This window comes from Pipistrellus hanaki (genome assembly GCF_964339955.1).
Source record: "Pipistrellus hanaki genome assembly, chromosome: 2".
NCBI lineage: Eukaryota > Metazoa > Chordata > Mammalia > Chiroptera > Vespertilionidae > Pipistrellus > Pipistrellus hanaki.
In genome coordinates, this window is record NC_140504.1 from 77,908,378 (window position 1) to 77,980,466 (window position 72,089).

The window sequence follows — 72,089 nt, forward strand, 5'->3', positions numbered from 1 at the left end:
TACATTGATCTATATGCCTGTTCTTATTCCAGCACCAAATAGTTTTGAACACAGTGGCTTTGTAGTATAACTTGATATCTGGTATTCTGATCCTCCAACTTTGTTCTTTCTTAAGATTGTGGTGGCTATTTGGGGTCTTTTGGGGGGGGAACCAGAAGCATTTTTAAAATAAATTAACCAGTTGTGAAGAGGAATCATGGAATCATTTAAATGGCATTTAAATCTCATTGCTTTCAAACCCACAAACATTATCTAGGATACATGAGAATTAGATTTAATAATATTTAAAGTAATTGGCATTTGCAACTATTATGTTATCTCATTTAGGTTTCACATCTGAGTTCAAGGAAAGATTTGGGGCTGCATTTCCCATGAGTTTTAGGTTGTAATGCAAGATTATGCAACACTCTCCCCTGGCGATCTCCTCTGCTCTCTGGGAAGATCAGCCTCCTTATTGGCCATTGAAATCCATATAGCTGCATTCCTGTGCTTGGTTGGGGTCCAGTGATCCATGGGATAAAAGTTAAACTTGTCTTCTGATTGGGACAAAATTTGTACGAAAGCCTAGAAGTTTCCCCAAAGTTGAATTAAACTACAGAGAACCCCTGGAAATCCAAGAAAAACACTCACTGTGAGTTAATGAGTAAGAATGGTCCAGAGAGCACAGCAGGGAGGAAATTGCAGAGGAACCTATAGTTCCAGGTGAAGGTCCAACCAAGCTTGATCATCCCTCAACCTGGCTTCCCCAAAGCTCTGTTCTCCAGAAAACAGGAAAGTGCAATGTTTAGATTCAGCATCACTAGGATATAAGAGCTTTTGCATTGACAATAGTAAGTGAAAGTGATTTCCTGGCGGTGGAAGGGAACATAATTAAGAGTAATTGCGGTAAAGGAGGTTGACAGCAACACAAGCAGAAGTTCTCTGAGTGACATAGAGGTTAGTACTCCAGAGAAGTTTAGCATCAGCACAGGAAGAGGACAGCAACTGGTCTATTTAGATTTGGAAACAGCCTAAGTGCCCAACAGTAGATGAGTGGATAAAAAACCTGGTACATATACACAATGGAATAGTACGCTGCTGTAAAAAAGAATGAATTCTTATCATTTGCAACAGCATGGATAGGACTGGAGAGCATTATGCTAAGTGAAATAAGTCAGTCAAAGAAAGATAAATATCACATGATCTCATTCATTTATGGAATATAATGAACAACATAAACTGATAAACAAAAACAGATCCAGAGACAGAGAAGCATTGAACCTAGAGGGAAGAGGGAGGGATCAACCAAAGGGCTTGTATGCATGCATATAAGCCTAACCAGTAGACACAGACAATGGGGGGGGGGGATGAGAGCATGAGTTGGGGGGGGCAATTGATGGGGGGGTGTTATGGGGGAATGAGGACACATATGTAATACCTTAATCCAGTGTTTCCCAAACTTTTGACATATGTGTACCCCTTCTATAATTTTCATAACGCTGAGTACCCCTCGTATTTATGAGAATGTAGAATTAGGTGCAGCTAAGCACAGTGCAGTGCATATCCCCACCAAACTCCGGTGCAACGCGTACCCCCACCAAACTCTTCCCGTTCTCTGGGGGTACACGTATCACACTTTGGGAAACACTGCAAAGAAATTTTTAAAAAATTAAAAACAAATGCTCATTGTGACCAGAGCTGCCTCTAGCACTGATTCACAGGATAGTACTTAAATTCCTTGTAGAATCTCACATCAGTTGAAGCCCTCATATCTGACCATGACTATCAAAAGGGGTAACAATGGATTTCTGGTTATCTCTCACCTTCCAAACCTCATACAAGTGAGGCTAATAAGATAATTTGTGCTTTCCCCTACGTCAGGGACTGGAACTTCTCTGGCAGTCTCCAGACTTCTCACCATTAGAATGACTTCTGGCAGGAGAACACTCTATGTCCCAAAGAAGCACTTATTGTTAGGGACAAGGAATTGAAACTGGTGACTCAGGCATATTTAGTGAGGCATGGTCCTGGGACAACATGTAGCTGAAGTTGGAATCTCATTTTAGTCAATAGGGGCCATATGCTGGAAACATTTGCTGAGCATGTGAGTCTTAACTAAAAAGATGTGACTCTGAGAAGAGTGAGGTTACCTCATCAGAGAATCTGTGCAAGGATATAAACCAGCAAAGCATAAATGCAGCAGTAAACTTTGCCAAACCAATTTACAAGAACAACACTGTACACCAGCTACAGAAATAATTGCAGCAGAAAAATGAATCCCACCAGTGAATCAGTCAGTTCATCATTTCTCTCTTGGTTAGGCAATTGTAAGCAAGATTTTCTCCTTTGAGTAGTCCTCTGGAATCATTATACAGTTCAGAAAAGAGAGAGAAAAAGACACTGGACATCCTGCTAATTTGGAAATTATAAAGTTGAACTGGTTTTCATGTCAAAATTTTAAGTTTTCAGATAAATATAATAAACCAATAGATACAGAAAAACCATTCAACAAAATCCAACACCCATTTTTGATAAAATTAAAAAAAAAACAACTCTCAGCAAAGTGGGAATAAAGGCCATATCTGACAAACCTACAGCCAACATCATACCTAATGGGCAAAAACTAAAATCGTTTCCCCTAAGAACAGGAACAAGATAGGGATGTCTGCTTTCACCTGTCTTATTCAACATAGTATTGGAAGTCTTAGCCACAATGATCAGACAAGAGGAAGAAATAAAGAGCATCCAAATTGGAAAAGAAGAAGTAGAACTGTCATTATTTCCAGATGACATGATATTGTACATAGAAAACCCTAAAGACTCCACAAAAAATTACTAGATTTAATAAATGAATTTGGCAATGTAGCAGGATACAAAATCAGCACATAAAAATTGTTGGATTCTCTGTACACTAATAATAAATTCTCAGAAAGATAAACTAAACAAATTATCCCATTTACCATTACAACAATAAAAAAAGTAAGATACTTAGGAATAAACTTAACCAAGGAGGTAAAAGACTTGTACGTCGAAAACTACATGACATTGAAAAAAGAAATAGGAGAAAAGATAAATAAGTGGAAGAATATACTGTGTACATGGATTGATAGAATTAACATCATTGAAATGTCTATACAATCCAAAACAATCTATATATTCAATGCAATCTCTATTAACATATCAATGGTATAGTTCACAGATCTAGAATAAAGATTTTTTTTTTAAAAAAAAAAGAGTATTTATTTTATATGGAACCAAAAAAGACCCCAAATAGCCACAGCAATCTTGAGAAAGAAGAACAAAGTTGGAGAAATCACAATACCAGACATCAAGTTATAGTACAAAGTCATAGTGCTCAAATCAACCTGGTACTGGAACAAGAACAAGCATATAGGTCAATGGAACAGAACATAGACCTCAGAAATCTACCCAAGCCATTATGTTCAATTAATATTTGACAAAGGAGGTGAGAGCATACAATTGAGTCAATGAATGGTGTTGGGAAAAATGTAACTAGACCACCAACTTACAACATACACAAGAATAAACTCAAAATGGACAAAAGACTTAAATGTAAGTCATGAAACCATAAAAATCCTAGAACATACCAAAGGCAGCAAAATCTCAGACAACTCTCATAACAATATGTTTGTGGATACATCTATTTCCTAGGGCAAGGGAAACTAAGAATAAAATAAACAAATAGGTCTAAATCAAAATAAAAAGCTTCTGCACAGAAAAAAAAATCAACAAAATGAAAAGGGAACCTACTGTGTGGGAGAATATATTTTTCAAAGATTCATCTGATACAGAATTTATAACCAAAATATATAATGAAGACAAATAGTTCAATTCTCCAAAGTGGACATACAGATGGCCAAGAGACATATGAAAAAAATGTTCAAAGTCACTAATCATCAGAGTAATGCAAATTAAAATGACAATAAGGTATCACCTCACACCTGTCAGAATGGCTTTCATCAACAAATCAACAAATGACAAGTGCTGGAGAGGATGTGGAGAAAAAGGAAGCCTCATGCACTGCTGGTGGGAATACAGACTGATTCAGCCACTGTGGGGAACAGTATGGAGTTTCCTCAAAAAATTAAAAATGGAACTCCCATTTGACCCAGTGATCACACTTCTAGGAATATATCCCAAGAAACTAGAAACACCAATCGTAATGGATATATGCACCCTTATGTTCATAGCAGCACAATTTACAATAGTTAAGATTTGGAAACAGCCTAAGTGCCCATCAGCAGATGAATGGATTAAAAAAACTGTGGTACAGCTATACAATGGAATACTACACTGTTATAAAAAAGAAGTAATTCTTACCATTTGCAACAGCATGAATGGAACTGGAGAGCATTATGCTAATTGAAAAAAGCTAGTTGGAGAAAGATAAATATCACATGATCTCACTCATATGTGGGATATAATGATCAACAATAATTTGATGAACGAGAATAGATTCAGAGACAAATGGCAGGGGAGTGTGGGGTTAGAGAGCAACCAGAGAACTTGTATGCATGCATATTAGCATAACCAATGGACACAGACTCTGGGGCCGTGGGGACTTGCCCAGGGTGGGAATGGCTTGGGGGAGGGGGTGCACAGGGGTGTCAATCGGGGAAAAATGAGACATAGGTAAAACTTTAGACAATAAATAAATAAATAAGAAACCAAGACCCCAGTCAGAAAAAAATGTATGCACACCTATGTTCATAGCAGCACAAGTTACAATAGCTAAGACCTGAAACAGCCCAAGTGCCATCAGTAGATGAGTGGATAAGAAAGCTGTGATACATTTACACCATGGAATACTATGCAGCAGTAGAAAAGAAGGATCTCTTACCTTTTGAAACAGCATGGAAGGACCTGAAGAGTAATACACTAAGTGAAATAAGCCATACAGGCAAGTATCACATTATCTCACTTATCTGTGGAATTTAATGAACAAAATAAACTGATGAATAAAATAAATCCAGAGACATAGAAGCATCTCAGAAGCAAAGTGGGGTTGGTTGAGTGGGTGGGTGAGTGGGTGGGAAGAGATCAACCAAAAAACATATGTGCATAATGCATTACCCATGAATGCAGACAATAGTGTTGTGAAGGCCTAGGGTGGGGGAGGAGAGGCAGGCTAAAATGGGTCAATGGGGAAAAGGGCAGCATAGAGAATATAGTGAATAATCTATATTAATAAAAGCCTAGGTGGTGTGTCGCCCTTGGGTCATAATAAGAGGCTGCCCCCATGTCATCATAAGATGGCTGCCACCATGTTGTCACAAAATGGCCACCACAAAATGGCTGCCACAAGATGTCCATCACAAGATGGCCAGTAGGGGAGGGAAGTTGTGGGTGACCAGGCCAGCAGGGGAGGGCAATTAGGGGCGACTGGGCTGGTAGGGGAGGACAGTTGGGGCAACCAGGCCTATAGGGGACTGCAGTTCTGGGTGAAATCAGGCCAGCAAGGGAGGGCAGTTATGGTGATCAGGCAGGCAGAGGCAGTTGGGGGCAAGATCAGGCCTGCAGGAGAGAGTAGTTGGGGGCAAGATCAGGCCAGCAGTCAAGGGCAGTTAGGGGTGATCATGCAGGCAGGCAGAGAGATTAGGGGAGATTAGACAGGTAGGTAGAGGGGTTAGGGACAATCAGGCCAGCAGGTGAGGGCAGTTAGGGTGATCAGGCAGGCAGGCAGGTGAGCAGTTAGGAGCCAGTGGTCGGACATCCCCCAAGGAGTCCCCGATTAGAGAGAGTGCAGGCTGGGCTGAGGGAACACCCCCACCCCCATGCACAAATTTCGTTCACCAGGCCACTAGTCTATATATACACTGAGTGGCCAGATTATTATGATATCTGAATGGATAATAATCTGGCCACTCAGTGTATATCCTATATAATAAAAGGCGAATATGCAAATTGTCCCCTCTACCAGGAGTTCAACCAGTAAGCAGGCTGGACCCACCAATGCATGAATTCATGCCCCGGGCCTCTAATCACACACACACACACACACACACACACACACACACACACACACACACTGAGTGGCCAGATTATTATGCATTCAGAGATCATAATCTGGCCACTCAGTGTATAAAAGCCTAAGCAACCAAATGACTTAACGACCAGTTGCTATGATATGTGCACTCACCACTAGGGAGTAGAAACTCAATGCAGGAGCTGTCCCCTGGTGGTCAATGCACTCCCACAGCCAACCTCCGTGGTCCCTCTCCTCTAAGCCAGCAGGCCCCAATTGGGGCTGAATGAGACAGCTTGATCAGCCCTGATCGCTGGCCAGGCCAAGGAACCCCACCTGTGCATGAATTTGTGCACCAGGCCTTTAGTATGATCAGTACTAGAGTTACCAGGGGATCATTCTGTAAATTATATAAATGTCTAACCACTATGCTGTACACCTGAAACTAATATAAAGTAATAATGAGTATCAATTGTAATTGAAAACATTTTTAGATAGAAGTTAAAATAAAAATTAGAAGGGAATTAAATTTTCAACATTAAAACAGAAGCTAGAAGAAAGTGTAAGATTCAGATCTGAATTACAGAGGGACATAATTTTCCACCTAGAACTCCAGACCCAGCCAAATCAGCAGTTAAGAATCATGGTGTAATAATAAAGACAATTTTAAACATGCAAGACCTCAAAAGGTTTACCTCTGGTGCAATCTTTTTCAGAATGCTGCTGGAAATTGTGTTTTACCAGAATAAGGGGTGAACGAAGAAAAGAAAGGCAGGAAGCTTGGAAATACAACCCAACAGAAAAGGGAAATTAAAAGACTCTTCAGGAGGATGGGGAACAGAGAAGTCAAGACAGTAACTGTGCACCAAGCCCAGAGATCAACCAATCTATAGAGGAGCAGAGAAGTGTGCCATTGAAAAGATGACATTGATTGACAATATCTGCAATATTGACATTATCTTGAGAGGAAAGTTGGAGATAACATAGTGGTAATAGTAGTACCAGTAGTGGCAGCAGCAGCAGTAATGTTTGTATTACAGAAAGAAAATTAATTTTCTTCAACCTGGCTGAAGGAAAAGAAAAACTGTGAAGGGTAAGAATAAATCAAATAACATAAGAGCGTGTATGAAATACTAGCAATATATAACTGAGTAGTCAGCTAAAATTGCAGACTTTTAAAATGTCTAGCCCTGCCTATAGGTTGATTGTTTCAACTTTTTACATTCCATTTTGTTTCACTTTTCAGGAACTTACCCTCTCTGGATGCAGAAGATAGCCTGTGTTGCCACTATGAAGCTATTATAGACTTATGTTTTCTTTCTGGGTGTGGCCTAGATTTCACTTTTTCATAATTGTTGCCTTTAATACAAAGCATTAAATTGAAGCCATTTGGTAGCTCCTATAAAAATATTGGCAACAACTTCAAACTCCTATTTAAATTTTGATCTTTTAAACCTTAAATTATGTCCTTTGAGGAAAGGTATTGGCAATTCTCTGTGAATGTTATGCAAAATAAAGTTAATCTTCAATAATTAAGAACAAGAAAGGCAAGTTGGAATACTGCAAAAGTAGGAGAACTACCTATCCATCTGGTACAATTTGTGCCAGCCATACCAATTAGTACAAATTTAATACTTGCAAGAAATTTTCCATAGTCAGGAAAAAAATAAGCCATATTACTCTGACCTAGCTTAACAGATTTCAGGAATCATCTTTATTCATACCATAGCAGAGATTACATGAAGGAAAATTTAACTTTATCTTGCTTAAGCCAGGATATGGGGGATTTTCTGTATGTGTGTGTATGCATTTTCAGTCAATCTCTGCTAAGGACACCAAATGCACTCCTCCCCCCTCATACCTCCCCCCCCCACACACACACACACATATCACAACTTTGGGTCAGATAACATAGCATGAAGCTGATTAGGGGGAAAGGTTAACAGGATTTCTCAAAGGGCAACTTGTGAATCATATACCTAAAAATTGTCTTGTATATTTGTTAAAAATGCAATTTCTTGGGCCCTGACATAGAACAACTGGTTCAAAATGTCTATGGTAGGTCTGAATAGATTATTTATTTACTTACAAATATTCCATGTAATTCTCATACCACTGAAATTTAAAGATGCACTGATTTAGGATGTGGGATCAAAAGGTCAGGTCATTATAGAAGTCTTACTGCCATAGAGTTCAAGCAAAGGCAAGAGACCTTCATTCTCAGAGGTGAAGGCAAAATAAGGTTCCTTCGGAAGTCACAGAGTCATTGAAATTGGAGAACAAGAAATAAGCCTTGAAGATACAAGTTTGCAAAGGCTGAGAATCAAAAGACAAATATTTGAAGGCAAATAAGGTTCTGCCCAATTTTCTGTAAAGGTGAAAATTTGTGACTTTGCATGGACATTCTTAGACTGTAAAATTATGTTATTACTTTTGTAACTCTTATTTTATAAATTTTCTTTTAAATAAAGAAGTGAAACAAAGAAATGGGGGGTGGATATATTTGGTGTCTTTAACTATTAAGATTTAGTATAGCTGCCTATATAAGAAAACTAATCCTGGTGTAAGCAAGATGGGAGTTTTATTGTCCTCTGGCATAAGAGCTGATGAAGCAGGTTGAGGACTTCTTTAGGATGCTTCCTTCATCCCAATAGTCTGGCTAGGAGCTTATGCTTACATCATGGCTCTGGGCTCCAGGCATCATATCCTGTACCAAGCAGCAGGAAGGACCAATGGCAAACATGTATATATCAACAAAGCCAGCTCCCTTTTTAAGTCACTTTCCCAGAAGACCTGCAAAACAACTTCCAGCTACAGTTCATCAGCCAGTTCATTTCTGTCTACCGTGCAAAGGAGCCTGTGAAATGTGATTTTGGCTGGGCACATTGCTATCTCCTGCACAGTTAAAGTTCCACTGCTCAAAAAGACTGGGAGAATGGATATTCAGTAAAGAAGTCCAAATTCTGTCCTGTACTTATTATTTGCCTGAGGGAAACTCACCCTATTTTCCCTTTAGGCCTCAGTTTAGTCATCTGTAAAACAGGAATTGACACTTTTCTGAATTGTTATAACATTTAGAGGTGAATAAGTAAAAATCTTGACACACTGTAGGAATGTAATAAATGAAACACACACACACACACACACACACACACACAAAAAAAAAAAAAAAAAAAAAAAAAAAAAAAAAAAAAAAGCTCCAGGGAAATCCAATCTGGTGGCAACAGGAGGGAAGTGAAGGAGAGAGTGTGAGTGAGTGAGGGAGAGAGTGTGAGTGAGTGAGGGAGGGAGTGTGAGTGAGTGTGGGAGCGAAAGGAGAGTATGTGGATGTGTGGGTTGTATGTGTGAGTGAGGGACAGTTATATTCCACAGCACCGTTGAGGGCTGGCAGATCAGGCTCCCCTAGCTGTGTTGCCTCTGCTACCACTGAAATCTCTCCCAAGCCAGCAGCTCTGCTGTAGAGACCGTGCCATCTTGAAGTGGAAAGCAACTATGACTGGAAGCCCAGCCTCACCTTCACCCAGGGAGACCTCAGATACCACTTGGGACACTGCAGCCACACCAGCCAGAGATCTGCTGCCCCGGCTGCAAGCCTACAAACACTGGGACTCCAGCCTCCCCAACCCCAGGTGCCTAAAAAGTTTGTCCAAGGGGAGATAAAATGGTGGCTGAAAAGGGAGATGGGTCCTGTGCCTTCTCACAGAGCAGATAGAAGAAACAGCTGAATTGAGTAACATCCACCAGGAATTGGTGAATTAAACACAGCTTGTGAGACAATTTGAGGCCAGGAAGTGAAGCAGCCATGGGGGCAGGAGACCTCCCTCCAAAGGGGTGAGGGTTCAGGTCCCTGCAAGGTTGGGGGGTGAGGGTCTGTGCCCCACCTCTGTTGATCTCCACGTTCTCTCCTGATGGCCCCTCAGCGACTGTCCCTGTCTTAGGTTGTTCCTTGCCTGAGGAATCTTACCTGTCTCTGGCTAACCAGCCATCCTCTGGGGGCAAGCAGGGTGATTTGAGGTTCAGTTCTGTTTCCTTGGTAGCCTATGCCCCCATGGCCTCCTTGCCCAGCTCCTGTCTTGGGATCCCCTCGCCTGTTGGATTATGTCGTGTCTTGGTGAGTAGCATTTTGTGCCTTTCAGTCAATGTGATATGAGTGAGCAACATAACCAGACACCCTGTTAGTGTTGGAGACAAAGAAACAGCCCCCATAAGAAAGAAATGGAGTAATCATCAGAAAAGGAAGTAAATGAAATTGAGGCAAGCAATTTGTTAAAGAAAGAATTCAGATCAATGGTCAAAAGGATGCTGAAAATTATGGAAGACAAATTCAACAACATGTGTAAGAATCATGAGAAAATAAAGAAGAACCAAGCAGAAATGAAGAATGACATAGCTACAATAAAGAACGCACTAGAAAGCATCAAGAGTAGACTAGAAGAAGCAGAGGACTGCATCAGAAACCTAGAAGAGAAGGTATGAAAAAACACCCAAGCAGAGAAGCAACTAGGAAAAAAAAAAAAAAAACACAAAAAACAAAACTTAAAAAGCAGGAGGAGATCCTAAGGGAACTTTGGGACAACACAAAATGAAACAACATCTGCATAATAGGAGTTCCAGAAGGAGAGGAAACTGAGCAAGGAATAGAAAACCTGTTTGAAGAAATAATGACAGAAAACTTCTCTGATATAGGGAAGAAAAAACTTACACAAATCCAAGAAGCTCACAGAGTCCCAACCAAAAGACCAATGCCAAGGCACATTATAATTAAATTGGCAAACACCAATGACAAAGTAAGAATCTTAAAAGCAGCCAGAGACAGAAAGTTACCTACAGACAATCCCCCATCTGACTAGCAACTCATTTCTCAACAGAAACACATCAGGCCAGAAAAGAATGGAATGAAATATACCAAGTCATGCAAAGGAAGGATCTGAATCTAAGAATACTGTACCCAGCAAGGCTATCAATTAAAATTGAGGGTGAAATCAGGAACTTCACAGACAAACCAGCAATGCAAGAAATGTTAAAGAGTCTGCTGTAAAAAGAAAAAATAGGAAGCAAAGAAGGAACACAGGGGTAAAGAATAAAAATGGCAACAAATAAGTACCTTTCAATAATAACTTTAAATGTAAATGGATTAAGTGCCCCAATCAAAAGACAGAGGGTAACTGAGTGGATAAGAAAACATGAACTATATATCTTCTGTTTACAGGAAATCCACCTCAGAAAAAGAGACGCACACAGACTGAGGGTGAAGGGATGGAAAAAGGTTTTTCAGGTGAATGGAAATGAAAAAAAAGGCTAGGGTAACTATACTTATATTGAAAAATTAGATCTCAAAGTAAAGGACATAAAAAGAGATAAGGAAGGCTACTTCATAATACTAAAGGGAGCAACCCAACAAGAAGAAATAACTCTGGTAAACATATATGCACCCAATACATGAGCACCCAAATATATAAAAATAACTTCTTCAGGATATCAAGGGAGAGATTGACAGCAATACAATCATAATAGGGGATTTTAAAACCCCACTATCACCATTGGACAAATCCTCTAAACAAAAATGCAGCACAGAAACATCAATCATAAATGACTCATTAGACTAGATGAAATTAATTAATATCTTCAGAACATTTTACCCCAAAACCACAGAATATACATTCTTCTCAAATGCACATGGGTCATTTTCAAAGATAGACCATATGCTGGGGCATAGGCAAAGTCTCTCCAAATTCAAGAAGAAAGAAAACATATCAAGTATCTTCTCAGATCACAATGGCATAAAACTGAAAATCAACTACAATAAAAACAATCCAAAAAAATCAAACACCTGGAGATTAAATTGCATGCTATTAAACAATGACTGGGTTACCAGGGAGACCAAAGAATAAATAAAAATAAAAAAACATCATGTCAACAAATGACAATGAAAACATAACAATGCAAAATCTATGGAACACAGCAAAACAGTCTTAAGAGGGAAGTTCATAGCTCTACAATCCTACTGCAAAAAAACAAAAACAAGAAACAATGGTAATAAATTACCTAACCCTACAATTCAAAGAGTTAGAAAGAGAGCAACAAGAAAAGCCCAGTGTAAGTAGAAGGAAGGAAATAATAAAGATCAAAGCAGAGATAAATGACATAGAGACCAAAGAAATAATACAAAAGATCCACTAAACCAAGAGCTGGTTCTTTGAAAGGATAAATAAGATTGATGAACCTCTAGCCAGGCTCACCAAGAAGCAAAGAGAGAGGACCCAAATAAATAAAATCAGAAATGAAAGAGTAGAAATAACTACAGACCCCACAGAAATAGAAAGGATGGTTAAAAGATACTATGAACAGCTCTGTTCCAACAAACTGGACAACCTGGAGGAAGTGAACATATTCCTTGAAAAATACAACCTTCCAAAACTCAATCAGGAAGAATCATAAAATCTCAATAGCCCATGACTATGGAAGAAATTGAAGCAGTCATCAAAAAGCTTCCAGCAAACAAAAGTCTGGGCCAGATGGCTTCACAGGAGAGTTTTACCAAACATTCAAGGAAGAACTAAAACCTATAGTCCTCTGACTATTCCAAAAAATTCAAGAGGAAGGAACACTTCCAAGCACCTTTCATGAAGCCAGCATCATCCTAATTACAAAACCAGATAAAGACAATACAATGAAAGAGAATTACAGGCCAATTCAACAAAATTCTAGCAAATCGGCTCCAGCAGAGCATCACAAAGATCAGACACCATGACCAAGCAGCATTTATCTCAGGGATGCAAGGATGGTACTATATCTGCAAATCAATAAATGTGATACATCACATAAACAAATTGAGAGATTAAAAACCACATAGTCATATCAATTGATGCAGAAAAAGCATTTAAAAAAACCCAAACCCTTGGTAGAAACTCTCAGCAAAGTAGGAATAGGATTATACATCCACATAATAAAAGTCATATATGACAAGCCCACAGCCAACATAATAAAATGGGTATTGGACTAAATAGACACTTTTCAAAAAAGGACATTCAGAAAACCAAGTGACATATGAAAACATGCTCAAAGTCACTAATCATCTTAGAATTGCAAATTAAAATGAAATGAGGTACCATATCACACCTGTCAGAATGGCTATCATCAACAAATCAACAAATGACAAGTGCTGCTGAGGATGAGGAGGAAAAAGAATCTTCATGCTCTGCTGGTGGGAATGCGGACTGGTGCAGCCACTGTGGAGAACAATATGGAGTTTCCTCAAAAAATTAAAAATGGAACTCCCATTTGACCCAGTGATCACACTTCTAGGAATATATCCCAAGAAACTAGAAACACCAATCATAATGGATATATGCACCCCTATGTTGATAGCAGCACACTTTACAATAGCTAAGATTTGGAAACAGCCTAAGTCTCCATCAACTGATGAGTGGATTAAAAAACTGTAGTACATCTTCACAATGGAATACTGTGGTAAAAAGGAAGGAACTCCTACCATTTGCAACAGAATGATGGAGCTGGAGAGTATTATGCTAAGTGAAATAAGTCAGTCAGATAAATATAAATATCACAAGATCTCATTCATTTGTGGAATATAATGAACAACATAAACTGATGAACAAAAACAGACCCAGAAACAGAGAAGTATTGATCAGACCATCAAACCTCAGAAGGAAGGTAGGGGAGGGTGAGGGTAAGGGGAAGAGATCAACCAAGGTCTTTTGTGTATACATATTTGCATAACCAATGGACATGGACACTGGGGTTGTGGGAGTTTGTGCTGGGGGAAGGTATACCAGGGGAGTCAATTGGGGGGAAATGAGACATATGTAATTCTTTAAACAATAAAAAAGCTCTAACTTCTAAAATATAGTTTTATAATTATTGGATGGTGTTGTAGAAAGGCTATCTGATCATGTATATAATGTCATCAAACACTGGCCAGTGTAGTTCAACTGCTTCATCCTATCTAATTCCATTATCTCCATTCCCCCTCTGGGGAAGTACTGATTAGGAGCTAACAGACTCTTTTGAAGTTAGTCAACTGCCAAAGAAAACTGAGTATCTAGAAAAAAATGGGAAGGACTAATAATGAAGGTATTCACACAGCACATGTAGTGGGCAATCCAAATCTATATAACCCTTAACTCCCCACCAAAACAATGGCTTAATTAGCACATTAGACATTTTGTCTTAAATTCACACCACTCTCCTTAAATTGCAATAATGTTTCTATAAGGAGATTGAAGAATCTAAGCATGTTTATTCCACTATTGTTCATTTCTCAACTTGTTTTTGTAGATCAAAAAAGTATGACTCCCATCCCAATATGTACATGTCCCTTTGCAAAGTGATTTATGGTCACTTTTCCTATCAAGAATTAGATTCTATTTCCTGAGATCCTGAATCTGGGCAGCCTTGTCCTTACTTTGACCAATAGAAGGTGTCAAAAGTGACAGTGGTATAATTTACAAGACTGGGGTAGGGGCCTCAATGAGCTGTACGTACAGCTCTGGCTTCACCAACTTGGGGCATTGTCCTGAGACCACCATGAAAGCAGGTCTAGTCTGTGTGGAGGCAGAGGGAGGTACCAGAGGATGGCCAGCACCAACTGCAGACGTGTGAGTTACATCAGAGCTTCTAGTCCAGAAGATACCTCAGCCAAAAGTAACCTCATGAGTGAGTGAGCCCAGAATAAATCAGCATAGGAAACACATAGAGATAGCCAACAGACAAAATGGTGAGATGTAACAAACCATTATCCATTAAGCTTTGAAGGGATTTGTTCCTCAGCATTATAAACTGAAATATTATTCTGTGAAGAAATACATTGAAGCTTTTATTTACCTTATATTGCTCTCTGACTATGTGAAAGGAAACCTAATACAGTCCCAGTACATGGTGGGTCCTCAAAAATTATTGTAAAATGAATGAATAAATGAGTCATGATGAGCCCCCTTTAACTCAATAAAGATCCATGGTGTGTGATCTGCATCATTAAACCTCCACCAGGCTCAAGATCAGAGCGCCATCTATGGGTCAGTCAGATAATTTTGAAAAGGCAAAGCAGGGATGAGCTCACTTTCAATGTGAAACTGAGTAATTCAGAAACACTTCTGAGTGAGCCACGTGCTCGCCTTAGAGAAGAAATTAGATGAATACTCTGGTGCTTTTCTCCTCTACTCTCTTTTATATTAGGAGCAGCTTCAACATAAAATGGTTTCCGTTGTTTTATTTCTATTTAAAAAGCTAGCCCAAAACAAAACTCACTCTTGTGGACTCAGATTCTCCAATATCAAGTGGGATCATTTCTACCTTTTCCAATGTAAAAAAATAAAATTTAGTTATCAGGTGTACATTTTCTATTTAGTTATTGTTATAAATCCCCTGGAATTCACATGGCTCAAAAGTAAATGTTTTAGGAGTATCTTACTGAGAATTTTTTTATTATTATTACCACAATGGAAGATCAGTAACTATCCCTTGAAATCTTTCCAGGCTTAAATCACTGTGCCTATGTTTTATGATGCAGAACTTTAGTGCATCAATTGCCCATCTGAGTATTGGCGTAAACCCAAATTGTCTTGCAAAGAAAATCTTGGCCTTGCACACAAAACCTCACGAGGCACATACCCACAGAAGGTTGTGTGGCCTTCAAATCAGACTTATGTGCTGTGTGGAAAAGAAGCTTCTCCCTTTACTGCTAACCTTTACACAGCGAGTAAAAGCAACAGTAGTGCCCCACAGCATCTCACATCCACAAGCCACGTGGTACCTTTGAATCGGTACTTTATAGACCTGTTCCCAGCTTGAACAAGAAGGCATGGATCCCTTTCTGAAAGCAAACATCTCTATGATTCGGGGCCTTTTTTCTGAGAAGTATTTTTCCTTTTTCTGTGGTCATTGGCTTCCTGTGTGTGTGTCTGTGGTGGTGGTGGGGGGGGGGGGTTCTGTATAATCTGTGCAGTGTAGGAGTTCCTTATAATTCACGGAAGACTGTGATTAGGGCACCTTGTAGCTAAAACAGTGGTCTCAACAGAGATAGCTTATTACAAAGTGGGGCAGGGGCCAGAGGTGACATAGGGTGGCCTGCAGACACTCTTAGAAGAATAGAGGTGATGTGGTCCTCATTAATGCTTAAATGTCAGAAGAGATTTCAGTTAACTGTTGAAGCTCATACAGAATTTGTGCACTTAAAATTATTCCAGAAAATGTAATCCAAAATCCCTTCTACTATTTAATTCTTACATAATATGTAAAGTTTTGTGTGTGTGTGTGTGTGTGTGTGTGTGTGAGAGAGAGAGAGAGAGAGAGAGAGAGAGAGAGAGAGAGAGAGAGAGTTAAAGAGACAGACAGACACAGAGAGAGAGACAGAAGACATACAGTGAGAGAATACCTAAAGGTCATTTCAAGTTTCATTGCTTTAAATATTCTATTATAAAATGTATCCTGAGATCAAATCAGACCATAAGAGGAATGGACGTGGGTATTTCATGGTTTTAACTATCACATAATTTATTTTATTTGATCAACCATCATCTTTTGTCAGGATTTCCTGCTGTGTCTTCTCACCTGGCCTAATCTCTGTTTTCATACCCTCTAATGTATTCTCTACATGTCAGTCAGATTGTTCTTTGAAAAATGCAAGTCCTATATTGCCACATTTGTGCTTAAAACCTTCTGGAACTTCCTAATAAACTTTACATTGATAACAAAATCTGCAACATTACCCATAGGGCCATGTATTATCTCGTCCCCACCTACCTCTTTAATGTCTTTCTAGGTCACTTGACTCCTATCAATAACCTAATGGAATAAAAAGGAGGAAGCCCAGTAGCAATGTCTCTCTTCCCTATACAAGTTCTAAACCAACTGTTTAGGCAAAAGAGCAAAGTAAATGAGAGACTTTAAAAAGTATATTTATTATACATTATATAGGTATTGGAGAATATAACCTTTAAATACAGGGAAATTCTAAAGGCTGAACCTGAGAATTAGGTTTCCCACCCAGGTACAGGAAACACTGAATGACTCCCTTGATGACCATGCAGAGCCTCAGCTACGATATCCCTTCCAACTTTTATCCAACACAGGTGGGTGTGGTTCTAACCTTTCTGAGTCGCTGCCCCTCCTACCAGTCTGGATGTACCTCCTTCTTTGTATCTTAGTAGTAGACCTCTGTTCAGCTAAATTTCAGCCGGTTTTGAATGATGGTTGCTGTTTAGTTTAGTTGTAATTTCTATGTGGTTGTGGGCGGTTCCAAGGACCATGTTGCATGTACTTAAGCTGCCATGTTGACCCTGAATCCTAAACCTTTCTATCTTGAGTCAAAAATTCCTCCTAATGAGCCCATATTATCCGGTTCTATTCAGGTGCAGTGGTTATTAAGCACATCCTCTGGAGTACAACAAATGCGTTGAAGTTGTGTCTGAGCAATCAGGAACAGTTTCTGGGCTTTGGATGTGTTAGTGTTACTCAAACTCTCAAAGCCTAAGTTCCATCATCTGTAAAATTATAATAATTATTATTATTCAGAAAGGAGTGAGATAATATTTTTAAAGTACTTAATAGAACACTAGGAACATATCAAGGACTCAATAAATTATACCTGTTATAATTATGTGCAATAAAAATGTCAGGCAACTGGCCTTTGGATGTTAAAGAATGTACCTTATTTAAATTATCAAATTGAAAACATACTTGTTCTCTTTTGCTTTGAACAATTGAAGATAATGATTGTATTCACCATTTATTATCTGAGGAACACAGAGCCAATTAACAGTATCTTAGAATCAGATTCATTTATTTGCTTGTTTGTTTATACAAATGAATAAACTGAAACCAAGACAATCTATGATGGATTTGTACTCACATCATTTGTTAGCAAAAAAGCCAAGAGCCAGATTTTAATTTCTCTGACTTCCAGTACAATGCTATCTCCATTATACCATGACCCATGCACCCAGCCTTACTTAATAGACCTAACAGTTATTGAGTGTCGAATAAGTACATGCCAGTAAAATGAGACAAAAATGCTTCTCCCAGCAAAAGGTGGAAAAACACTTTCTGTTAGATCAGCCTGACTTCCATTTATTCCATCGGCAGACTCTGTGCTTATGGGAGAGACTGCAAGGAGATTACTTCTGTATTAGAAGATTGCTAATATGTGGTATTAAAATTTAATTCCATTTCTGCATATACTGAAGAAAGGGGGATATTATCAGCCATCTGCTGCCGAGTCCTCTGTTTTCCAGGTTGCTTTTATTTATGCTAATGAAAACTCAGCCCTCAGAACTCTCAAAATCTTTTATTCTTCTCTGTTCCTCATACACACCCTAACCAGAAAAAGAGTAGGACTGAGACTGAAATTAGACAGTTGTGAATTAAATTTCAGTGGACGAGTGTCAGGAGGCAAATTTGGGGCTGAGGAAGGAAGGAAGAGAGCAGGTGTTGCAGAAGAATTCCTTCCAGTATTGATGGCTTTCATTTGGGAACTTAATTTAGTTGAGAAAAGAATTTGAACTTGTGTTTGAGTCTTGACTTCTTGATGTTGAATCTTATTGTTAATTATGTGACCTCATTTTAGTCCTTTCTTTTGTTGACATTTATTTACTCATCCCAAGAACACCTTCTATAACTGATCTCTGAAACTAACATAATTTTCAGCAGGATTTAAAGCTGTCTAAAATACAAAGAAAGCTCGTATATCTCAGGCACTCAACACACTATACAGCTACATCAGTCTCATAATTATTACTATTATTGTTCAATTTTAAATCCTATTGACAAATCAGAGAAAACTTTTTTCCTTTAAAAATATTTAAGATTGAAAAGAGTACACCTTCTTCTTTTAACAAATAGAAAGGAATACTATAATCAGGCAAGAAGATGGATTGGAGATACTTACATTGGCAGATCAAAGAAATGTTAACATTTAATGCATGGAATGAACATGCAGGAGTAGAAAAACAAAATTTTTCTTAACCACTATATGCATTTTATGAAATGACTATACACTGGTATTCTATGTTATTTTAAAAGCACAACACATGGAGATGGCATCAATAATTCCAAGTACCTACTTTGTTAATGGACTATATTTTCCCCTCAGATAATAAGTAAACAGATCATCTTGTGGTATTCTTGAAAATAAGGAATGTCACACCCTATTGCTTTCCATAAAGAACTTCAAAGCAATATATTCCTTATTTATGCATCATAGTACTGACGCTCTAAAGTGAAACACTATGGAAAGCCTACAAGGAAACTGATTTCCATCTTAACAGTCCGGCATATTTATAAGAGTAACATTTTCAAGGAATTTTGTTCAATAAAGCATTAAAAACTTGGTGGTTAAGGACTATAGAAACTTAATTTTAAAGTAAAGTTCCTTTTTTTCTCTATATTCTTCACAGTGAACAAATATGTTGTTTATATTATCTGAAGAATAATAGACTAAGGAATACTTTCTAAAGTAATTTTACCAACACTTATTGTGTAATACACTACTACTCACAAAAAGTACATTAAACACAAATACACAGTATGGTGAATAAATTTAAAGCAAAACACCTGCATATCAACCACCCAGGTCAAGACATACTAGGGTGCTGATGGCCCTATCAAGGTTTCCCATAAGTTTTTTTGTTTGCTTGTCTGTTTTTTGTTTTTATATATACCTTCTTTCTCAACTTGGGATTCTCCCATGTATTTATTTCTAAAAATACAGTTTACTGCACCTGCTTTGATTAGTATGTATTATTTTATGACTGACTTCTTTTTTTCAACATTATGCTTACATAATCCAGCCATATTGCTGCATAGTTGTAGCTTGTTCACTTGAGTGTACAGTGTGTACAATTTCATTGTATAAATGTACACAATGTATTTATCTACTCTAATATTGGCAGACATTTGGTTTGTTTCCAGTTTTTAAATACCATATAAACATTTCTGTTCTGAATATTCTTGCAATATACCTTGGTACACATGTGCATAAATTTCTCTAGGTTTGAAAAATTGTGGAGGATCAGAGATTAAATATCTTGCTTGCAAGCTAACACGTCAATCTGCCACAGTTTCATGAATGCTGATGGAAGACGTGAAGTTCCTGTTTGGAGACAAAGGACAATGTACACTTCACAGCAATAGTAATAGGCAGAGAGTCAGCATTAGCACTGGTTCCATGAGTCTTAATTTCCACAGGGTGACACCAAGAGGGGCAGATGGAAGCCTCTAGGTACAGTGGGCTGCATTACAAAGCAGAACCCTAAATTCAGGAAACCTCATTTTTAAAGCACACAGTAAGCCTAACAGACCTTTGCTCCAGTAGGGACACTATTTCTACCCTCCAACTCTATTTTTTTGCAAAAATATTCTAGAAAAGATAACCAGAGGGGGCGGGGGAAAAAAAGGCAATTAGTGCCTCTGCCCAAAAGATGCAAACAAATATAAGAAAAACATGAAGAATTATCTCACAATATTAGGTAAAGGCCATTATTATCCATTTTTTCTATGTTTTTTTTTAAACATCTATGGGAGGTATTCATAGATGTTTGTGAAGATATTAAAATTCCTGTCTATAAATATATTTTAAAACATAAAATGAATTATTAGAGGCAATTTTTTAATTTTTTTTAAATTCTAGGTTTTATGGTTTAAAAATTATTGTTTTATTTTCTTATTTGATAGCTGATAAAATAAAACCTTCCACAAACTGTTCTTTATTTCTTCAAATTCTTAAGGAAAATTCTAATTCCATGATCCACTCTCTAATGCATTTTTAGGTAATAGTTCATCACCGTAATGCAACTCTAAATGCATTAGTGGTTTGCACAGGAGATATGAGTGAGTCATCATTCAGAGGAAGGAAAATACCAAACTTTGACTATGACTGAAATTCACTCTCAACACCAAGGTGAACTTCAGGTCATTAAGTAGAATGTCATCATGACCCCTTGCATAAACAGATTACATTAAGTAGTCACCTTGCTCAAGCACCTGTGGAGTTCAGCAAGGGCTATTAATCAGGTTGTGTTTTGTTGATGTTGTTTTTAAACATTTTCCATCTATGTTAAGCATATTTCTTTACTCAGATGCTTAGATATCTTGGGACCTTGGTGATACTGAAAGAGATTGCCCCTTCCAACTTAATCCAATTCCTAGAGATAACAAAAAACCCTTCTGGCAATGGGACTTTCATATGCAAGTCCACCAATCCAAAACCTGTACACCACAACTACCTCCTTTATCTAGCCCTCATACTCAGAGCCACTACTCAGTACCAGTTATCAGACAACTGGGGACAGTCCTATTTCCAAGAGCCCACTAAAATTATTCAAGTTAGTTCATCCTAAACCTGTTTAACACATCTCGCCTACTCTCTGTCATAATTCTAGAAGTCTTGACGAGTAACAAAGCAAAAATAAGTAAATAAAGGAAAAAGAATACCTAGATCCCAGATTTCAGTTTCTAAATACTTTCCTCCAAGAAAAGGAACGAGGACTCTTAGAGAAATGCCTCTTGCCCACATTACCTTTCACTCTCTCTACCTCTGACCAGCCTTGCTGATCCCCCATGTGGCCAAGCATGGTATGTCATGCACCATGTTCCTAGGGATCTGTGAGTATAAATACTTCCTCCTTCATCACAGCTATTCCTGTGTCTGTGGGTCTTACTAAACCTGATTAAAACAAATCCTACTACATTTTTAAATATTAGCACATTTTATAGTCATCAACTCTAACTACATCCTACCCACACAGCATATTTTTATAGTCATTAAGAGGTCCCTTTGTTTCTGCTCATTTTCTTATGTTAGTTTAGAAAAAATAAAGAAAGAGAAAGCACACACTTTGGACTTTACTTTAAATGTAGGCAAAGAAGGCAATAAATGGTGAAATTCAGCATACACATTAGCCAAACAAACTCACTGCCAGGCTATTCCCAAGGAAGAATTATTCTATTACCAATACGGTCTCTAAATGAGTTTTTAATCAGGTTGCTGAAGACAACAAATATCCATGCACCTCTCTCTGCCCACCCCAGTATATCCCATTCTTTTTGTCTCTGTGACACACAGAAATGGAAAGCATTGGTCTTATGAAAGTTGGAACTCTCCTATGATTAATTTCTCAGGGATTTTACAAATGATTGTCAGGGGAAGAGTTCTTGAGGAACGAGGGAGCCAAGAACAGTGTGTTTTGCCATGAGTCTTAGAGGGGCAATTCAGGTTTCATATCTAAGGAAATGCACCCCACATCTAACTGCTAGGAGCTAGAACTGAAGAGACCTATTTGGAACAAAAGAATCTGATATAGCTAGCTTATGCAGTAAACAATCTTAAGACAGTGTGTCATGATCTGAATGGACTTATCTCTTCTAATGAAATTTACTTAAAAAGATATCGACTCAGATAGAGCCAAATTCAATATTGAGAACTTGGAAGGAAATCCGGCAAGCATCAGATAAGCAGTTATCATCCAAAAAATATATATATAAGAGAGAAAAACAGAAAATAGGAACGAGTGCAGGCCATGGCTATAGCCAAGTTACAGGAGGAATCAAAATGCAACAAAAAAAGAAAGGGAGATGCTCATAAATGAGGAGGTCAGATAATTATTACTGCACTCTCCTCTAAGTCTCTCACTGTGCTGAGAAGAAAGGTGACCCACTGATCTGAAATGATTGCAGGCAGCCAACGAGGTCATGAAGGAAAGATGTAGGTGGTCACTGAATAGCAAGTCATTTGGGAAGTATCTACACAAGAAAATAACTCCTTCCAGATCAGGGCATGCACTTCTGTATTGTTGGCTCCAGAGAAGAACTCTTTTACAAAAGCCTGTCACTGTAAATTAGACAAGGGCATTTGTTTACCCAGCAATGTGCCAGAAGCAGAGGGAGGAGTGCAGAGGCTGAACAGAGGACCACTTACTATATTTAACCAAGTCTAAGAGTGAACTTGGGGATCCTGTCTGGGAGCAAAGCAAGACAAATATGAGAGGAGCAGAAGGGCAGTCCGGTGTTTGCTGAGTCACCCAGAAAAATGACTAAAAACATTGTGGAGACAATGGCTGTCTCTACTGTGAGCTCACAGACTCCAAGTTAATAAATTGAGGTGTTTTTTTTTTTTAAAAGAGGCAGTGACTGGTTCAAAAAACAACAGTTCTCAAGCCTGCAGTATCCTAGCCAAAGGTTCCTGTGCTTTCTTTCAAAGGCTCTAGTGCTTTTATTTGCCAGACACCCTCAAAAGATCAAGGAGCAAAGAGAGAAAAATGGATATGATGAATAGCTGGATACCTATGTGCTTAATAAAAAAAAAAATGTAAACACTGCATTTAATTATACTCTGTCAGCAAGGCAATTGTTTATTCAGAATAAAACAAGTCATAACCTTGAAGTTCTGTAATTTGAAAAAAATGATATATAAATGCCCCATCTCTAAAACCACCCTGCAAGGTTCCACTCCCACTTCATCTTTGAAGCTGTTACCAGTTGTTGTTTTGCCTTTGCTAATATCTCCTAATTTTTAAATTCTATCAGTTAGTACCATTGAGATTACCACCTAATTGTCTTCTACTTGTTTCATGCATGCTAATTACCATTGCTCAACTAGCTTATCAGGTCTTTGAGGAAAGGTATCATAACTTCCCTCACAACATTTTAATTCCCAAACCATCTGGAGTAGCACTAAGGCAGAAAGTAAGCCCTCCATAAGGAATTGTTTTTTTAATGGTGCCTCAACCAACAATATATTTTTTTTTACTTCAAAATGAAATAGTAGAGTAGGCTGAAAATAAAACTTCACTAATTAAAAGAAGCATTTTTTAAAAGCCTGGTTCCAAAATTTCAGTTTAATATTCAGAACTTTCTTGGCTGAGTTTGGGCAAACATTGAAAATGTAATGCAATACCACTACTGTAAAGTTGTTCTTGTGTGCAATTAAGACATATGGTGGTTAAGATGAGAATTCTGGAATTAGGATGGCTTGGAGTCACTCTGTCATTTAATGAGCTGGCACTACTGGGTAGAGTCACATAACTATGCCAAGGCCAATTTCTCATTTGTAAAATGAGCATATTAATAAGACCAACTTCAGAAAGGTATATATATATATATATATATATATATATATATATATATATATACACACACACATACACATACACATACACATTTACTATCTTTCAAGCCCTAGGCTAAGATATATATATATATATATATATGTGTTGGAACCTGTTCACCTATTGAACATCCTAGACTATCTGCCTATCTGCAGGACTCTTACAAATTCTAGTCAACATCAAAGATACTGGCTCAGTGTTAAAATTATAAGATCATTAAGTTAATTATACTTTCAATTTGGTTTATGTTTGGAACAAACTGTGTTTTAGAAAATCTTTAATATGGCTCTTCATTGTCTTGTACAATTAGAATTTGGTTAGCACTCATCATGAGCTTACAGAACTAATTCAAATAGAAAGTTTTGGATATATATGATAAATGAGATATCATACTAGACTCTGGACTGATAGAAAAATTCATAAGACATAATTTCTGAATTTGTAAAAGGCAATAATCTTGAAAACTAGAGAAGCCAAGATGAACTGTATACCAATGAAAATTCAGTACTTTTCTTCAGACTGAGAAGAATACACACACATACAAAAAAAATGAGATTTGGCCAGTGAACTTTTAGGTTAGAAAGTCAAGCTATAAACTAATTTTTTAAGTTTTTATTTTTGTACATAAAAAGGGTCCAAAGGAGTGATACAAAAAGTAAGCAGTGATACAAAAAGATTTGGAAGTAGTAGCAGTGGTGTGCTAGTTTAAAAACCGGTTCTGGTGAGAGAGAGAGGGCTGATTTTTACTGTTTGCCAATTGCTATTGTGTAAATATTCCCACCACTGCTAATTCAGACTGCTAATGAGATATCACTGAACACAGAGTTGAGAAGAGGTGCGCACACTTGCTTCAGGCTTCAGCCCACCAGTGTTGGAATTTGAGGGAGCCTTCAAGGACAAACTGAATTGGAAAAAATGTTGTAGAGTAGAAAAAGTTCCAGTGGAGAAGAAGAGTTGAAATGAGACATCTGAGTGAGGATGAAGCACAGAGAATTAAGGGACATGGTACAAGGTCAGTCTGATTAGATTATAAATGGTGAGTTTAGAGAAGTGGATTCAGGCAAGTTTTTGGCAATTTCAAGTAGACTAAAGGGCCTGAACTTCATTCATTAGCAGATGAGGATCACCAAAGAGTTGTGAAGAGACAGTTGACATGATGCTAGTAATTCTTTAAGAAGAGCTATTAGTTTGTTGAATTCTGTAAGTATCAGAAAAGACTGCAGACATGATGACCTGGTACAAGATGAGAGCAGCAGGACTACAGTGGTAGCACTGACAATGAAAGACAAGAGAGAATTAGAGTGACAATCTAGGAAAAAGAATTTTGATGGCATTTGAACACGTCTTGGATACAGAGATGATGAAGAAGAAAGAAAAGAGAACAGTGACTAAAACTTTCATTTCTGGGTTTAGAGTAGAATTATCATCTAACTGAACAATTTAGAAGAAACATTTGAAGGAAGCTAGTTTATTGGAGCAGTTAATAAGTTCAGCTCTAGACATGTCCACCTTAGATTCAGTAGCATCTGCTGTACTCCCTGCCCTTTGGCATTCCATGGGCCACAGAGATCTGGGGCCCCTCCCCATTTACTGTGCCCTGTCATTCCCAAAGTGCAAACCCCACGAGAATCTTCTCCAATTAAATGATACAGCAAAGGCATTAAATTCTTTTTCTTGTTGGATTCACCCCTCCCTTCCAACTTACTGATATTTGCCCCTATCTTCTCCATCTGTTTACTCTCTTTTCATCCAAATCTAAGAATCTTACTTTTATAGCAAATATTCTCACTTAAAAAAAAAATTCTTTTCTGCAGTACATTCCTGTGCTAAAATAGTATTATAGTATTATGATTCATATTTTGAATATCTCACTTTAAATATACAGGTGTATTTATTATTCCATCCTTTTTCCTAAAAAGTCCTATGAGATAAGTAAGGGTAGCTGTAATTAATCTCTTTCTGTAAATGGATAACAAAGGCATACGAGATAATTAATACAATCAAGTAACTGATTTAGAAGCAATCACTGATTTAGGATTCCTTCTCAATATCAGTAAGCAAAATGTTGCTTCCAACCTCTTAATTTCCTTAAAAGAAAGATGCTGCATAAATTTATTGTGTATGGTAATACAATTGCATCTCAAAACAATGTAAGGTAAAGTCTAAACTAGAATTAAGAATAAATGTCTCCTAATCAAAATTCCATTGCCTTTTTCCAAACTTGACTCGTTTTTTAGGATTATCTACAACAACCAGAGGTTAAGATTACTAAACAAAATTCTGAAAGAAGAAAATTCTATGCTTTTTAATCTTGTGTGCCATAATTTACTACTCAAATAAGATAGATTAGAAACAAAACACTTAGCCGAAGCCGGTTTGGCTCAGTGGTAGAGCGTCGGTCTGTGGACTGAAAGGTCCCAGGTTCGATTCCGGTCAAGGGCATGTACCTTGGTTGCGGGCACACCTCCAGTAGGGGGTGTGCAAGAGGCAGCTGGTCGATGTTTCTCTCTCATTGACGTTTCTGGCTCTCTATCTCTCTCCCTTCCTCTCTGTTAAAAATCAATAAAATATATTTAAAAAAAAAAAAAAAGAAAGAAACAAAACACTTAGCTTTTATGACCCTCTTTAGCCTGAACACAAAAACCTTATAATTTTTAGTATATCTTCATAAGCATTAGAGCATGTTTAATACAAATAATAGGTTATAAAGGGGAAAACTATGCATGGCAGCTCCAGGTCCAAGAGGCACATATTCTGTATCTCAAACTGTAGTCTCCTCACGTCTCAGATCCTTAGCAAAAGGCATGCAATCAAGCCTCCATTCTGAGCTGAATGCTTCTAACTTATTAATTCTAACAGACAAGATAAGGGAAAAGAAAACCTCTGAAGCATGTAAATTTCATTGTTTTAATGTACAAGTGTTTTTAACCCTAAAGGGTAGCTCGCCAACTATTGAGGAGCTCTTGAATGCTGAATGGTGTCCTTCAGTCTTCTTTCTGAGTTCAACACAATTGTTTCTTATATGAGCAACTGCTCCTGAAAACACTGATTTTAAAACTTAGACCAGTTGTTCTTATCAACGGAAGACAAACCTCTGAAAAGCAATATATATACACTGAGTGGCCAGATTATTATGATCTCTGAATGCATAATAATCTGGCCACTCAGAGTATATCCTATATAATAAAAGGCTAATATGCAAATTGTCCCCTCGACCAGGAGTTCGATCAGAAGGCAGTCCAGCCAACCACCCATGTTCCCTGCCCCTTGCCAGGCTGGCTGGACCCCACCCATGCACGAATTCATGCACCGGGCCTCTAAAATATATATATATATATATATATATATATATATATATATATATATATATATATATATATTACACACACACATACACACACACACACACACACACACACACTGAGTGGTCAGATTATTATGCATTCAGAGATCATAATAATCCGGCCACCAGTGTATATAAAGCTAGCAACCATTATGGCAGAATGACCAGAACAACTTACTGGTCACTATGATGTGCACTTAACACCAGGGGGCAGATGTTCAATGCAGAGTTGTCCCCTGGTGGTCAGTGCACTCCTACAGCAGAAACACCACTCAGCCAGAAGCCGGGCTCATGGCTGGCAAGTGCAGCAGCAGTGGCAGAAGCCTCTCCTGCCTCCGCAGCAGTGCTAGGAGCAGAAAGGCAAGTGGTAAAGAGTGAGCAAGTGGGCAGTCAGGAGTAAGCAGGTGGGTGCTTAGGAGCGAGAGGGTCCAAGATTGTGAGAGGGCACAGGCCAGGCTGAGGGAAGCCCCCACTTAAGTGCATGAATTTCGTGTATTGGGCCTTTAGTAGGAATATAAGCATATTGAATGTAGACTGAGGGAAGGATAGTTTGCATTTACAGAATAAGGTTAATTAGAGCTATCCCCACTTATCTCATAGGACTTTTTCAGGTTAATGGATAGAATATTAAACATTCCAGCATGATTCAAGTAGATTTCCTAATCGTCTCTTTTCTAGTCAATGAACCTAAAAATGTAAGTTCTACCTCCTGGCATCTTCAAAATATTTTGCTATAATGCAAGAATTTTCATACCATAAAAAAAAAGGGGGGGAGGGATCCATTACTTAAATCTTAGAGTGGGCAGAGTATTACACTAGTGGTAGCATTATTATCATTTAACTAGTGGCCCAGTGCACAAAATTTGTATATGGGAGGGGCAGGGTGTCTCTCAGCCTGGCCTGCACCCTCTCCAATCTGGGACTCCTCAGAGGATGTTCAATTCCTGGTAGACATCTGGCAGTTGGACATCCCTCTCACAATCCAGGTGCCCTGGCTCCTAACCACTCACCTGCCTGCCTGCCTGATCACCCCTAACCATTCTGCCTGCTGGTCTGATCACCCTGCCCTCCCGTCCTGGCCTGATTTCTCCTAACCACCTCTGCCTCAGCCCCACCACAATGGCTTTGTCCAGAAGGACATCCAGAAGGTCTCCCGGTCTAATTAGCATATCACCCTTTTATTAGTATAGCTACTTTCTGATATTTTCATTTTATATACCTTGGAATATGTTTGTTCAATCAGCAAACAAACATGAGAATCATGTATAATAAGCAATACATGTACATATAAAGAAAGAAAGGTTACTATTATAAGGGTCTCTCAAATTTGAATGTCCCCATGAACTATCTTTGAATATGTTTCACCTAAAAAATAGGAATATAGGGTACTTTATAATTTCCTTATTCATGTAACTATTTTTCAACATTTTAAATTATATTAATAGTGAAGTTATTTCTATAAGAGCTTTGAACTCCTTGGAGAAAGGGAGTATATAAATGCAAAGCATCACTATTGTTACTCTGTAATAAATCCCAGCTAACAGAGTAGGTAATTAAGGGAGGGAGCTGGGGAGTAATTCAAAGTAATTGATATCTCACTGTCCTTCAAAGGTGGTGTTTTTGCTATTCCTCGATACCTTCAAAGTACTGTCAAGTACAAAAAATAAATATTTCTTATATGAAAGCAGAAATATGCCAACTCTCCTTTTTCTAACCAGGTCACTCTGGCAAAAAGTATCACCAACCTGAGACATGCTCTCAGTAATTAACCAAAACCAAGTTAAGAGGTTTCAGAGTCCACAATGGCATCTGAGGTGCTGTGTTTCTCACATGGAGGTGACTGTGAAAGCGCTGTCTGTTAATAGTCTGAACATAACTTTCTTCTGATTCTCTGGGATGCTGGTATAAAGTAAGTTGATCAGTGCTCAAAAACACATTGCTAATCATGCCAGTTATGAGAGACCGAAAAGGCTGTGGGCATCGAGATCTTCTCCCAGAGACTCCGCCTGCCTCCTTCACTTCTAGCTAAGATTGGTCTCTAGATTTTGAGAAAGATTAGCTCCACTGGCATGAGTTTGTTTATTTTTCAACTAAGAATGACTTGCTAGTCCTGGTTTGGCTTCGTGGATAGAGTATCAGACTGTGAACTAAAGGGTCCTGGATTTTATTTCAGTCAAGGGCATATGCCTGAGTTGCAGGCTCGATCCCCAGTGTGAGTGTGCAGGAGGCAGCCAATCAGTGATTTTCTCTCATTGTTGATGTTTCTATCTCTCTCTCCCACTCCCTTCCTCTTTGAAATCAATAAAAAATATATTAAAATAATTTAATTAAAATAAAGTTAAAAGAGAATGACTTGCCCTCTCTCACTCAAAACCCTCTCTCACTCTCTCAATCACCTTATTGGAGTGATCCCTTCATAAATTATTTAAATATCTAATCACTGTGTTGTACAGCTGAAGCTAGTGTAATACTGTATTGTATGTCAATTATAATGGGAAATATTTTTAAAATTTTTAACTTGTCCATCACTCAAGGTTAACTCTTCCATGATTTCAATTTTCAAACAGAATTCAGATATGCCTTCCTAGGATCATATTTAAAATTTTTTTTAAATATATCTTCATTGGTTTCAGAGAGGAAGGGAGAAGGAGAGATAGAAACATCAATGACAAGAGAGAATCATTGATTGGCTGGCTGCCTCTTGCACACCCCAACTAGGGATCAAGCCCGCAAACAAGGCATATTCCCTGACCTGGAATCAAACTGTGATCTTCTGGTTCATAGGCTGACACTCAACTACTGAGCCACACTGGCCAGGTGATACTTAGAATTTCTTGCTCCAAAACCTTAAGATTCCTAAGGATACCAGTCACACAATAAGACAGTGCTGATATTCAGGAAATATTTTATGACCAAGGTCATGGCATGCTTTTTGGAATAGGGAACCAAAGGAAGTTTGAAAATCTTTTAGTATCCTTTCACACTGTTATAGCATCGTCATTATCAATCCATGTAAATCATGATGGAATAAGGCAGGTGGGGCAAAACTGACCAGGGCCAGTCGTCTCATTCTACGGGAGGAATCTCCTGGATTGTTTTTCTTGTGAAGCCAGGTTCATGATAAGCAGCACAAAACATTTTTTCTTCTGCCCTGGCATTGTATCTCCAGTCTGGCTTTAGTGTTTCCTTCAACTATTCTTTTAGCCTACAGGTAATGCCTACATATTTGGTAACAACACAGTTTTGTGTGTTTTTTTGTTTTGTTTTTTTTTTCAGCAATAACCTTGTGGCTTTCTTCCTTCCCTGCTACACAGCTCCTTGTGATAGCTTCTTCTGAAGTTATATGGATGAAGCCACCACTTCCACCCACCCACAGTGCCGCCACTGCTGGTTGTGACACTGGCAGAAGCTGCCTGAATCTGCAGATACGTCTCAACAAGTCAGAATATTAGGAAGTTGAGATTCCCGAATAATAGGCAACTAAGGTAGATATAAAGAAGAAGAAAAAACATTTAGAGGACTTGCTATGCAAGGTATTAATGATGGTACATCTCTATTCCATTAGTCCTTACAGTAATCTTGGTGAGGACACAGAGACTTGGAAAGGTTAAATGGCTATCCCTAAGTCACATTCCTTTAGAACCAGAATTGCAATGTAGGTCTCTGTCATCTCAGACCCCTACATTCTATAGTCCTACACCTGCAGGGTCTGGTGTCTGGGAAGCAGCAAGTCCATTGAGAATGCCACCAAAGTGAACAGCTGGGTGAGTTCAGGCTGTTTGTTCTCTGAACGGTTTTTACTGTTGGTTGAGTGTAGAGATTTGGGGCTTACCCATGGTGATTATAATCAGACAGCTTCTAGAAACTGCCGGGAAGTAGGCCTGTCCTTCAGGGAACCTGGAACAGAAAAGATGAAATTTCTCCCAAATGAGAATTGAAACCATAAAATAAGAGGAAATCAGCGTTGTGCAACAATCTTTGGAGAGCACTTCGGGTCAGTGATTTTTCTATCAGTGCTGCCATATATACAGAGGCCTCTGCCACAGGGAGACCGTCGCCTTCCTCATTAACAGCACCCCTTAAGTTGAAGCACTGTGAGGGGCACAGCAAATGCATGTCATCAGTCAGAGACTGGCTTGCTATTTTCTATGAATTTGACATATCCCTGTTTTCCCATGTCTGGGCTCTTCCTGCTACATAGTGCCTTCCCACTCTCCTTCCTCCTCATCATTTGTCACCTTCTCTTTCCTTCCCTGCTTCTTCTGTTTTCAACGTAATGATGTTGAGTGTTTTAAGTGTGGAATAATATGCATGGCTCTTCGGGAGAACATTAGAAATATATGCATCATCCCTCTGTGTGTGCACGTGATTATAGTGTATGAACCATAACAATAACACTCACAACAAAATATAGTATGAGCCCTGAAATAAGTAGTAATAAAAACACGGGCACTCCAACTCTCTTTCTTTGTACCTTGATATCCGCTGCTATCCATGTATCACTACAAAAGTGCTGGCAAATGCAAGGAGCTCTGGTAACTATTTCACAGAGTAGTGTAAAGGTCTGCATGGCTCTAAGATGTTTTGAGTATGTTGGCATGGCAACATAGCATCTGCTGGGGTATCCAAAGGATGTCAGTAAATTAAAGCATTGCATATTTCTCTAATGTTGAAGAATCTCAAAGCACTTCATGGATGACAGCCAGATTTACAGAGATCTCAGGCTCAGCAATAGTGTCCTTTGTATGAGTAATCTTTGAAAACTAGTGATCTTCAAAACAGCGTTCACAATACAGTAACACTTGGATTAACACAAACTTTCCTGAATCAAAGGTCAAATGTGGACATGGTTGGGATAACTTTTGCTGTTCTTAGTACAAGGTCAATCGAAGTAGCAAATGAGGAAGATGAGATAGTGATTTTTCAAGCAGATCAATTCTGGGCCTGAGTGACACAAGCACACATTCTGGGCACCACCAAAGGGGAGAGCAGGAGATGCTGCTGGGCTTGAATTAAGGTGGTGGTGAGATTCTGGATAACAAACAAAACAACTGAATAGATACTGAGGAGTCAGGAGATCATAATAATCTAAGTTGTACTGGAAGTATAGAAAGAGAAGATGGGTAGAGGAAAAGTGAAGGAGGAGGAGGTCCTGGGTATACAAATTAGATTTATAGAGTGTAAGGGAAATAGGACAGAGTAGCACATTAAGATTTCTCTGCTTAACGGACAAGTAGATGGTGATGCTTTCAAACAAGACAGAAAATATAGCTCAAATGTTCATTGCTTCAGTGGCTTTCCATCTGATAACAGTGGATCATCAGCTTCCTCCTCAAAGTTTTTTTTAATGTAAGCACAAAAGGTAAGTCAGTTACTGTCATTATGCTGTACCTCGAGTCTTCTAGAGAGGACTTGCTTGGGTTCCCACTAACCCACATGTGGTGCCTGCAAAGAAACTTGGAACAACTTCCCCATCTGCCATAAGAACATGCTTTTTCAAAGACCAAATCAATGCCACTATATCTGAATGATCCTAAGGCTTCCATGTTGGCAATCTTCAGAATGGCACCTCATTCTATGCCAAGGCAGAACACTGGGAAGAAGTGGGGTCATCCACAAGAATTTATCCTACATTAGAATATATGTTCTGAGTACAAAAGTTTTTATGTCTCATTTCCTGCATTATCTTCTGTGTATATAATAGTTTTTGCCACATAATAGGTGCTCAATAAATATTTTAATTAAACTTTTTATTTTAAGGTAATTGTAACCTCATATGCAATTATAAAAAAAAATAGAAATGTCCTATATTTAAGTGGTTAGATCATCATCCAGATACATCAAGGTTGAGGGTTTGGTTCCTGGTCAGGACACATATAAGAATCAACCAATTAATGCATAAGTAAGTATAACAACAAATCAATGTTTCTATCTATTGTATCTACCTACCTATCTATCTATCCATCATCTATGTATCTATATATCTATCTATCTATCTATACATCCCTCCATTCCCCTCTCTCTTTCTAAAATCAATAAATTAAAAAAAAATAGAAAGATCCAATGCAGACTTTAACAATCCTCCCCAGTGGTAACATCTTCAAAACTACAGAATAATATCACAACCAGGATATTGATGCTAAAGCAATCAAAACAAGGTCCATTCCTGTCACCACAAAGATCCCTCACATTGTGCTTTTATCACTGCATCCACTTCCCTCCAAAGAGAAGTTTCTCCAAATACTGCTCTCAAATGTGGCCTATGGGAAGCAACTGTAAAAGATTAAAGATAATCTAGAAGAATTCCAAACTCATTGTTTCACAAGTAACTTAACTGTACATCAAAGCCTTGGAGGTGCAAGAGGGAACTAAAGGGGGAAAGGGAGATATCTGTAATATTTCAATAATAATGATAAATCTAAAAAAAAAAATAAGATAATATAAAAGATCAGCAAATCATTTTATTCACATATTTATGCTAAAATGAATTAAACATGTATCTTTTAAGATGATTATTCCATACTTAATAAAACCTTTTGATTAAACAATGACTGGCCCCTAATTCCCTTCCTAAAAGGTCTTCTACTCGGAGTCCATCATTCTGGTTATGTTGTTTTTCACTCTCAAGAGAGGGACAACTTCAGGCAACTGGAGGGAGACAAATGCCCTCCCTCCTGCTTCACTTTTCTTTTTTTAAGCTTTTCCTTCCATCCCCAGTTTTGTTCTCCTCTTTTAATTACAGAATGATATTATAAATATTATTTAGAATACTGATGTGAGATGTTGAGGGGAAGGAGGAATAAAGGTCACATACTCTCTTACTTAAATAGAGAGAAAAAAAATTGAAGCAACAGGAAGTTTAGGGGAGCTGGCAACCAGAAAATAGGTTTGATGTTGAAGGTGTTGTTTCAAGACTTGTTCCCTATTATCCATCCTCTACAGACCCACAGACTTGCCCTTGTCACTCCCTGGTTGACTGCCCACTGCCTACACAATGCTCAAAGTCATTGGGGTCCTCCAAGTTCTGGTCCTGGATCATTTCTCCTGATTTTCACCTGGTGCTCCCTGCCTTGTACTTTCTCCTGAAACTCCATCTGACATTTTCCTACAGAGCTGTGTCTTTCTTCAGAACCTCTGTAATTCCCTCCATCCTGACTGCCTCCTCATGCGCACACTTCTCCCCTCACTGCCTCTGGCTAGAGCCTGGCTCTTATTCTCTTGTTTCTGTCTCACTTCACACATTACTTCTTCCACAAAGCCTTTCATGCCACCTGCTGAGTTTGATAACTTGAGCCTATTAATTAAAAATCCTTTTCTCTAAGCCACAGAAACCCTGCTTAGGAGAACAAATGAAACCTATGTCATTCAAAAACAGATTATGGAAAGAGCATACTATAGATGTCCATTTTACCATGAAAAAAAATCTGCATTGTTACACTTAATACATGGTATTATCATTTGTTTATCATATATCTTCCTCCATCTATATGCATGAAGTTATTCATTTTAGAATTTCCCAATGTAAAACATAATGCCCAGTATAGTAGAAGTTGAATATATACTTGTATAAAGGAAATCATTACATTTTCTTTGGAAGTTCAAGGAAGTGATATCTAGAGGAAATATTCTATATGTAGGAGATCTTATTTATAAGTATAGATAAAGAACTTGGTGAGTAGTGTTTCTGAATGAAAGAAAAAATTATTCTATCCTTACAGTTTGAACTTGGGGGAAAATAAAAATGTCTTTCCATTGAGATAGGAGGGGAAAAATGAAGTCAGTAATGATGCAAGTGAGATCAGATCAGAAGTGAGAAGACAGTGGTACAGTATATGGAACTGAGGGAGGAGGTTTGGAAATTGGTAACCTATAGGGAAAAAATACTAACAAAAATAACAACAATTCCTTTCAAGGGACAAGGAAAAGTAAAGTGGATGGAGACTTTAACCTGTGCTTTACCACAGACCACATGCCCCACAGTTTGACAAAATAACTGGCCAGGAAATTCCATGAATGCTAATGCACGATTTTATTCACTAAGTTCCTAGAAAGCACTCCATTCTATTTACCTCTATCCTCAGACCTATATTTTAACCTGTCTTTGCCTCCTTTCCTTCTTCTAATAAATACATTCAACTTATCCTAAAAACAAACAAAAAAACTCCTTTCCGTGTAACTATTGTCTTTTCTCCTTTTCATCCCCAGAATTTGTAAGAGTAGTAATTATTCACCCTTTCTCTCATTTACTTTCAATTCCACTCCCTCTGCCACTGCTCTCTGGCTTTGGCTCTAGTACTACTGAATAGCTTTTGCAAAGGTCACTATCACCCAGTTACAGAGAACTATTAATATAGCCTTGTTCTCAATCTTTCTTCTTCCTGGCATTTTTGAAAGCTTCTCAGCCCGTTGACAATCCCCTCCTCTTGAAACATCCTCATCCTCATCCTCTGGCTTTAGGCATAGGAACCGTCTTAGGAGATGAGCAGGGTACAAGGCAGACACCATGGCCTGGCTCCAGCCATGCGGCTTTCTCACTGTGTGGTGCTAGAAAAATTGTTTGGTCTCTACACACCTCAGTTTATGTAGCTGCAAAAACAGATGTCATACCCATTTTGCAGTGCTGTATCCAGAATTCAATCATTTAATACTTAAGAAATACTGAACACCCACTAGGTACTAGGCACTCTCTTGTGTGCTTGAGACACATTAGAGGGGGGAAAAGAAAAAAGAAAAAAAAATCCCTGTGTTATTGAGCTGAAAAGGACAGATAGATAATAAACAATAAATATAACAAATATGTGTATGATATGGTATGTTAGAGGGTGATTGTGATGTAGAAAAATATAAACCAGGGAGAGGTATTGGAAGTCACAGTGGTAGAATGGGTTGCAACTTTAAATAGGGAGGCCTTATTGAGAAAATGACATTTGAGCAAAAACTTTGAAAGGGAGGGAACTAATCATGTAGAAATTTGAGACAAGAGAGTTTCTTGCAGAAGAAACAGACTGTGTAAAGGTCAGTAGGAGATGGGTTCAGAGAGGTAGCAAAGAATGGGGTGTGCTTCTGTAGGCCTTGTGAGGATGTGCCTTTGTCTCTGAGTAAAATACAAAGCTACAGAGGAACTTGAGCAGAGAGTGTCTAATGTGTCATAACAAGACCACTGTGGCCAATGCATATAGAGGGACTACATGGGTAAGGCCAAAAGCCAGAACCCAGGAGCTATTACAGGAACCCTGGTGAAACAGGATGGTGACACTCTCAGAAAGATGGTAGTGAGCTGAGGTAAAAGTGGTAAGCAATAATGGGGCAGCAGGCAGATTTTGAAGGAAGAAATGAAAGTATCTTCTGTTTGGGTTGGCTGTCAGAGCAACAGAAAATAAATGTATCATCTCAAGGCTGGGCTAGCTTGGGCAACAGGGAAGATGAAGCTGCCATATTCTGTGATGGAAATGACTGCTGGAGGGGATGAATGTCACATAATAAAATTGGTAGCCCGGCAAGTGTGGCTCAGTGGTTGAGCATTGACCTATGAACCAGGAGGTCAAGATTTGGTTCCTGGTAAGGGCATCTGCCTGGGTTGTGGGCTCAATCCCCAGCGTGGGGTATACAGGAGGCAGCCATCGCTCATCATTGATGTTTCTCTCTCTCCTCCCCCCTCTCCCTCCCTCTCTAAAATCAATAAAAATATTTAAAATAACTGTCAATACAAATTTAGAATCTGTGTTTTAAATTTGTCTCTGATTCTAATACTTGAAGAATTTGTTTCTTCCTTATCACATAGCATTTCAGCATTCTTGATGTACATTTACATGCAAAATTTCTTTGTTTTTATATTTCTAACCATTTGTTATAGAAAGGCAGGAAATATTTATTTCCCTTGAAACTGATGAGATGTTTAGGGCTCATAAAGGCTAAGATTAGCCTAAGGTCCGAACATTGTTAAAATGGATTGTAACCTAAAATATTGGGTTTTTGGCTCTTTACAGAGAGGAAGGGAGAAGGATAGAGAGTTAGAAACATCGATGAGAGAGAATCATCGATCAGCTGCCTCTTGCACATATCCCCCCAGTAATGGGGATATGCCCGCAACCAAGGTACATGCCCTTGACCGGAATCGAACCCGGGACCTTTCAGTCCGCAGGCTGACGCTCTATCCACTGAGCCAAACCGGTATCGGCTACCTGGTATATTTTAAATCATATAATGCTTTCCAAGAATCAGTGTAAGATAACTTCAAGACCATGCAGTCCAAAGCATTCTACATTATCTCTGCAGAAACTATCTCAGAGAATCCAAGTAACCTGCTCTGAATCAGTCATTTTCACTTTTGAAATCTTCTAGAAATTTCCCCACAATGAGACTGCATTTTGGTTTTTGAGTAATTAATGTCCTGCATTTTCCAATCAGAAAAATCTCCAGTAGAGTAGGAATGACCCCAGAAGACAGCAATGTCCTAGAAGCCAAATTAGAAAAGTGGATGAGGATGGTGATCTCCTGTGCCCAAAGCTGCTGGCTGAGCACGAAGGATATGACCTGAGGACTGGCCATGGGCTTCAGCAACGTGAGCATCACTGTGGACCCAGACAGGAGCGGCTTCAGAGTGGTGGTGGGGCAAACACCTGAGTGGAGATGTTAAAAGTGAAGAGAGGAGAAAACTTGGAGACAGCAAGATTATAGCAGAAAAATAGAGTCAAGAGAAAAGAATTCTTTTTCTCATTTTTTTAATATGGGAGAAAAGCAGGTACGTGTACTAATGAAAATAGCCCAGCAAAAAAAGGAAAACAAATTGGTGATGTAGGAAATAGAGGAAAGAATGACAGGGTGATGCCCTAGCATTGGTAAGAGGGGTGAAAACTAGTGCCACAGGGAAAGAATTGACATTCGAATGAGAGCCTGGTCGTTTCTGTGTAGCAGACGGGAAAGTAAAGTATGCAGATACAAAGGCTACAGCAGGAGGCTGAGGGGAAGCATATGCAAGTTCTCTCTGAGTGCACAGGGGGGTAGGAAGTGGGTCACAGGCAGAAAGTGAGGGTGAAGGAGGAGGAGCTGAGAGTTAGAGGAGAGAGAACGTGGCGTAAAACAGTCATGTAAAAGATTGAGTGAATGAACACGTAGGCACAGACAGCACGGTTGGCAGGGTAAATATAAGGATGTACTTGATGGGCCTGGTTCAGGACCACAGTCCAGGGAGGGCAGTTCAGCAGCAGCAGCACAGAGTCCATGTGTGCTCAACAGTGGTAGCTATTTCTGTTGTGTTATTCAAAACCATTCTCTACCTTAACAGAGCTGTTAGAGGGCACGAAATTATCTACCTGACAATTGCTCAACACCTTTTAGGCAGAAATTTAAGAATTTCTTCTTTAATATCCAATTACTTGGCATTTCCATAATCCTTTATATTTGCAAACTGTTCCTAATCCTTTATATTTGCACACTATTCCACAGTGATGCTCATTACGTCTGCTTCACTATATCCCTGACTTATATAAAGAACAAAACCAAGTGCAGAAAGTCGGGGAGGCACAGGGCTTCGTTCAGCTCAGGCTGGCAACAGGGAACAGACAGGAACCATACATCCCGGATTTAGCAGTGTACAGCAGTATTTCCTCAGAGTACATTTTGTGGACTATTAATTCCAAAAGATGCTCCTCCAGTCGAGAGTTCTGTGGCCAAATAAGCATGAGAATTTTAAATGTTATGTTGCACTCAGATACAATACACATGCGTATCTTTGAGAAGCCTGGTGTTAAAGAGATCTGCACTACTTTATTGAACTTAGTATTTCTGAGGCTTATTTGACCACACAAAAAATATTTTGTTTTTTGAACAGAGAATACTTTTACAGGCGTATGGAGCATGCATTGATAGCATCATTTGCTGTATCCATACCTTCTTCCTTTCCAGTGGAATTCTAGTTTTAGCTGGGCACATTGCTGCTTAGCCAAAAGGTTTTCCTTCCAGCTCCCTTTGCTGCTAGTCCTGGCCATGTAACCAAGTTCTGATCAATGAGATGTAAGTGGGAATTATGTGCATGACAACCTGGAAGCAGCCTTAAAAGAAAGGAGCCCTCCTTTGTTGGCACCGCCTACCTTCTTCCTTTGGCTTGCTGGAATGCAGCATGATGGCTACAGCCTTAGCATCTGAGTCTGTAGGAAGCTCGCGAGAGACCAGAAGCTACAAGGGCCCAGGAACCTGACTCCTGGATCATTGTGGAGTCACCACATGGCACACAGTGCCTACATCCAGGCCCCTTTAACTGAGAGAGAATTAATCTTCAGTCTTGCATCAGGCACTGTTATTTTGGTGTATCTTATTTTCTGTTACTCAGGCTAAATCAAACCCAGGCTAATACAATGCAATGTCTACCTTCAACTCATAGAACAGTGTTCTTCAGAAACACTGAGAAATGCTGATCTAAATTCAGCCACTGAACTTCATGCCCTTTCCTCCCAACAACTGCATCTTTGTCTGAGTCCAAACACATGGAATCTTCACCTATGTTTGGTGTTTACATTTCAAGTATTCTCACAGGAAAAGCAGCAGGTAACTGGAAAGAGCAATGGCTTATGTCAAAATATAAACATTCAAGTCTCAACTCTGCTTCTTGACCTTAGACAAGTACACTAAAATCTATCCCTCTGTTTTCCTGAAAGCACAGTAGTAATAGCATGTTTTGTATTTCACAGAATTGTTATAATGGCTAATGAAATACAGGCCACCATACCCACCCACTCCCCAACAAAATCCTAATTATTTAGTACACTACACAAAAAGACCTTACTGTTACTATTTGTTATTCCACCATACCAGAGGGTGCTCTGGTCTCAAACTTACTACCGTGTGGGTGTATGCATTTGCTCTCTTGCACAACATTTCTATAAATGTCACGTCTCTGTGGACAAGAAGAACCAAACGGGCTTCTTGAGCCCATTTCAATGTAAATTCTAAGTGCAAATGTTATTCTCAGAATCTTAACGTTAGTGTTAGCCACTATGGTTACTGGCTGGAACCTCAGTTCTCGTCAATGCAGAAAAGAATTTAAGGCCAATGAAAACAAAAGTAAAGCAAAGTAGGATCCATTGAAAATACACTCCAAGCAAGGAGCAGGCCAGTCAAGAGAGAAAATGGCCCAAAATTCCCTCGGTTATTTGGTTTAAATGAGGGATTTTTCTGGGTAGAGACTTTTATTTGCATCCAGGTATGATTGACAGGAAAGGGTTATATAATTATATTTCTTCTGTGTATGCCCTTACCCGTAATGCATACAGAAAAACCCACAGGGAGGAGGGTCAAAACTGCAATACAAATATATATATATAAAAGCCTAAGCTTTTATATATAGATTACAACCTATTGACCATTACAACCGAATAACCGGAACGACCAGAATGAATGGTCAACCAGTCACTATGATGGGCACTGACCACCAGAGGGGCAGATGCTTAACTCAGGAGCTGCCCCCTGGTGGTCAGTGCACTCCCACAGGGGGATTGCTGCTCAGCCAGAAGCTGAGCTCATGGCTGGCGAGCACAGCTGCAGTGGTTGAAGCATCTCCTGACTCTGCGGCAGGCACAGCTGGACGGGATGAGCATAAGCAGCGTGACACCCAGCCCAGCTCCGGCTCCTCCTTAGTTGCCTGCCACTTGGTGCACTGCTACATCCCTCAGGGGATGTCTGACTGCCACTTTAGGTACAATTCCCACAGGGTAGGGCAGATGGACATTCCCTGAGGGGTCCAGGATTGCATGAGGGCATAAGCCGGCCAGAATGAGGGGCCCACCTCCCACCTTTTCCCATTTCCCCCCTTCTCCAACCCTGTGCACAAATTCGTTCACCAGGCCTTTAGTTTTATTATAATTAGTCCAGGGCTCTAGTAAGGTCACATTGAGGTCATGTATTTTCCTCTGTGCTTGAGACAAAAATCAGCTCATTCCGAACCTGCCCATGGGCAGTCTTCTTCAGGACCTGCTGACTGGAGGGCTACCGACAGAGAGGAATCTGAAGGCAATGTTGGTCCTGGGCCTGTCAGGACCCCAGGTCAGTCCCCATCCCAACTGCTCATGTCTAGTTTCCTACATAACACAGGACAGGGCCTTGGGAGGCTCATAAGTCTGTCTCTAAATTAAGGTGAGATGACACCTAAACTTTCCTGAAGTTATGAATGTATTTGTTTATAAAGACCCTGGAAGAATAAATTCTAACTCCTTGTCTGCAAGATCATATCTGAGAATTTAACAGTCTTCACTATAAAATAGCTCCTGAGAATTAAATTTAAATTCTTTATCCTAATTTAAGTCTCAGGCTCTTTGGTGTTTATCAGGAAAAAGTTGATACAATGTGTTCAAAATTAACTTTTTATTCATTTGAAGACAGTTCTGAAGATAACCCTCACATGAATATTGAGCCTAAAACTCACACTTTCCAGGGTGTTTCTATATTTAAAAAAAAAATTATGGAAGATATTCAACTCACTTATAAGGGGTTTCATGAATATAAATATTTTACTTTTAAAGTTATGGATATTTAAAAATATATTTCTAAAGAAAATAAACTGGGTAACAAATTTGCAAATCCAAAAATGCATTAAAGCTAAAATTATCTTTTCTAAACTAAGTAGCTGAAAAAATAAGACTATTAGTTAAAATAGGTACATATATTATTCAAATGAGATAGCTAACATTTTAAGCTTAAAATAAATTAAAAACAACTGCCTAATTGATATTCATTTATTCCTGTCACTATGTAGCCACAACAGTGAAAACTAGTTTTGTATGGCATCATTCACAGGACGAGTGTTCCAACATCCTTTACAAAATTAAAATAATGCATAATATTAATTTTGTTTGTTTTCAGTTTCTATGACATGTCTGACATATATAACTGGATATATTCACTCTCAGTTTGCTATTTTTATTGTAAACCTGATGAAGGGGTGTTAGCATTGTACTCAACAAAATCCATCAAATGATCAATTTTCTTAAACCTGTATGACATTAGCCTAGTAAAATGGAATTACTTAAAAACATTAATTAAATGTCTGTGTTTACTTACTAACCCTGATCCCCTGCGCACTGTTTAACTGTATAATTCTACTAAGCTGGAATATCTATTTGACTCTTGACAGATTTACCTTTATGAGATCTAAACTGAAAGGAGAGTTGAAGGTAGAAGTAGAGAAAAGGGGGCTACAAGAGGAGAGTGACTCTTTGGTAACCATCAAACATCAATTTCCATATGTAAAGCTATACAAATGAGAGTGTATTTTCTCATAGAAAAATGAATTATAAATAAAGAAGGCTAGAACAAAATCTATGGTGGTGGATTAAAATCAGAAATTTCTATGTCAGTTTTTAAATAAAATATGAATAGACATGTGGTGGACAATTAGACAGACATGAGAAGAGCAGGGTTGACAGGCCAGGTGGGATGTCTATGGAGCACACCTGTGCCTTTCAGCTCCCCTTCCCCCAGACTGACATTGTACTTGCCTCTTTTTTTCTCCTCAGCTCCAAGGGCCATTCTTTTGCCTCTGCAAGTTGTTTCCTGAGCCCATTTCTTCTACGGCTCACTTCTTCTACCTTTGTGACTTTCTAAATAAACTTTTTCTTATAGCTTGCATCTTGGGTCTGAATTCTTTCTCAGCCAGAACTCAAGCACTGAAGTTGCTGAATGGATGTCTGGTCTGACTCCACTGGTCTAACACCTGGTACTGATTTGCCACCAATAGATAGTTACAGAAATAAATACAGATACATCTGTATGCATAGGTTAGTTTATATGCATATACTATATTCTAGCTCTGTCCACTGAGAGAACCCAGGAGCGATACTGTTCCAAAAATAATGAGAGTACCTAGTTTCCAGATTTTAGTTTCTAAATACTTTCCTCCAATAAAAAGAACGAGGGCTCTTGGAGGAATTGTGGATTCCAGGACTAAGTAGGGAAAATATCAGACAATCCTGGAATATTTTGTGGTGCCAAAAAGAAAGTGAATTTTATAAAATGATGGAAGTACATTGACGAACAACTTGAATAATTTCAATAGGCATATCTAGAACAATTTAAACAATGAAATAAATGACATATTGAATTTTTTAATATCATGGTGAACTATGGATTATACAATAATATCCTATATAATAAAAGCCTAATATGCAAATTGTCCCCTTGGGCAGTTTTTGGACCAAGAGTTCAACTGAGAGACCAGGAGTTCGACCACTCACTATGATGTGTGTTGACCACCAGGGGGCAGAGCAAAACATGGTGGGCATTGACGACATGGCACTGGCAGCAGGTAGCAATGGAGGTGCTGCAGGCCCCAATGAGCCCTGATGAAAGTGGGACCATGGCGGGATGGTGGAGCAGGTGAGCAGACAGTGCCAGGCCAAGGCAGGTGTGAGTGGGGACCCGATTGCTCCAATGATCACCCCACAGATGATGACCAGGGACAGCAGTGGTGGGCAATACCGCTTCTCAGCTCCCAGGCGCTGAGGGATGGGGTGGGGGCCCCACCCCAATCTATCACCCCACAGGTGGGGTGGTGGAGCAGGTAAGGGAATGGCACCAGGCCAAAGCAGGGTTTCAGGTGGGACTGTGAAGCTGCGAGCCTGGGAGTGCAAGCTGGGGCCCAATCTACATAGGCCACACCAATGCATGAATTTGTGCACTGGGCCTATAGTATTATATAATCCATAGTTCACCATGATATAAAAAATAATTGAATAAATAAATAAAGGAAGGAAAGAAAAGGGACAACACTTTAAGCTACACCAGTCAGGCTTAAAGTGTAGCCAAATTCTAATTAATATGTGTAGAGAAACTATGAAAATAGAAAATCATCATTGGGCAAACAACAGTAATAATTATTTCTGAAAAGAGTCACAGATAGATGCTAAAATTATCACCTTACTAGATACTTATTAATTATGAAGAAAACCAAAGTTTTGCCACTCTAAAAATATGCCTTTTGGAATATTGATTTTAACCTTGTTATTAAAGAAAAAAGAAAAGAAAAACTCAGAAAGAATCTTTGAACTTCTCTGTTTTCTGTCTAAGAGATTTAAGATGAAAAGTTCTGTTCTAGGAAGTGAATCTTATATTCACTTAGCATTAGATAAGAAGGGTCCAAGCCAGAGGCTGTTAGCTAGATTTCTCCCAGGAGTTCCATTGTTTCTAGGTTACCTAATGGGAATTTGTTTGCCATATGTGTTCTGCTCTTTTCAACTACATATGAATTGCCTTTTATTCCCTTTCAAAACCCAAAACCCTTAACCCTTTTCTCCTTTGTCCAGAATGGCATAAAAATGTGCATTTGTTTATTATATTTTTTTCTTTTAATCGTCTCTGTTAATTTGATTATTAGTCCAACTAGAAGGTGGAAGGATTTTAAAAAAAAATATGTTTTATTGATATAGGAAGGGAGAGGGATAGAGAGCTAGAAACATCAATGAGAGAGAAACATCAACCAGCTGCCTCCTGCATGCCTCCTACTGGGGATGTGCCCACAACCAACATACATGCCCTTGACTAGAATCAAATCTGGGACCTTCCAGTCCACAGACCGATGATCTATCTGTTAGAGAGTGAGAATTTTGGAGCATACTTCCAGAGAGGCCGTGGACTGTGCCCCAGATAGAGTTATCAGTGCTGACACCAGGCCAGGCCTTGAGATACGGTCTCATGGCCCCTTCCCAGCACGTAGGCCTTCTTTCAAGGGCAGAGCAGGACTGACTCCATTTTGTACTGTATCTTCCATCTTGTATAAAATGTATCAATTACCCAACCCACCCTTAAATCAGCCAATAGAATTTCAGAAGGAAGTAACCCAGTGTAACTGGACCCTGGCCCTCGTCCCACCTTTCAGAACCTGTCAACTCAGTGGTCTGAGAATCACCCAACCCTAAACCCTATAAAAAGACCACACTTTCAGAGCTCAGGGCTCTCTGCATCCTGCCGCTGCATTGGTAGAGGCAGGGAGACTAGGCTCAAGTTTGAATAAAGGCTCTTTTACTTTTGCATTGGACTCGGCTCCTTGGTGGTCCTTGGGGATCCTGAAATCTGGGCATAACACTATCCAGAGCCAAACCAGTTTTGGCTAAAAGGATTTTTTTGCCCTCCACAATTACCAATAAATCAATAACCTTACAGTAGAGAAAACTGATAGACATCACCTTAAACAAGTGATGAAAGTTAAAATTGCATTAATGACACAATTAATTAAGTCATATCTAAGGCTGTCCCTGATACAATATACTGAGAAGGTTACAACAGTATTTCCTTGCTTTTCTTGCCAAAAAATGTATAACTTAAATTTAATAATGAGGAAACATCAGATAAAGCCAAAGTGTGACATTCTACAAAATAACTGGTTCATGGTCTTCAAAATATCAAGGTCATAAAAGACAAACAAAGACCGAGGAATTATAATAGATTTGAGAAGGTTAACAAAATATAATAACTGAAGGTAAAGTGGGATTCTGGATTGAATCGTGGACTAGAAAATTGGCATTAATTGTTCAACTGGAAAAATTCAAGGTTTCTACATTAGTTAATGATACTATTGTATAAATGTTCATTTCTGATGTCATTAATTTTACTGTTATTATGCAAGATGTTGACATTAGAAGGAGCTGGGTTAATGGCATATGAGAGCTCTTTGTGCTATTTTTGAAACTTTAGCAAGTATAAGATTTCAAATCAAAGCTAATTTAAAATAAGTACACATATATCCCCCATCCCCATAAAATTCAGTAAACAATACCTTTGTGTTGTGGTTATCTATTGTTGTAAAAGAAACCACTACAATCAATAAAAAATTTTATTATGGCTCATGGTAATGTAATAAGATGAGAAAAAATAAATAAAAGAAATACATATAGGAAAGAAGAAATAAAGCTATCTTTGTTTGCAGATGCCATGATGGTCTATGTAGACGTTCCCCTAAAATTACAAAAAAAAAAAGAAAAGAAAAAAAAGAAAAAAGCCACCCACACCCAACTTCTTGGAAGTAATAAGTGATTATAGCAAGCTTGCAGGATATAATATTAATGTACAAAACTAAATCACTTTTCCATATACCAGCAAAGAACAAGCAGAATTTTAAATTGAAAGCACATTATCATTTACTTTAGCACTCAAAAAATAAAATATTTACATATAAGTAAAATAAAATATTTACAAGATATTTGTGAAGAAAACTACAAAACTCCGATGAAAACTATCAAAGAAGAACTAAATAAATGGAGATCTATTTCATATTCATGGATAGGAAGACTCGATATTGTCAACTTGTCAGTTCTTCCCACTTCATTCCAAGATTTAACACAATCCAAATCAAAACATCAGCAAGTTATTTTATTGATATCAATAAAAGTATCCTAAAGTTTATATGGAGTAGCAAAAGGCCTAGAAAAGCCAACTCATTACTGAAGAACAAAGTTGGAGGACATATATTATTGGACATTAAGAGTTATTATTAAGATACAGTAATCAAGACAATGTATGTAATATTGTCTAAATAATAGACAAATCAATAGAACAGAATAGAGAGTCTAGAAATAGATCCATATGCATACAGTCAACTGATCTTTGATAAAGGAGGAAAGACATAAAATGGTGCAAAGATTATCCTTGTAACATATGGTGCTGGAGCAATTAGACATACATATGCAAATATATATATATATATATATATATATATATATATATATATATATATATATATATATATATATCAGCACAGACTTTATACCCTTCAATGTTAGCACAATATAGATCATAGTGCTAAATTTAAAGCACAAAACTATAACTCTTAGAAAATAACAAAGGAAAAATTCTAGATGACCTCAGGTATGATTATGGCATTTTAGATAAAATACCAAAGGCCTGATCCATGAATGAAAGGCTTAACAAGCTGGACTTATTAGAATTAGAAAGTTATGCTTTGTGAAAAATAATGTCAAGAGAATGAAAAGACTGAGCACAGATTGGGATAAAATATTTGCAAAAGACACATTTGATAAAAGACTGTTATCCAAAATACACAAAGAACTCTTAAAAATCAACAATAAGAAAACAGACAACCCTATTTTAAAACTGGGCAAAAGATCTGAACAGACACCTCACAAAAGAATATATATATATAGATGGCAAGTAAGCACATGGAAATATGATTACCTGATTACATTAAAATTAGGAACTTCATTCTGGGAGAAGATATTTATAACTCATTCATTTCCAGAACAACTATAAAAGAAGTACTAACAGCCCTAACCAGTTTGGCTAAGTGGATAGAGCATCGGCCTGCAGACTGAAAGGTCCCAGGTTCCATTCCGGTCAAGGGCATGTACCTTGGTTGCCAGCACATCTCCAGTGGGGAGTGTGCAGGAGGCCACTGATTGATGTTTCTCTCTCATCAATGTTTCTAACTCTCTATCCCTCTCCCTTCATCTCTGTAAAAAAATCAATAAAGTAAATATATTTTAAATGTTCAAAAGTACAAACAATTCAATAGAAAAGTGGTAAAGGAAATGAATAGGCATTCACAAAAGAGAAAACCCAAATAGAAATAAAACAAATGCATAACCCCATTAGTAAACTGGAAAATACATGTTAAAACCTCAGTGAGATATCATTTCACATCCATCAAATCAGAAAAATTTTTTAAAGTCTAAAATTACTAATATTTGGTGTGGATATGGAAAACTACAAATCTTCTCTCCAATGATGGGAGAATAATTGGCACAGCCAGGATAAAGAGCAATTTAGCAACATCTTGTAAAGTTAAGGTGAAAATACTCCACCATTTCTCAAAATAGTTTTTCCCTTGTGAATAAAAAAAGCATGTACAAAAATTATTGTTACAACATAGCTTAATTTAAATGTCCACCAGCAGGAATTGATAAAGTAAATTGTTATATACTCATTCAATGAAACACTGTACAAGTGCTACAATTATTGAATTAGAATTCAGTGTCTCATCACGGGCCAATCTCAAAGCCAGAGTTGAGTTGGTGGAAAGGGAGTAATTGAAAGGTGGGTATAGTATAAGAATATTATTTAAAGCTAGAAAATCTGCAGAACAGTGCTATCTATTGTTTGTGAATATGTACAGTTTTAGTTATTGTGTGAAAACTTGCAGAGAAATTATAAATACTGACTTTGCTTCTTCTCAGGAGAGAGATGATTAAACTGGGGACAGGTACCCAGGGTAGTTTTAGCTTTATCTGCAAAGTTTTAGTTCATTTAAAAAAATTTTTAGATATATTTGTTGATTTTAGAGAAGGGAGAGGGAGAGAGAAATATAGAAACATCAATGATGAGAACCTTTCTCCTGCACGCCTCATCCTGGGGATCCAGACCACAACCCAGGCATGTGCTCTCACCTGGAATCGAAGTGTGACCTCCTGATTCATAGTTCAATCGATGCTCAGCCAGTGAGCCACACCAGTCAGGCTTAAATATGTTTTCTAGTTTACTTTTTTTTTTGAGAGAAAGAGAGAGATAGAGAGAGAGAAAAAGGAAGGGAGACAGAGAGAAACATTGATGGGTTGTCTCCTGTACATCTCCTACTGAGGAGTGAGCTAGGCATGTGCCCTGACTGGGAATAGAACCTGTGACCTCTCAGTGCAGGGGATGATGGTTCAGCCAACTAAGCCACATTGGGCAGGGCTTTTTTTTTTTTTTTTTTTTTTTTTTTAGCAAGTAGAACAAAAGTGTTCAAAGTGTTATATTTTATATAACATTCTTTGAAATATTTCTGAATTATGAAGAAATGTGATAAAATTGAACAATTTTAAAAATCTGTTTTCTCTCTACTCATTATCACCTATCCTTGGCATAGGTAGGGGATTGTTCTTAAATTTTACACTTAAAATAGAAGAAATGTTGTAATAATACGATTTTAATGAAAAATTAAGAATAGGATCTAAAATCAGAACACAAATTTGCAAGAAAAATACATAGCCATGAATCCTCAAACCATGAAAATGAAAAAGTGCCTCCAGGCATCACCTTCCACTGTTCAGAAAAAGATGAAACCTGACAGAAATTGAGTACACCAAACACAAGGTTGCATTTGGTTCTCTAGTTATTAGATGAGACTTCACTCAGGAATTTAAATTATGCAGAGTTCCCATCTGTAAGTTTATAACTCATCGTGGTAACTGAAAGGCTAGCCTTTCACCCTGGGCTGAGAAATTAAAAATCATACCTAGGTAAGAGTCTAAATTAATAGACTGGAGCTTCATACTTTGTGTTTGAAGGTGGAACTTCTGCAGGAGGGACAATGACATGGCAAACAGCTTTGCTGCAGGAACATCCAGGGATAGCACTGCCTCAAGAGGAATAGAAGAGCCAGCTATAATCCCAAGAGAAATGTGAACCTCTTGATTAGCTCCCCTATTTCTTCTATGTGTGTGCTATTATTCATTTCTCATAGATTGGTTTATGGATAATTTAAAGCTTAAAAGGGTTCTTTCATCCTGGAAAAGGCAACCAATCCTCAAATGTTATTGTCACAACCTGCACAGATCCTGCATTCACTGCAGAGCGAGGCCTGAGAAGGAAGGAGATAGCTCTCTATATTTCTGAGGTTTTACACAATTTCATTCCAATTATATTTGGCTTTACATTTCATAAAGCACTACAAAGTAAATGTCATGTTATCAGCTTTCAATTCTAGGGCTAAAGAAAAAAAAACAAAACCCTAAACTATTAAACTATCAGCGTCTTTAATAATTTGGCTCTGGCTTCTCTGGGATCTTGCATTGCAGTGCCATGACTCCCAGGTGGGATCTGATATCTTCTCCAGACATCCAGATAAAAAGGTAAAGACTCATAAAAGACCAAGAACAATATATCTTCTAATTATTGAAAAGTATATATTAGGAAGGCCTTCTAGATAAGTAACTGGACTTTTTTTTCATTGCTGTTTGATGTTCTTTGACTTTAACCTATGTAACAGATATAACAGATATATTTTTTGCACTGAGAACATGGATAACATGGCAGAGAAAGAGTTACTATTTATGATATTATGGACAGTTAATTTTGCTAGTAAATCACTTCTTGAGATTTCAATGACAGCCTCAAAGCATCCTTGAAGTATATCACAAAATTCACTAGAGGCCCTTATATTTGAAACAACGGAGTGCCTACAGCATGTTGTCTTGTTGGTTTTTGTACAGCTTCCATTGGAAGGGAATAGAAAGGTTTATAATGCTGATGTTTTAAGCATTGAGTCCTTCCCAATCACAACAACCCCAATGATGAACTAAGAACTTATATGTATCATCCCCATAAATTCTCCACGTTTCAGACGTGCACGCTGAGTTCAGAGGTGTAGGGGCTTGTGCAAGGTGGAAGACACATCCCAGGCCGGCTGACATCAGCAGTCCGCTTGCCCTCGCCCACCGTAAGGTCTGGAAGGCCCCTGGTGCTGCATTCCTATCAGGAGCTTCCTGGAAAGACTGCAGGCTCCTTCTGTTCCTCAAATGAAAGGTGGCTCCGAGAGAGTGACGCCTGATTAGCAGGACCCATAGTGGAAAATACCCTTTCCCGTAGTGATAGCATCCTGCTCACGAAAACTATCTAGTGATGACATTTCTAACGGCTGCCTTCCTTCTCAGAGCTGCTAAGAAGGGTCGTTTTCTGTCCCTACATGATTAGAATCCCTTGAGATCTACGTACGTTTAATATAATCAAAGAAGAAAAATGAGCATTGCCCCCTATCAAGTGTACTTTGAAGCATTTTCTCTTCCCGGGGATTACATATCAGACACCTTTCAGACAGTTCAGTGTCAATTAATAGGAAGCAAACGTTCATTGTGATTATGGGTACTTCAGGCAGGTGCAATTACCCTCGCTGTGCTGAGCCAGCTCTCCTGCAGACCCTTTCCATGTAGCACCTCTCGGTTTGGTCTGATCAAGGTCGATTGGCATCCTTTTCAGTTTACTGTGGCACAGCAAGCCTCCAGTAGAATCTTGTCAGTGCAATTTCACACACTGGGAGGGCAGATGTGTTCTGAATACTAGGAAAGGCTCCTGTTTGCCAACGCAACAGGTCTTTTAGCCTGAATTCATTTGAAGGCTCACATGAGGTTACAGCGGTAAATATCACAGAGGAACAAGTTAACAATGACAGTCACGGCTCTCAAATATCTTGGCTTTGTCCACCGAACCATCTAGGAGGAAACGTGCTATACGGTGCTCTGTTCTGGCTGCTTTTTAATTAGTAAGGCTCTGACCGTTTTATTAATGGAAACTATGTTTTGTTTTTCATTGCTTATAAATGAAATGCATAGGGTAGGTAAGATTAACTCTCATTTCTTACTTGATGCATTTTATATTGTTTGAGTTTTCAGGTAGCATGTGTTACCTAAGTTAATAAATAATCTTTAAAATAATGGGCATCTCAGAACTGTTGGACATTGAAATTGGGACTCAAACGTTTTTTGTTATTATATGTTTATTTCTAGTCTGCAGTTGCAAGATTTTTTAAAGAAAATAAATGGGGGAAAATAGTTATAAAGATAAAGAACCATTGAACAGACTGTCAAACTATAGCAGGAAGGCAAGGGAGGTTGGGGAGGGGGGCTGTAAGAGATCAACCGAAGGACTTGTATGTATGCATATAAACATAACCAATGGATACATGACACTGGGGTGGGTGTGAAAGCATATGCGGGAGTTAGGGGACACTGGGGGTAGGTTAAGGGGGGAAAAAGGAGACATATATACTACTATTTGTAATGTTTTAAACAATAAAAAAATAAAATAAAATAATGGGCATTTTTTCCAAACAGGCAAACACAAGCAACCTACTTATTTTTTTTAAATTCAAATAATGCCAAAATATACAAAATGGAAAGCAATCCTACCATCTATAGACATCAACTGAGAATATTAGTATGTATATATCAAATTATGAAAATACTTTTAACTTGACAAATATAGTTTAGTTATATATTTATTTCATTTTTATTTACTGTAATTCTTTTTAAATATATTTTATTAATTTTTTTACAGAGAGAAAGGGAGAGGGATAGAGAGTTAGAAACATCGATGAGAGAGAAACATCGATCAGCTGCCTCCTGCACACCTCTTACTGAGGATGTGCCTGTGACCAAGGTACATGCCCTTGACCAAAATCGAACCTGGGACCCTTAAGTCCATAGGCCGACGCTTTATCCACTGAGCCAAACTGATCAGGGCTACTTTTTTATTTAATTCTTAATATTAGTTTTTATTTTTTTCATCTTTATTGTTGAAAAGATTTAAAAAAAAAAGTATTACCTATTTCCCCCTTTTTCCTCCCATTAACCTTTTATAGTCTGCCCCGCCCCCCAGGCCTCTACCACCCTACTGTCTGTGTCCCTGGATTATGTATATAAGTTTTTTGGTTGATCTTTTCCCATCTACCTACCTTCCCTGCCTTTCCTCTGAGGAGTTATATATTTCTTTGCTTAATAATACATAATGACCATCTGTCCATATAAATGTTTGAGTCTCTGCAACATTATTCTTAAATTATTTATTGTTTAAAATATTACATAAGTCTCCTTTCCCCCGCCATTGACCTCTCCCCAGCTGCCCCCATCCCCAGCAATGCCCTCACCCCCCTACTGTCTGTGTCCATGCAACATTATTTTTAATGGCTTTAAAATATTCCAATTTGGGCATATCTTAAATATTTTTTAACCAATCCCCTAAAAATACATTTATTTAATTTGCTTCCAATTCCTCAATGTTATAAATATGCTGCAAAAACATGTATGCACTTCTGTGATTAGTTCTTTAGGATAAGGAGGTTGAAAAGGATGCATATTTTAAGTCTCTTGCCAGAGCATCATCCTAATGTTTGAACCAATATGTATTCTTACCCACAATATAGTAAAGTTATCATCCATTTATAATGGTTATATTTCACCACAGGGAAAAAAAAAAGAGAGAGGAAATATTTTAAACATTCTAGTTAATGAAAATAAAAGTTAGAAAAGCAAAAGTATTAACACCAGTACCAGCTTTGTTCAAATTCCTTTTCTTGGGAGGAAAGAAGGAGCTAATTACATTTTGCTGAGTACCGATGATGGACCAGTCACTATGCAGTACCTTGACATAAGATATTCCATTCAGTTTTCATTAATGACCTTAGGGATGGGTACATATTATCTCCATGTTACAGAAAAGGTCAAAGAAGTACATGAAGATCAAGTATCTTGACCAAGGTTACCTAGATAACATTGACCACCTGAGATGTGCAGATAGATTTGTCAAACACCATGTTCTTTTGTCATTCAGATTATTCACCAGATTCCCAACTGGCTACATGTGAGTGATACATAACCTTGCTGAGTTCCATGCAATGCAAGGTCTCAGGTATGGAAGAAATGCCTGGTTCAACATATATATCTTTTATTGTTAACACAGAAAGCAATTAAGGAGGAAGTTAGGAACAATATTAATTTGTAACATTTTCACATAATTTTCAACTCAGGGGTCATTCATACTCTGTAACACTTCTCTCAAAGTTTGAGACAAAAATTTTCAAATAGGTTTTGGGAAAAGACGTTATAAGCTACACACTTTTGCCTTAAATTAAAAAACAACTTTAACTTACTAATGATATGCACCTTGAGAAATAGACAAAGAAAAATAAAAAGGCACAATAAAGGCTAAGAAAGCAATACTGTGCATCAGGAATATGCACTTAAAAACAATAGTGACAACTTCTAATGCATAACTCACATCCCACACAACCGTGTGAAAGGCAACATCTTAAGTAATAGACTTAGCTGTCAATTATAATAGCTGTTCTCACACTTAGTGTTAATAAAACGAGAAGCAGAAGAAAACAGTTTTTGGTTAGAATAATTAGGTGACTACATTTGCTCCAACTGTTTAGGTTCCCTTTGTTGACTACACTTTCAGATTTTTTTAATGTTTTATTTTAATCATAAAGTCACAATTTTGGAAAGAGAATTATCCTTTTGTAATACCCCATGCAGTATCTTGCTAACATGTAAACTTAAGTTATGTTTCCTGCAGAAATGATCACTCTCGGCACTTGAATGAAGTAGGCAGAGCAACACTAAGATTTTGTTTTCAGCCGCCTCCCCTTTTCCTTCTATCAAAACCTTTTCTAAAAATATATGCTGTGACCCAGATCTTATAGGAAATTCTTGAAATTTATAGAAAGCTAATCTTGCTTTTTTGTCTCACAACTTTAATTCACAAAATGGAAAGTTAAAGTCAGAATAGAAAGAAACTGGGAGCATCCTTGCTTCTGCTTGGGAGAGAGAAATGTCTTTTCTCTTTTTCAGCTTTCACATAAAAGCCTAAAGAGAAAAAATTAGGAGCAGCAGTGATGCTGCCATTCTCATTTAATCTAATAAATGTTTGAAAAGCAGATCTTCATTCTTATTTATCTACTAGAGGCCTGGTGCACCAGTGGGGTCCCTCGGCCTGGCCTGTGGGGATTGGGCCAAAACCTGCTCTCCAACATCCCCCAAGGGATCTTGGATTGCAAGAGGGTGCAGGCCAGGCCGAGGGGCTCCACTGATGCACGGCTGGGCTGGAGAGGGACCACGGGAGGGCTCCAGGGTATGTCCAGCCTATCTCACCCAGTCCTGATCAGCCGAACCCCAGCAGCCAACTAACCTACCGGTCAGAGTGTCTATCCCCTGGTGGTTAGTGTGCATCATAACAACTGGTCAAATGGTCAAACAAATGGTTGGACACTTAGCATATTAGGCTTCTGTTATATAGGATACTGTGGGAAATCAGTCTTAACCATGCTTTGACAAACGACATCTTCCAGAAATGCACAAAGGGTGTTAACTTCTATCTAAGATGAAGTTCAAAGTGTTCTTCCACCCTCACCCTCCCTCATGCACACAGGGGGTCTCTGTCTTCCTCACAGAAAACCTTTGGAATACTTCATGTCATCTATTCAGCATTCATCTCAACTGAAGCACTTCTTATATCAAATCAATTATTTTTTTTAAATATATACTTCATTGATTTTTTACAGAGAGGAAGGGAGAGAGATAGAGAGTTAGAAACATCGATGAGAGAGAGTCATCGATCAGCTGCCTCTTGCACACCCCCTGCTGGGGATATGACCACAACCAAGGTACATGCCCTTGACTGGAATCGAACCTGGAGTCCTTCAGTCCCCAAGCCGACGCTCTATCCATTGAGCCAAACCGGTCCCGGCCAAATCAATTATTTTAATCCTCTGAAAGAAACCTCTCCAAATAAACAAATACTAGAATAGTATGGCCTTATATTCACTGAGCTTCAGACATTTTAGATTTAACAACATGCAGTAGAGTGACTAAAATGAATGACTTTTAACAAATACAAGACATTGGCATTCTTTGCTCACACTATTAATAGGAAAAAAGGCATGATTATACTATATGTGATGAATCCCAATTTTAAAAGCCACAGATAAACTCTGTTTAATGTAATTTGTATTGGTCAGAAAGCATCCTTCAATTCTCTTAGATATATTAGGAATGTAGCCTCCTCCAGCTCCCATGTCCCTGCCTGAGCAGAAGCAGAAATTCAAAGGTGAGAATTGTGCCATTAGAATGTGTGAGAGGCAGGACAGCTGTGCTCAGCTCAGCAGGCGTGTTCATTAGAACTCTGCGAGCTGAGGTCTCTCACCAACTCAATTTAAGTAACTTTTATTTACTTAACACCTAGAAAGCTCATAAAGAAAGAGTAGGTAGCCTTCAGGCTATTCCTAAATTACCTCAGGAATAATACAGCTCTTCAATTCTGCTGGGTAGGGAATCCACTTACATTTCCAGAGAGGAGCTCTACTTTCCCTTTCACTGTTATAGACAGCAGCATGGGTCTTTTACTGAGATTCAGGCCCGGGGGCAATTCTAATTAGAGCAGACAGAGGCTTCTTAAGAGTCTTACTATTATTTTGACCCAACTCCCCTAATACCCTGGGTTGGACAACACACAGATTGGAAGCTGGTGTTTATACACAATCTATATATCCATCCTTGCTACATTACAAAAAATGTAAGATTGGAACACTGGAAATGATGGTGAGGGTACACTTAAAGTCATTGGATTTTTTTTCCAGACCATGAAAACATCACCTATGTGGCAGACCTGACATTAACTGTCAAAATGCATCTGAAGTCTTAGGCAGGGAGGCCCAGGGACTTGCAGATGTGAGAAGAGAGATCCAAAGTTTAGTCCACAGTGAGTAGTTGTTACCTCTTGTAAGTAAGAAGTTGAAATATTTTAAATTTTACATTCAGTGTTTTATATATTTTAGAAGAGATCATTTCAAAATGTCTATACTATATGTATATCGATGAGCAAATATGAAGAGCAAACACACAGTGCTTACTTAGTACTAGTTACTGTTCTAAGTGCTTTACATATATTAAACTCCCTAATCCTCACAACCCTACAAGGTGGTAACTGCTATGATGATACTATTACAGAATAGAAAGCTACAAATTTAGATGACCTATTCAAGGACACACAACTAATAAACTAATAGCTGGGGGAGCTGGGTTCATGCTGAGGCATTCTAGCTCTAGAGTTCATAGAGTTCATGCAATATATTTTATTGATTTTAGAGAGGAAGGGAGAGGGAGAGAGAGATAGAAACATCAATGATGAGAGATAATCATTGATTGGCTGCCTCCTACATGCCTCCTACTGGTGATCAAGCCTGAAACCCAGATAGGTGTCCTTGGCTGGAATCGAACCGGGACCCCTCAGTCCACAGGTTGGTGTCTATCCATTGAGCCAAACCAGCTAGGGCTAGAGTTCATGCTCTTAACCATCACATTATACAGCCTATTTTCAGTTCTTGGAAAATAATTACAAATTACTTTTCCTATAAATCACCATACAGAGACATTAACTTGATTTATTCTCAGCACCCAATCTATCCCTCCATTTCCAAATGCCCTGAGTTTATCATAAAACTATGCACATTGAAGTTTTTATTTTCTCAGAGATGATTTTGTAAATAGCATAACATTCCTTGAATTTCCCAACTAAATGCAAATAAAATATTGAGTCAACATTTGATGTGCTAACAAGTTATGCCAAAGCAATTTTTATTAGCATAAAAGGCAAGTTTCAATGGCCTGATGAATCTTTTGTTTATTTATTTATTCAATTATTTACTTATAACATCTAGAGCATCTGATCTTTTGGGTTAATTTTACAGATGAAAAATTTCAAATATTGGAGAAAATAACAGGTGGCATAATTCCAGGAAAGGCCAGGAAACTTAGTAGTTTTCGGCATAGCAATTTAAAGTAAAATTCATATCAAAACTGAAACATATGACTAGTCAAAGAAGGCAATCTGCTGTCTGGGTTAGAGTTTATAGGAAACGCTTAAGTTCACCAGTAAGCATATCATCTCCAATTCCAGGGATGTTCCCACACCCTCTCGTTGGTGCCATTCTGTATTAATCAATACATTATAAGCACCTAACAGACACTCCTGTGAATTCTGGGGAAACAACTTGCACCACAGAAAGCCCTGTAGCCCTGAATATTCATAGCCAAGTGCAAATGTTAATTCATGCAGTGCTTGCGGTAAACTGGTCTAATTATCTACTGAAGGAATCTGTTAAAGGCATGCTGTCAATCCTACGATTGAGTTCAGCAAAGTGAAACTGAATTGCATACCTTTTCAGCTATTTACAAGATTCTGCCTGGCATGCTTTAAAAATGGTAAAAAAAAAAAAAAAAAAAAAAAAAATTACACACAGCTCCCCAACACACAGTCTCCTTTCTTATCATCAAGAAAATACAAGACATGATGACACAAGAAGAGAGGCAAAGCCTAGGAAACCTGTGTCCCTTCTTTACATCTCTTACCTATATATATAAAACCCTAATATGCAAACTGTCCCCTCAGGAGTTCCACCAGGAGACCTGGAGTTCAATCACTCACTATGACATGCACTGACCATCAGAGGGCAGCACAGAATGAAGGGAGGTCCCAGCCGGTAGCCAACAACGAGGGAAGGGAGGCCCCGGCTGGAAGCTGGAAGGCCCCAATAGGGCCTGATCGCCAGCCAGGCCTAGGGACTCTATCCATGCAGGAATTTCACGCACTGGGCCTCTAGTGGTCTCATAAGGAATGTGGCATGCCACAGATACTCAGATTGTTAAGAAATCTTAGGCTGCATATAATTGTTTTTTATTGCATTTATTGCCATCACCAATAACTTCTAAACACTTAGAGATATTCCTCAATGGCTATGTTTTGTATTCCTATATATTTAGCTAAAAATATTCTGTCTATAGAATTGTGTTTGCTTTTGTCTCCGATAATAAGCTGAAAAGCCAAGAGGCTGGTAGGAATCTTCTACTAGCCTTGGTTTCACTTATTTCCTTTCTTGCTGATTCCTCCTTTTCTTTCCTCTGGGGATTGTTTCATTGTCTCCTCATTCTAACTATCACCAGAAGGCTCAAATGTTGGGCCATGTGCAGTGCCCTCCCCTGGCCCCCCAAGTGTCACTGAAGAGCTCCAACACCAAGATTTGTGGCTGCTGTGGATTGGTGGGAGCCACGCTCGCCGAGGAGTCACTAAGAGTCGCTGGCACTTAATGTGCCTCATGTGTGCACCTAGAATCTGGAACTCTGCCTGTGCTGCACTGAAACAGAGACCCCTCTGGCATATGCCAAAAATCAGAGCCCCCTAGCATGTGTCAGGAGTCAGAGATCCCCTGTGCCCACACTGAGAATCGAGTATCAGAGTCTCTGTTGCTTGATGCGGCCTCACATCGAGAATCAGGGTCCCTTTGTGGGCATCCGCCAAGAATTGGAGTCACTGGCTCTTAGTGTGAATGCGCCAGGAATCAGGGATCCCAGACACGCACAATGAGAAACAGAGTAAAGTCACTGGTGCTCATTGCTGCCTCTCACACAGAGAATTGGGTCCCTGGTCTGCTTGGGGGACTGGGTTGCACAGTAACCCTGTCTTAGCAGGAGGTCCACTCCTGCCCTGCAGAAAACAGCCTTCAATGTGTGCTTGTCCTGAATCAAAGTCAGGTGGCACTAATGCCCTGTGTGGACATGGGGTCTGGTCATAGGAAACAAGCTCCCCATGTCCGCGCACCCAGGCTCAAATTCAGCACAGCCTCCCTGTGTGGATGCGGGGTCTGGTCGCGGGAAACAAACATCCTGTGTCCACGCACCCAGGCTCAAATTCAGGTAGAGCCACCGCTGCTGTGTGTAGGCAGGAGGCCTGTTTGCATGGAGAGGGTCTGGCAGTTGCTATACCACGGCTGCGGGCTGGTGGGGCGGGGGATTGGCTCTGTGACTGAAATCTGTGGCCAGGGTGCCTGGGATCTTGGTGTCCATGGGTCTACAGGTCTTTCACCCGAGTGGCCATAGGGTCCTGGTTTGCGACTGAAACCAGATTGGGTAGTGGCGAGGCTAGTTCTATTCTTTAAGATGGTATGGTCTTTGTGCCGGCAGTGTCCTCCCCAGGGTGTTTGTGGTGGCAGTGGGGTTTCACTGTCTAAGACTGACCAGTTTGGCAGCCCCTTGAAAGACCTGTAGGATCTAACTGTCCCTAGCTTTCTCTCACATCCACACACCACATCCACACACTTCTCTATCACTCCCTCACTCTCTCACACACTCTCCCTCCCTACCTTCTTGCTGGTCACAATCTTGTCTCCTGTTTTGTCTAGTTTTTGATGTTGTATATATTTTTTTCATTCTCTTGAAGTCATAATATACCCAAAGATAGCATGTGATATGAACAGTATTGCTTAGCAAAGCTGTCCTGTAGCACAAGTATTGAATGGTCTCATTTCTGCCAGGGCTTGACACAGGGAATAAGCCATAAATTAGAGGTCAATTAAACACACACACACACACACACACACACACACACACACACACACACACATCAAAATCTGTGCATTCTAAAGCTAAACTTTAGACTGCAATCCTGACTACTGATATGAATTGGTAAGGATACATTTTTTTTTTTTAAGTAGGAATGTAAAGACGAGAAATGTTGTTAAGAAAACTGGAGCAAAAGGTATAAACAAAAGAACACTTCATTTGTAGCAGGTAGGTAAATCAGAGCCTCTTTTAAAAAAATGAAAAAAATACAGAAATGCAATATCAGAAGTTAAATAAGGTCATTCATAAGAGAATATCTGTAGCAGGCTTCCAATCCACTGTGGGAGTAAAACTCATGAATAATATTAAAGGTATTTACATGATCCACTGTTCTCCTGAATAGTTTTTACTAATATAATAAGACATGGGTAGCTTGAGCAAAACACCAATTTGCAGTTATAACACCTAAACCTGACTGCCCATGTTATTAAAAAGAATACAGTAGTTTACATGAATATCACCACTCTGTTCCATTTGTTACACATCATTGTGCTTAAATTAATACTTTGTAATACTTATGCTATATAACCCATGATTGATATTCTATTCTCCTCTTGAGTATACTTTGATGTTTGTTTCATTTAAAATAAAGTCTTAAATTAGAATTTAACATAAACAAATCATACATTTTCTTTGTAAAGTAAATAATGTGAGAAAAATACAGTTTATCCTAAAGAAGAAAGAATATTCTTTAATAAATTAGAATTGTTCATCTTTCCAATTTTTAAAAAGTCACTTTTTTCCTGGTATTTGTTCAGTTATTTAAAGTGACTTTATCTTTTATTAAAATTATTGGGGTGACGTTGGTTAATAAGATCATATAGGTTTTCAGTGTGCATTCCTATGATACATCATCTGTACTTGCCTTGTGTGCCCATCACCCAAAGTCGAATCAGAAGAATTGTCCAGATGACTGTCAGAAGACTCTTCCTTCACCATATATTTAAGCTCCTTTCCCCATAATTACCCCCTTCCCTCTGATAACCACATACCTGTTGTCTGTGTCTATGAGTTTTTGTTTGTTTTTCTTGTTTGTTCATTTAAAAAAAAAAAACATACATCTATCTCATTTTCTTCTATCTTTTAAAAATTGACACTTTCACATTTAAAATGCAAAAAAGAAAATATTTAGAGTTAAGAAGCTTTCCTCTTTCTATTTTTTTTTTAAAATCATATCTCAGTGCACATATGTATATAAAAAAATCCTTGGAGGAAAATGAATAAAATAATTCCTTCATTAATATAAAAATATCTACCCTGTTTCCCAAAAAATAAGACAGTGTCTTATATTAATTTTTGCTCCCAAAAATGCGCTAAGTCTTATTTTCAGGGGATGTCTTATTTTTCCATGAAGAAGAATACGGTACACATTTATTGTTAAATGAAAATAAAGGAAATTTATTTCCTGTATATGGTACGGTAGTATGGTAGTTGTCAACACAAACCTGACAAACTGTGAATCCTACAGTATCAAGACTTTACTCATTTATTCAATGACAATCATGTCATCATCTTCTGGAACATCATCATAACAATCCAATTCCCGAATTTCCTGGTGAATTTCTTGTGACTCCATTTCTTTTAGAATCAGTGGACCAAATCTCTCATGTTTAACAATAGCACTGTCTTTAAATGAGTACTTCTTGTCAATGTAGCCTGCTCGCAGTGCATTTGCAATGCAACTGTCAGTGATTTTCTCCCATGAATTCTTCACCCAAGTCACAACTTCTTGCAGTTTAGGTTTCACAGTTTCTACACTGATTTCTCTTCATTCTATTTTCAATGTAGTCATTCATTTCCATGAGCAAATTGTCTTTGAATGGCTTGTTTATTGCAATATCAAGAGTCTGGAGATAGGCCGTCATTCCTGCAGGAATCATTATCTGATCTATTTTTCTTTCGTGAAGAAATGTCTTCATGTCTTTAGCGCGGTGAGTGCTGGCTGCATCCCAGACTAGCAGACCTCTTTGGCTCCCTGGCATAACAAGCGGCAGCATTAAATCAACCCACTTCCTTATAACTGCTTGTGTGGCCCAGGCTTTTTCAGTTTCAAGAATAAAAACGCCCAAAACACGCTCAATCTTTTCCTTCTTGCCCTTAGAAGTGATTAAAGGTGGGATTTTAGTGCCATCTAGACGAATTGCCAAAATACAGGAAACACGTGCACTTTCGTAAGCAGTGGAGGGAATGTACACTAAGGAGGCACCCCGCTGTTCAATTGTTGTTTGAGATGATTGACCCATAAACACTGCAGTTTCATCCATAGCAATCATGTTGGAAATATTGTATTTAGAGAAGTCAGCATCATCAATAAAGGACTTGAATGCAAGTGCTCACTTAATAACTTGAGTATCTTCCAACCTAAACAATGTTGTACCGGTAGATCTTAAAGACAGTTCACTTCGCTGAAGGAAATTATCCAGCCAGTATTGTGATGCTTTGAAGTCTTCAAGGGCTATGTCAAACTGTGGTGCCATTGCAAGGGCAAATTCTTGAATCTGAGCCCTATTCACAACCAAAGCCTTTGCTCTCCTGTCAACAACCCATTCACAGATTAGGTCTTCCAGCTTGAAAAATAATGGTTGCTGATCTGATCCACATTTGTGCTTTTTAGCATTTCCCTTGTCCACTTGTTCAATGAGGTTACCATAATCTGCTCGCCATTTTGGGGCCAATCGGATACTCAACATCTTCTCTTTGCAGAAAGCAGTAAGATTTTGGCCCCAAGAGTCTTCCACGATTCCTTTCTTGTACTCCATGGAGTAGCTTTTTCTTTTTGCGCTCATTTCTAGGGGTAAAAAAAAGGAATTGGGGTATCAAGGTGGTGGGAGGGGGATCACTTAAAATGACACAGGGGGGATCAGAGGGGGGAATCAAAATGGCACAGGAGAATCGGAGGGGAGATTACCATTTTAGTAACCCCTTTTGATCCTCCTGTGTCATTTTGATTGCCCCCTCTGATCCTCCTGTGTCATTTTAAGTGATCCCCCTCCCCTCACCCCTGTGCCACTGAACACCTTCACCAGACACCCCACCTACCTCTTTATCAGACATTTACCCCCTGGGGCCTGCCTGGGGACTGTCACTGGGCTTGCTGAGGCCTGGATGTGGGCTGGAGCAGGGTCTGCCACTGAGAACCTTCAGTCATCATGAGGGCAGCCGTGAGCATCAGGTAGTGTCACCAGAGACAGACCAGCACTCACCACCTTTGCCGCTCTAATCCTTCTGTTCTTCTACATGCATCTGTGAAAGTCTCCTCCTCTCTCCCGCCCCGCGCTCACCGCTCACTCCGACCTCTGCTCCTCCTCCACACAGCAGTGATGTCAGGATTCCAGGTAACGTCACTGGTTGCTAGATGCCAGTCAGGGCGGCCCTAGCGACTAGTTTATGGTAAATTAATTTTCATTCTGAGACAGAGCCTAGGGGGGCCTTATTTTCGGGGGATGCCTTATATTTCACTCAGAAGGAAACCTGTAAGTAGGTCTTATTTTCGGAGGATGTTTTATTTTCGGGAAACACAGTAGCAGAACATGTCTCTCAAATTCTCTGAGTGAGGATCTCTTGTCTTTATCATTTAACTGTATTTTACCTGGAACTTATCTCCAGATAGTTAGGTCCTCATGGGAATAATTTAAATGCTTATTGTAAAAGACTTGTTTTATCCTTTATTAATATCATTACCTTGGTTCAACTAAGGCACGCATTTTTTAATCACATCTTTCCTGTTCCCTGAGCACAAGTCTATATGGCTTTGGCACCACCAATTTTAACTTTGCTGTGGTTCAGGGCAGAACTTCCAGCTCTTTTGCTTTCCTTCTAGTTGTTTTGTTGTTGTTCTTAGCCATCATTTTAACTATCTGAAGAAATCAATCCTTATCTCTCCTCAGAAGCACCAGATGACTGTTACTAAGTCAAATTTAATGTGTTTCAGTTTTCCTCAATAAATAGGGAAGTATTTCAGCTATCCTATATAATAAAAGAGTAATATGCAAATTGACCATCACTCCAACACACAAGATGGCTACCCCCATGTAGTCAAAGATGACCACTCCCATGTGGACACAAGATGGCCACCACAAGATGACCAGCAAAAGAGGGCAGTTGTGGGAGATCAGGCCTGCAAGGGAGGGCAATTAGAGGAGCAGTTAGGTGTCGATCAGGCTAGCAGGGGAGTGGTTAGGAGGTTATCAGGCTGGTAGGCAGAAGCAGTTAGGGGCAATCAGGCAGGCAGGCAAGTGGTTGGGAGCCAGCAGTCCTGGATTGTGCGAGGGATGTCCCAGATTGGAGAGGGTGCAGGCTGGGCTGAGAACACGCCCCCCCCCCCCATGCACAAATTAGGTGCACTGGGCCTCTAGTCAAAATAATAATAGAAAAGCACCTTGAGTTACAGTATGTACATATGTACATGCTCCTTTAGAGCCATGTGGATGTGGAAGGACATCTCAATATGGCACTCCCTGTGCTCTTTATTGCAAATTCGTATAACTGATTCAGCAAATATTCTGAAAATCTGTTCTGTGCAATGTGCCATGGAAGATGAGATGTGTTAAGTATGTTCCTGTCCTCAAGGAGCTCAAAAAAACCTAAGGATTTACATTTTAGTCTTATGTATCACAGTAAGTTATGAAACATACAAAAATAAGACAATTGTGTAAAATGTTTGGCAAGCAAAAAACTCTGTATAAGCATTCTATCAGATACTGAATCTGGAAAGAAAGAAATTGTGGTAGGTTGCCAAAATGCCCTCAATTTCTTACCTTCTATGCATGCCCTTTGCAGTGTGATACACTCCTCCCTGCCAACGGTAAAATCTATTTCCCTACCCCTTGAATCTCAACTGGTCCTTTAACTTGCTTTGGAAAACAGAAAGTGCCAGAAGAGTCCACATGCCAGTTCCAAGCTTGGGTTTCAAGAGCTTAGATCACTCTTCTCTCCCTTGGAACCTTTCCAACAGTATATGAACAAGCCCAAACTACTGTAGATGGCTAGATGGTGAGATATACCTGGTCCTGTCATACCTCCAAACCGCAAGCAGGACAAGACAGGTATGAGTTAGTATACTCTAGATGAGGCAGCCTCCAGATCTGCCAGATTTCCACAGACATGTGAGCTAGCCCAGCTGAGATGTGCTAAGCCTGGTCCAGATCAGCAGAAATGTCCAGATGACTCACAGGCTAATAAGCAATAATACAAGTTTATTCTTTGGAGCCCCTGAGCTTGAGACAATTTATTTCATGGAATAATGTAATGTTGTGGTGATGCAAAACTGATAGGGGATAGTGGATTTAGCATTTGCAAATGCATGGGAGCCATGGCTTTCTCTATCAGTAGTATGTGAGTGCATCTCTGTAATTTGAGTTGTCTATATATTTCAAGGTTTAAAATAAAGTAAATGAAATTTCATCAACAGAAATGTACATTCTACAAAAGCAAATATTGTATTTTTTTTTCTATTTTCTTCACTGATGGAGCCCAAGAATAAAGAAGAGTGACTGGCATAGAATTTGTGCTCCAAAAATTTTTTTTGTTGTTTATAAAATAAACGTGTTTAGATAAATATTTATTTGATTATCTCTGAATAAGCCTCAGAAAAAGGCTTTAAATGGATTCTGAGGAAGTGAGTAGAGTCCAAGGAAAATAGAATGCTGTAGTGATATTCCAGATGCCCTATAATGAGATTTTAAATTGGAGTGGTGACAGCAAGAACAGAAGAGGAAGGCAGATCAATTTGGCCCCATTAAATGGGCTGTGCTTGCTCCCCAAATATGTGTAACAACCCATTCTCTAGAATCCCTTCATCTATCCACTTCAGAAAAATAATGAAAACGTGGTAGAGATTCAAACCTCAAGCATTCACAGTCTAATGATGAAAACATTCTAGCCATGGCTTCTTTGTATTACAACGCAATTTGACAGTGATGGAGGGGAATGTAGGCAGAAAATGGGGATGCAGCAGAAGCACTTTCTTGGGAAAGGTGATCTGTTGTTGAAGCCAAAAGAAATACCCACATAAAGGACCAGGTGAAGGATGTGTAAGGGAGAAGCGATGAACATAGGAGCAGAGGCAAGAGAGAACATGCATTTGGAAATTGCAAATAATTCAGTCTGCCTGAAGTAAAGCTCCCAGGAGGAAGTGAGGCAAGGGAGAAGTAATCAGGGATTAGCCCATAAAGGACCTTGGAGATATCGATAAATTTTCAGGCTCCTGAGGAACCTCCAAGGTTTTTTAAACAAAATGAGGATTAGAGTTTAGAAAGATCTTCCAAATGTACCATGGGGGGTGGGTGGAGAGAAGCAATAATGATGTCAAGGAGCATCTTCAGTAAACTGCCTCGGTGCTCCCAGTGAGAAATGGTGGGTGCCTGATGACCGTGCTAGCACTGAAGACATAGGTATATTTTCCTTTACGAAAATATCAAATCTATAAATAGATTTGATATTTTTGTAAAGGAAATATGAGGCAGTAAAGAGTAGATAAATAAAATTCTGACTTTGGCAACTTGTGGGTGGAAAAGTCAATAATGAAACTAGAAGATACAGGGTGGGTAGCAGGCTCAAGGGAAGATGGTAAGTTCACTCTTTGACATGTTATGTTTGAGATCATTTGAATCCTGGGGTAAAGATGTGCAAAGAGAAACCATCCTCTTATCTAGCCTTTTGTCTAGTCCTGTGTGGTGCCTGAACAACAATCAGTGCTCAATAATTAATTTGTGAATGAACAAAAGAAGCTCAGCAAAGGGACCTGGACTTACATGCAGAAAAGGGATTTAATATATACCTGGGAGAAGTTAGATCCGATCTGTACAAAGTGTGAACTGCAGAAAATGCTGGTTGGTCCTCACACTGTCCCCTGTTCTCAATTAGATAAATATAGATATTAAAAATAAGCATTTTGAAATTTTGTAGCAATTTGACAGAGTCATTTTGTTTGAATGTTGCAGTGATATTCCAGATGTCCTGTGTATACCTAATATAAAGAAATTGATCTAGTATTCTATGTTTTTGTTTTCCTTTTTAAATTGCATTTCTCTGGTAATTTATTCTCTTTGTACTTTTACAAAAGTGTTGGTCTGTAATGGGTTGTATTGAAAAGCAAACAAATAAGCAAAACAAAAAATCCTGGTCCCTTACCACAGTTAGTTTAAGTGCTGAATTAAACCATTTGGGAAAATTTTTATAGCAGCTTCTCTTTGACCCATTCTTACCTTCTATTCTTCCTTCTTAACTGTTTTTCTAAACCAACTTTATTCCCTCTCTGGGATCCCAATAGTAAACTAAAGCCTCTTTTTGAGTTTTGTATGTTTATTCAATTTGGCTCCAAAATTGTTTCTACCACAAAAATAAAAGGCACATCTTTCCCTTGTCTGAGTCCTGTAGAAAATATAGTGTGGGAGACAAAATTCTAAGGTAACTCTCTGGTGTTATGACCTGCAAAATCCATATTTTTTACAGGACCTATGACTTGCCTCTAGCCAAACAAATATGGTAAGCATCATTGAATGCCACACTCTTGATTGTGATAGAGTAATAGAAAGACAAACAGATAGGCAAATTCACTCTTGCACTGGCCCTGAGGAAACAAGCCACCATATATTCTAAAGTAAGAAAGAGAGAGATAGAAGAGAAAGGAGGAGGAGGAAGAAAATGAGGAGGAAGAGAAGGAGGAGGAGGAAGAAAAAGAGGAGGAAGAGGAGGAGGAAGAATGAAGAAAGGAAAGAAGGAAGGAAGGAAGGAAGGAATTATTTTTCTAACAAACAACCTGTCTGTGGGGTCTTAGATGTAGATCCTTTCCCAGTTGAACGTTCAGATGCGCCCTCACTCTCAGCCAGTATCTTTACTTTAACCTTATGAGACCCCAAACAGGGAACCCTGTTTAGTCATGCCTGAAATACTAACCCAGAGAAAATGTATGTCGTTTTGAGTGGCTACATTTGTGTAACATAAACAACTAGTATAATTATACAGGTAGTAGTTGCTTAGATTTAGGTGAAGACAAACTTGGATAAATAGGCACTAGTGGTGCTATTTCTATCATTCAAAGCATGAGGGGAGAAACAGAGAGGGGGGAAGAAATTAATTTTAGATAGAATGAATTTATAAGACTGAAACTAATAAAATATCTACATATATTATGCTTAAAACTTAGAAGAGACACATGTTTATTGCCCAATACTTGAGTGACTCGTTACTAAATGAAATGTCATATAATAGAAGAGCACAGAGAGGTTGGAAAGAAGAGCTATGGAGAAACCAGGGTCATGAGAAAGTCTAGGAAATGAGGGAAAAAATTCATGGAGAAGAGAATTGAAAACCAAATAAAGTGCTTAAGAGATATCAAAGAGAAGAATTATGAAAGGCCATTATATGTCATAAGAAAATGGAAAATATCACTGGGCCTTTTGAGGGCAGCTTCTCTAGACCAGTGTTTCCCAACCTTCTCTCATGATGAGAATCACCTGGTGGAGTTGTTAAAACACAGATTCCTGAATCCCAACTAAGAAGTGCTAAACTAGAATTTTTGGGAACATATAGGTAAAATTGTATACTTAACTAGTGCTCTAACACAGATGTTATATACAGAGCACTAAGTTAGGTATGCAATTTTACCTATATGTTCTCAAAAATTCTAGTTTAGCACTTCTTAGTTGGGATTCAGGAATCTGTGTTTTAACAACTCCACCAGGTGATTCTCATCATGAGAGAAGGTTGGGAAACACTGCTCTAGACTATGGAGGTTCAAAATCAATATTGTAAGGAACTGAGAGAGAATGGATAGTGCAAATTTGGAGATACTGACTATAAATAAACAGAATAATTTTTGGAAGTTAAGGAAAGAAGAACTGTTTAATGGAACTTGGGTGATACAGAATGAGGATTAAGAAAACCATATTTAAAATGGTGTGAGTAGAAAGAAGGAATGAAGTTGAGTAAGTACTAACGATGCTGGAGGAAGAGGTGAAGAAGGCATGACACCTGGAGCTTAAGTGAAAGTGTTGGCCCTAAATTACTCTCAGACTATTAAAAAAAATTAGACAAAATAGCATGTAGAGAGGAGAGGATATTTTTTAAAGCTCACATATAATCTCTAACTTCTTGATAAAGAAGAGAAGTTGTCCACTTCAAAATGAGAGGGAAGGATGGGCCCCTGAATTGGAAGTGAGTGAAGGTTTGGAAAGCTCTTGTGCAGACTGTGTTAGAGGATCAACAAGAGATTAATGAAAGGATTAAGAAGCAATTAAAGTCAGGCAGTGTAAATTGGTAGGAGGCCAAGTCTGCAGAGTTTCACTTGAAATCTGTCACTGATGCCGGGTAACAGCTAGCAGAGAAACTGGATTGATGACGAATCGCTGGCTCATAGGAAGCATAGCATACATCACTAAGAATGAGATCTGCCTACACAACCTGATTTGAAAAGCTCAGCCAGGAAATGGAGATTTTACCAGAGTTGGCAAAAGTACTTTCAGCTACCTATGACACTGGTCAATTTTTAAAATTCAACCTGTAGAAAATGGAAAACACACTAAAGTGCTTTTATCACAGCCTATTATTGCATTTTCCTTAATAATCCAGTTAACTTCTTTAGACCAGTACTTTTTATTCCCAAATTCCTTATATATTTTACTTAAAAATATGTATGAGAAACTGCCATTTTTTAAAATGTTTAAAACAGAAACAGCATGGCCTATAAGAAATTTGTAAGTAGAGGATAGTGTCCTGATTTACTAGTTTCATCCAGAAAGTTATTTCATCTCTCTGTGCCTTAGATTCCTTATCAAAAGAGGACAATAATCTCTGACTCTCAGTGTAGATGCAATCATTAAGTGAGATAATTTATATATTTGTACCATGGCGTGTATAATAACGTTATTTAATTTTTGTCATTAAAGCAACATTATTCCATATACTATTTTTTTCTAAAACAACAAACAAGAAAATTGAGTGGAATAGTGAGAAAAATTGGAACACACAGAAAAATAAAAGAAAGAAGGTAAAAGTGATTTTTTTTAAAATCCAGCATCTAAGCATTAAAACTTTTAATATTTTAATACCAACTGTAAAATTTTATAACTTTGAAGCCATAAAGTTCAATCCCTGCATTTTACTGATGAGAAAACTAAGGTGGACAGAATACAGCTGGCTTTCCTGAGAGCACAAGGCTTATTAGCTACAGAGCCAGGGCGAGCGCTGAGGCCTTCCATCTCCAGTGCTCCTCCACTCAGTGATGAGGTAGGTGAAGCCCTGCACTGCCAACAACCAATATTTATTGGTTCCAAACATACTCAGGGCACTCACTGCTCTGGGTGTATAATCATATTTGTTATAATTTCACACCTATTAAGAAACCAATTCAAGGTGTACATGTAGATCAGCAAAAAGACAATCTTCCTAAATAAAGTGGAAAAAAACATCTTATACCTATGCCTGCAGCATAAACTGTACAAAATTCATTTCCTCCAATATCATAGTTTGCAAAAGTCTATTTTTACAAGAGAAAAACATCATTTTTTTTTCAACTGTCCTTGATACCAAGGAAAGTATGATAGCTGTAAGTTATCCACTTTGTAGCTCTTAAAACTCAGTCCCAGGGGCCCTTGTCCTATCAATAGGCCTAAATGATGTAAATTAGTTCAGGAAAAAAAATTCCCAGTTGTTAAAGACCTCAAGCCTAGCCCAGGGACTCCATACTTAGCCTGCAATGTGGTAAGGCACAAACTAGCATTCAGAGGTGAGCAAGGGTAAAAAACAAGAAGATATAGAGTTTTACCTGAAAATGATGTTCCCTGGAGGCCATGTCTGAGTTCAATTTGCAGATGACAATTTAGCAAAGAAACCACTGCAGAATATTTTCTTGTAATGATTTAGACATTTGTTCCCCAAATCTTGTTTACACAAATGTTAAAGTGATTTGCAAAAAGAACACTTCTGCCTGCTTCTTTTAAAAGTCTAAGAAGTTGAGGATTATTCATTGGACAGCATACCAGCCTTGGGGCATCCCTCCAGCTCCTGGTATGTTTATGGAGTGTGTGCACAGCATGTTTGGTCAATGTGAAGAGCCAGCTTTGGTCAGTGCAAATATTTTAATTTGGGTTAATAAAGACTATCTGCCTACTATGTGTTAGTTTTTTTTTAGGCCCTTGAGGACACAAAGCTAAGAAAGTTCCAGGCCCTGCCATCCAAAATTCTATAATCTTCTCAGAGAGGCAGACACAAAAACAGATAGCTTCAATATGTTAAATTAGAGATATAATGAGGACTCTATTTTGAAGCACAGAAGGGAAGTGGGCAGGTGGGTGGGCAGTATTAAACCTCAACTTTGAGTCAGGATTCCTGAAGAAGATGACTAATGTACTGAATAGGATGACTAAAGAGTTAGCAAGGTAGTAAAAGTTCAGAAAGGCATCTAGGTACAAACAAAAACCTAAATAAGTCATGAACCAGTATAATATATTCTGAAAATTACAAGTTGTTAGGTACCGCTAAGTAACACATTTCAAAACAGAGAGTAGTAAGTGAGAAGGATTTAGAAGTACTTATGGCCAGTTATTGGAGAGACTCGTGTACTTGATTCTGTAGCTCACAAGGAACCAATTAGGCAGGAGCATGTGGTACAAAGTTCTCTGGGCAGTGTGGCGGGTGAATTTAAAAGGGACGAAAAGGACTTTACTAGCTAGAAGGGTCCAGATGAGATATGGTGAGAATCTCATGCAAGGTAACAAGTGTGCATGAAAGGAGTTCATAGA